This window comes from Malus sylvestris, chromosome 4 (genome assembly GCF_916048215.2).
Source record: "Malus sylvestris chromosome 4, drMalSylv7.2, whole genome shotgun sequence".
Lineage (NCBI taxonomy): Eukaryota > Viridiplantae > Streptophyta > Magnoliopsida > Rosales > Rosaceae > Malus > Malus sylvestris.
The window spans coordinates 7,574,036-7,642,496 of NC_062263.1; the positions used below are offsets into that span (position 1 = coordinate 7,574,036).

Genomic DNA, 68,461 nt, shown 5'->3' on the forward strand with positions numbered 1-68,461 from the left:
TCCAGCATGTCAAGCAACAGGATGATGAAGATCAACCTGGACAAACGGAATCATGGACGAGCAGCGAGAAGTTTGGGAGAGGTCGCTGGGTATGGTGTGAGGAAGAAGGACGGTGTCGGTCTTCTGAGCAACGAGGTGGGATTCTCGGGTCATCAGCGTAGGCGAGTGGCTCCAGTCCGATAAGATCTGGTCGGGTCGTGTCGTGCAAGGACCGGTGCGAGATCCGGCTGGAGGATCCGAACTCCAGCGAGCTGTTCGCCGCCTACTTCGTGCTCAAGATCGAGGATGGCACCGGGAAGCACACCTTCATCAGACTAGGATTCGCGGAGCGGAACAAGACTTTCGATTTCAACGTGGCGCTTTCGGACCACGAGAAGTACGTGAAGAAGGAGCACGAGAAGGAGAGCAATGGCGGCGAAACCAGCGACGACTGCCATATCGATATTCATCCCGCTGTCAATCATAGATTGAAAGAAGGTGAGACGATAAGGATAAATGTGAAGCCGAAGCCGCAGCCGACGAGTGGGGCCGGGATGTTGTCCTCATCTGGTATTGGGTTGAAGCGGGGACCGGAGGCGGTTCATTTCCTGCAGGAATGTTATGGAAGAAACGGTGGAGAGTGGGGAAATGGGCGGGACGAGCTGTTGCTTCATAATAATATCATCAACATCCGCCTCATTTACTGTTTTCTGGAAAACAATCAGGAAGAGTTGGGTCAGGACCCGAGGATTCGCGGAGGCACGGCAGTCCAGTGTGACCACGCTGACCGTCGGCCGCGTGTCGATTAAGTCTCGTCTGAGCACGACGTACTGAACCAGGACGTCTATAGTGTTGGACTTTGGGATATCCGAAGTGGCTTCTGAACAAATTTTGAACCAACAACTTTCTCCGATGAAGGTAGCAGTTGTATGATTAGCAACAAGCTTTGGTAACATGGTTTTACCGGTTCCAGGCGGACCATAGAGTAATATACACCACGTGGGGGGATCTATTCCAATCTGGGCCAGGATCGACAATGGCGAAAGCTACAAAATGTTGCAGACGGTCGGTGCGGTGTCGATCGAGAGAAAAACGGGCCTGGGCTGGTGCGTTTTGTTGCACCTGGGCCTAGACATATACACATATATATATTTCCTTTTTTTTTTTTTTTTTTTTTTTGTAAATACATAAAACATGTATCTCTCTTTTTTTTTTTTTTTTTTTTTTTTTTGTACAAAGAAATTGTAATAGCATCAAAACTTTTAATAAAATTTCTTATTCTTTATTTTGATGTGACTGAACTCGAATATTGAATGCTCGAGTTGCCTACGTACCCTTCCAAAGAAGAGATCAAGTCGTAACGTAGTTCAAAATGCATACATATTTTTTTTTGGGTATTTTCTTTTTGTGCCGTTTGCAGTTTTAACTCATGCAGGCAAGGAGTGTTGGTGCCGTGTTGCAGTTTTAGCTCGTGCAGGCAAGGAGCGTTGGTGTTGCCTTTTATGCTCGTGCAGACCAGGAGCGTTGGTGTTGCCTTTTATGCTCGTGCAGACCAGGAGCGTTTGGTTCGTGCAGTTTAGGCTCGTGCGAACAAGGAGCATTGTTGGTTCGTCAAGCGATCCGAGAGAGTTGTTCCTCGCAATCTTCATAGCAAGGAGCCTTGACCGCGTGATTGAAGAAGTCTTCGGGTAAAAAGTCGCGCATCGTGATGGCAACAGACGATCTTTGTGTCGTAATTTCATCATCTTCAACACGTTCACGTTGCTTTGAAGGTTGACAAGAGCTGCTTTGCCCCCTTTCCGATTGGCGGACTTGTGGAGGAGACGTATGCTTCTTGTGCAATTTCTTAGGAGTGACTTGAGTCCATCCTTCAATTTTGCTTGTCTTGGACGATGCCCCCAGCGGTTGAGGTGAAAACTTTGAGTCGGAAGAGCCAGAAGTGAAGGTGGTATAGTTTGACTTCGCCACTTCGTCAAGATCTAGCTCGATGATTCCTTTCTGAGCCAGCTTCATGATGAGATCTTTCAGCACGAAACATTTTTCTGTCGGATGACTGATGAAGCGGTGGAATTTACAGTACCTTGGACTGTCGGTGCGATTCATCTCTTCTGGCCGTTTGCACTCAGGCAAACCAATCATCTTCTTGTCCAACAGGTCATCTAGCATGGCAACCACATCAGAGTCGGGGAATGGATAAGTCTTCTCCTCAAGCTCCTTCAAAGTGCGTCTACGCGTCTCTTGATCACGAAAAGCTTCGGTTTGAATCGCCTTGCCTCGTGTGGATATTTTGACGGGAGATGTGTTGACCGTCATCGCTTCCTTGGTGGGTTTCCATGCAGCCTTTTCCACCTTTGTCCCAAGAGCTTTGTCGTTCTTGTAGTCGACGATCGGTTCTTTCTTCCCATGATGGGCGATGCTCAACTCCATGTCATGGGCGCGAGTGGCCAATTCCTCGAAGGTCCGCGGTTTAATGCCTTGAAGGATGTATTACAAACCCCATTGCATGCCTTGGATGCACATCTCGATTGAAGAGGTTTCCGAGAGCCTGTCTTTACAGTCGAGGCTTAGAGTGCGCCATCTGTTGATGTAGTCAATGACTGGCTCGTCCTTCCACTGTTTTATGCTCGTTAGCTCTAGCATACTCACAGTGCGGCGGGTGCTATAGAAGCGGTTGAGGAATTCCCTTTCCAATTGCTCCCAGCTGTTGATGGACTCAGGCTCTAGGTCCGTGTACCACTCAAAGGCATTTCCTTTCAGCGAGCGCACAAACTGCTTGGCGAGGTAGTCTCCCTCCGTCCCCGCGTTGTTGCAAGTTTCGACGAAATGTGCAACGTGCTGCTTTGGGTTTCCTTTTCCATCAAACTGCATGAACTTTGGTGGTTGATAACCCCTTGGCATCCTTAGGGCATCAATCTTCTTGGAATAGGGCTTCGAGTAGAACAAGGAGGTATGTGAGCTCCCTTCGTACTGTGCCTTGATGGTGTTGGTGATCATCTCCTGCAGCTGCTGGATAGAAAGAGATCCCATGAGTGCCGCTGCTTGGTCTGGCTCCGGCTTCCCATCGATTTTCTTCACCGGGGGTTCTTCGTCTCCGCCAGCTCCTCCCTTTAGTGGATCATCCTCTGGGTCGGGTTTATCGCCGTCCTGCGCCTCCAGTCGGTTGACTAGTGCTGCAATTTGCAAGTCTTTTTCTTCCACAGTTCGGGTTAGCCTTGCGATCGCTTCATTCATTTGAGCCAGCTGCTCATCGATTGAAGTTGCTCCAATGGTCATGACTTGCATGGCTGAACTGTCGCTTGAATCGGCATCGGAGAGCATGGATTCAGAGTATTTCCTTGGGCTTTCCCCCCTTGGTGCCCTTAGTGAGGCTAAGGTGATCAAAGGCTCGTGCCTTGGGTGCTTTTGTTCCCTTGGCAGAGTTGATGCAGAGGTGAAAGAGGCGGCAGAAGTAGCTCTTGCCATGCTTTGAGTCGTGATGCCCAAAGTGACACCAGTTGCGACGAGGACGCTTTTGTTCTTTGCGCCGGTTGCGGAACAGTTTGAGCCTTCCTTGATGCCATTAATTTTGGAAGTGCGCTTGAATTTCTTGAACGGAGAAAGAGATGAGAGGCAGAGATTGTCCCACTGGGCGTGCCAATTTGTGAACACGGAAAATTCCTGAAACGAAAGAGACAAGAAACGACGTGCACAAACAAATATTTGTATTTGATGATTTTGGGTTACAATCTCTCTCTATTTTGATCCTCTGATTCGATCTCCGTAAGGTATTGATTTGTGGATGTTTCCTTGATCCAAGGGCCGTCGAGGCTTGATCTTGGATGAACTGTTGGAAGTTTCTTCAAGGGGCCGTGGGCTTGATCTTTGAAGGTGGATTTGAGCGGATCTTCAAAGGTGCTTTTGGGCTTGATCTTTGAAGAACAGTGACGAACGGATCTCCAAGGGCTTTTGGGCTTGATCTTGAAGAACAGTGATGAACGGATCTTCAAGGGCTTTTGGGCTTGATCTTGAAGAACGGTTGGATGTGTGGATTTGTCGACGTTGTTGATCCAAAGGGCCGTTGGGGCTTGATCTTGGATGAACGGATGATGAACGATGGTGCTTTCTTCAAGGGCCGTCGGGGCTTGATCTTGAATTGGTGGATGGTTGATCCAAGGGGCCGTTGGGGCTTGATCTTGGAAGAACGATGAACGAAGAACGAAGAAGGCTTTCTTGATTCTTCGGGAACCTGGATGCTTGAGAGCTTCGGAGTTTCAAAGCTTCAGAGCTTCAAGGTGTAATATGAATTGGTTCCTTTTAAATGAATGAATTAGCCTTCTATTTATAGAATTTTCCAAGGCTTAATTTTGAATATAATATCCCAGATGAAATAAGTCGTTTCTGCCAGATGTTGACATGTGTCCTATTTGATGACTTTTCCAACTCATTTCAATTTTCGTTTAGTCACACGCTACGTGTAAAATTTATGTAATACATGAGCGTTGACACTTTGATTTATCGGTCAACATTTATTTACCGAAATTTCGATGTCTACAATAAGTTTTAAGTATATTTTTAATATATCTATACGTGAAAAAAATATGTATTGAAGACTTTTATTGAGACATTTTTAATAGAAAGATTTTTTTTTAAATACTGATAATAAGGAAATGAGGAATTAGTTAATTATTTTTTTTTATTTTATTAAAAAAATGTCATTTAATGCGTAGAAGGGGATTGACGAAATTAAATTCATATATTATAGGCAATTAGTTGCTAAGCTAACTTATGCCTCTATATAAATGCATTTAAATTAAGAAAAATTAATGAAATGATAATTAAATAAATAGAAAATTATTGAGGTGGCAATTGATCAAAGCACCTTAATCAAATCTTTAAAAGGGGTGCATGTTTAATCTAACAACTATAGAAAAAATGTAGGGCATTCTAATTTTCCCAAAAAAATTCTTTCAAAAATAATAATGAATTTTATAGCACAAAACCAAAGAAATATTAGTCCAAGAAACCAAAGAAATTTAATAGCAACTCCAGTGATAAAATTAAGAGACGGTGTTGGAAATGTCACAAGTTCGGCCATTATGCTAATGATTGTATTGTCAAGAAAACAATAAAACAATTAAAAATTTCAGAAGAAGAACCCCTATTTGGATAATACACATTCAGTTAACCGACTGATTCTAATTGTTTTGTTCCGAAGCAAAGATATCCACAGGACGGTTCGTCCTATTTAGATATTCACGACCAAGAAGTACTGGATTCTCTTTCAGATAGGCCCTAAAAGGAGAAGGACGGCTGAAATGCCAACAAGCGTCTCACAAGATAAATTAATCAAAGTTCTAGAATTAAGAAACACAGATTCCAATAAAAATTCCTCTGAACGAATTGAATCGAGAAAGGAGATTTGTGTGATCGTGTTGGAAGAAAGCTTCTGAAGAGCTCCCTGTCTCACTCTCTAGTGCTTTGATTGTTAAGAAAAGAGCTTGAACTTTTTGTACTGTTTGACTATTTTTTTCGCGAGTATTTTTAGTGGCGTTTGATTATCATTCTGTTTAGGGCGTTTGTTTGTTCTTGTACATATTTCTTATTTTGGAAGAAGAAAATATATACCTTGTTGTACATACAAGTTTGTAAACTTATGAGTGCAAGAGATATGAGGGTCCTTTCATGGCATATCAAGAGTTTATCAGTAAAATATGTAATTTTAGAGTGTGGTTTTATCTCTCAAGCTATAGTTTGCCTGGACTTTTCATAGAACAACTTACTAGTCGTCGATGTCTGATTTGTCATTTGTTTCGAACAATGAAATTTGAACCAAATAAAAACAAAGTGACTCAATTGAAGTGAAATTTGTAGGTATATATTGCAGATTATTGAGAGCTTACAAGTATCAGACATACATTACTTCTAGTTGGCTTGCTGCCACTCTACTCAAATAAACTAAACTCTCTAAAATAAAATCTGCAGCTTTTGAAAGCTAATGAATCAAATGCAGTTAAATGCACACATTATTCGTGTCAAATCTAGGCGAAAATAAGAGAATTTGATGCAGGCAGGATATTGCTTTGTCTCAAAGGGATGGCTCGTGGAATCTTGTAGTTGCCAACGAAGAAAGGATGCCGTAGTGCCTCAGCAGCAGTAGGCCTCGCGGAAGGGTCCCAAGAACAAAGGGAAGAAATCAGCTGGATGGCAGATCTGCTTGCAGAAGGAATCATCGCAGATAGACCAACCCCGCCAATTTTTGGAAACTGATAGTTCAAGTTTTGGGCAAGAAGCTGTCCCTCTGGCCATGACTCCCAAGTGGGACTGCCTATAACACTGCAAATCTTGAACATCTGATCATCAGCACTTTCACCGGGAAATAGAGGCCGGAATGAAAACATCTCCGCTATGATGGCACCCATTGCCCACATATCGACCTTAGGACCATACAAGCCTGACCGAAGCAACACCTCAGGAGCACGATACGGACGAGTAGTGACGTAGTCTGTATAGGGAGGAGGTGAATCAATCTCCTTAGCCGAACCCAAATCTGCAATCTTGACCACACGCCCACCATCCTTAACCAACACATTAGCGGGCTTCAAATCACGGTGGAAATAGCCGTTTCTGTGCATATAAGCCAGGCCCTGAAACATCTGAAAGCAGATGCTTCTAACTTCTTCCTCGGTGAATTTGGTTCGCCTTTTCATCATAAGATCAAGCAGACTGCTCTGCATATACTCGAAGACAAGGAATGCAGAATCGTTTTCGAAGATGACATCCTTCAACTGGACAATGTTGGGGTGCCTGAGCTTGGAAAGGGACTGAACTTCCGGTAGGCTTAGGCACTGCTCAAAGGAACTGAATGTCTCCCTCAGATACTTGACTGCAACGACTTCACCCGTCGGTTGGTGCTGCGCCTCAAATACCGTTCCGAAAGAACCACCGCCTAGTTGCTTAGTAATCCAAAACTTGTCCATGATCGGGTCGTAACTCGTAAGGAACCGAACCAACCCTCCAACAGTTAATGTCGGGCTAAACTAAACCCCTCAACGCCAAGGAACTAATTGCGATCTCTGAGGGAAACCCTAGAACGTATGAACAATTGAACACTGAGAACAGAAGACTTGAAAGTTGAGAGCTTTTGAAATAACGAGAGAGAGAGAAGCAAGTTGGTAATTGTGGTTTGAGATTCGGGAAATTATGGAAAGTGTGGAAATTAGGGTTCCAATTTGTAGCTTCTTTCATTCCATTATCTCCCGATTGAACAAGGAAACGCGGCAAGCAAGCTCACGTGGCTTAATTGTATTGGAAATTCGATTCGTGTAACGCAAGCAACCTCACTCTCCCAGTTGCTAGTTGCTAGTTGCTACTTAACTCCACTGCGATAAGGAAAGGGCTTTTTCGTAAATTTGATTTTACTTTGGGCACAAGATAGGATTTTCCAACGGTCAGGATTTTCCAAAACTCCTTTTCACATGGATCAATAGCTGTTAACGGTCCAGATATTATAAAACATGGCCGTGTGAAACCATGGTGTAAAAAATGAAAACGGTTTAAATTTCGTGAACCGTAGATGGGCTGGGCCCACAAGGATTATCCTCAACGGAAAAGGAGAGACAGAATATAACAAAACCCAACCCCCCCTCACAGCTGCTCTCTCTCGCTCTCTCTCTCTCTCTCTCTCTGGTGGCGCTCTGAAATGTCCCAAAAGCAAACCCTAGCAGCCTGGCGGTTCGTCATGATCATCGACCTATAAAACTCGCCCTAGGGCTTGTAAATCGTTGCTGCTTTCACAAATTGCACGGGGATTCTCTCTGACGGATTCTGATTTTCTCGATTTTGGCGTGTCGGAAGCTTTCTCGGAGTTCGTGCGACCCAATCAATCGGTGATTTCGAAGCGACGATCTGGTCAATCAGTCGGCAAATTAATTCAACCGATATCGATTCTTCAACCTAGGGCTTTCTGATTCTCTCAGACTCTTCGTTAAGGATCGGTGAGAACGCTTCGTATCGATAAGCGTAGGCAGAGGGCTTTTTCTGATTTCACGGAGATCTGTTAAATTCGAAGGAGATTGGATCGGCGGCGGACGGAGGGTGGAGAAACCTAATTTAATTACGAGCATCGTCATCTGTTCGACGATCGGTTTCTCAAGGATTCGAATCGAACTGAAAGAGCTGAGATTGGTGCTGTTGACGGCGGCGAAGAAGCTTCGGAAGAGCTGTCAATCTGTCTCTCCCCTTGCGGTGGTTTGGTTGTTCCATCTCAATAGAATAATCGAAGGAAAAAAAGAGCTTGAATTTTTTGTACTGTTTGATTATAGCAGCTTTTTTTCTTGGAGTTGAATATAAGGCCGTATAATTTTTTTGGCCTTCGATTATTTGTTTGTTCTTGTTTGTGGTGTTATACATATTTCATATTTTGGAAGGAAAAAGAAAAAAAATTTACCATGGCGGTGTATTATAAATTTAAGAGTGCAAAAGACTATGATTCTATTCCTATGGACGGCCCGTTCATCGCAGTTGGTATTTTGAAAGAAAAAATATATGAATCCAAGCACTTAGGGCGGGGTACCGATTACGACCTCGTCGTCACCAATGCCCAGACCAATGAAGGTTGGTTCTGATTTAGTTATTATTCCCTTCTGAACATGTTCTAATTAATCACAGATATGAGTCCTCACAGGTGATAGGAGAGTTTTTGTGTGTCAGAGTAGAGTGGTAGGATCGTCGTCTATGGTTTTGGGGATTTCTAAAATTTTGTTTTAGGGTTTTTCTTGATTTAATTAACATTGGGGTCTCTAGTTGCCACAGTGTGCCTTGAAATTCAAGATAGTGATTGTGTATGGTGGTTTACTTTTGCCATTGAAAGAGAATTTTGACCACCACATTTTCTATGTTGAATTGACTCGACCTGAGTGGGGACTTGCTGTGTGAGGTTGAAATCTGGGTTCTTTAGGAATGGTTAATCTGACCAGAGCTTTCTAGGAACTATGGGTTACGTTGTGGGGAATCACATTTTGGTAGCTTTTATCCTTTCTTTCATGGATTAATATCGTTGCAATGTTTTATAGTCTTTATGTTCTGTGTTTTGTAATTTCAGAGTATCTTGATGAAGGGATGTTGATTCCAAAAAATACGTCAGTTTTGATACGCCGCGTACCTGGAAGGCCTCCGATGCCCATTGTTACTGATTCAGAGTACTATCTCAGATCCTTTAACTTCTCGTCTTTAGTTATATTGTCGCAAAATCCATGATCAATTTTGAGTTGTCAGTATTACTTTGTTCTTGTGTTTAATTAATCTGTGACATGGGTAGTCCCTGTTATTGTATCTTTGTTGGCATTAGTGCCATGTACTTCGATAGGGTATTGTGTTTCTTATACCCTTAGGGCAGATCTCAAGGGTTTGTTTAGTTAGGCAATTTTTATTTCTTTTGTTGCAGGCGAAAGGTGGAAGATGAGGTGGAGGACACTGAACCAGAAAGGACTAGCTTTCTGGCAGCTGAATCATCTGCCACGAAATATGTAAGTTTAAATATCCGCTAGTCCTCTTTGGTTTTAAGTGGTGTGGTTGTGCTTTGCTTTGTGCCATACCTTTTGTTGATCTTGTGTTTATTATGGCTTTGCAGCCTGGTGATCCAGATTGGGATGATTATGGGGATGATTTGTATGAAATTCCTGAAGTGCTGGCTGTGCAGACAAGCTATCAGGCTCCGGATGCGCAGCCAACTGATAAAGCTGATGAAGATAGCAAGATTAAGGCTTTGATCGACACTTCAGCCTTGGAATGGCAACAGTATGATGCTTTCAGTTTTATTAGTGCACTGCGATATGACAGTGATAGGTTTCTGGTCACTAATGTTGGATGATCTTTGTGTTTTTGCAGCCAAGGTCCTGACAGCTTTGGTCCTGGTAGAGGTTTTGGCAGGGGTGGAAGAATGATGAATGGACGTGGTATTGGTGAGTCTCTTTAGATTACATTATTTTTGTTTTACGCTACATATCAATGCTCATCGAATCCGTGTCTCTTTCTCTATCAATTTTACATACTGACACTGATATCTATTTTCTTTAATTGAGGTCGCGGAGGAGGGGGTTTTGAGAGGAAAACACCTCCACAGGGATATATTTGTCATAGGTGTAAGGTGCCTGGTATGTTCATTTTCCTTCTCCTTTTTGGAAGATAATGGATGTTTTGTGATAAGTGCTTAGATGAGGAATGTTCTAATATTTGACTTTTGTATGTGTGTCCAGGGCATTATATTCAGCACTGCCCTACGAATGGTGATCCAAATTTTGACATTAAAAGAGTTAAGCCACCCACTGGAATTCCTAAGTCCATGCTGATGGCAAACCCAGATGGCTCATATAAATTGCCAAGTGGTGATAAAGCTGTATTGAGGCCGAATGAGTAAGCTGATTTGATTTTGTATATTTTATAGGCTTAGTTTCCAGTTTTTTCATAAAAGAAACTTACTTTTATATTTGATATGGAAACAGGGCTGCTTTTGAGAAAGAGATTGAAGGTTTACCATCTACACGTTCGGTTGGTGATCTACCGCCTGAGCTACACTGCCCATTGTGCAAAGAAGTGATGAAAGATGCTGTGCTAACGAGCAAGTGTTGCTTTAAAAGCTTTTGTGATAAGTGTAAGTTATGATGTAAATTTAATTGTCTAAATTTTGCAACATCTAAGGGAAGAAATTCAACTTTTTTCTCTCTTGTGATATTTTTGGTTTACCCTCATCTGGGTCATATGACGAGCCCTTTCGACATCTTATTACTTAACTGTGTATCCTGAACTCGTGTACCCGTATTGTCTATCATCTCAACTTTCTTTGTGCTTACACTGGATCATGTGTTAATCAGGTATCCGGAACTACATTATGTCCAGGTCAGTGTGTATCTGTGGGGCTACAAATACACTGGCAGACGATCTACTGCCAAATAAGACGCTCAGAGATACAATCAATCGCATCTTGGAATCTGGTGGTAACAGTAGTGCTGATAATGCTGGGAGTACATTCCATGTTCAAGGTTTGTTTTTCAGTGACGTGCCTTCTATTTCTGTTTAGACTTGAACATTGTTGTTATTACATCATGATTTGTAATATTTAGATATGGAGTCTGCTCGCTGTCCACAACCCAAGATTCCTTCCCCCACTGTATCTGCTGCATCAAAAGGAGAAGAAAAACAGTTACCTTTGAATGAAGAACCTCCAAAGATCCAGGAAACTGAAGATGAGGTAAAGCCTGTTCTTCCCCAGCAGCAGATTTTAGACAGAGTGAGAACTACAAAAGTAGTTGATGCATCTGAAGCCACACATGAGTCAATGAGTGTGAAGGAACCGGCATCACAAGGGAGTGCTCCACTGGTTGAGGAAGAAGTGCAGCAAAGGATGGCTTCTGGGGAGGCAGGTAATGTATTGGTCTGGGTATTATTGTTTCTTGATTCTGTTGGCCTACTATTCTATTTTAGAACTTTTTTCATGGAGCGTATCAAGTTCTGTGTTATCTTTTGTTTTATTTGACATGTATTAGTAGGATAGATGTGTTGAGTAAAATTATTTTTTCCTTGAAAATTGAAAAGAAATTTGTAGTGATCTCTTATTTGGGTTTTGATTGTATATTCGCTGCAGGAAAGAAAAGGAAAAAGAAGAAAATTCGAGTGCCTGCGACTGGTATGCCTTTTCTCTTATTTTGTTTTTGTAAACATAGATGTCTCTGTTCAAGTTCTCTGCAGTAAATTATAAATTTGAATTATATACTCTAATCGTTATGCTTTAATATGTATATAACATGAGTACATACTATGCAGACATGCAATGGAGAAACCCTCAAGATCTTGCAGCTGAAAACTATATGATGCCTATGGGCCCTGCTGCTTATAATCCATACTGGAATGGCATGCAACCTAGCATGGGCATGGAAGGATACATGACACCATATGGTGGTCCGATGCCGTATATGGGTTATGGTCCGATGGACATGCCATTTGGGGGTCTTGGTCCACAGGACCCATTTGGTTCTCAAGGCTATATGATGCCCATGGTTCCGCCTCAGAGGTATGCATTCGACTCATGAATTTCTTAGTAAATGGGTGTGATTTTGGTGGGTTTGTGTTATGAATTCTGTTATTCAAATTAGGTATGCAAGTTAATGTTATTTTCCTTTGAAACATTACACAACCCTGTAGGTTTGTAGGTGGAATCATTGCCCTAAGTGTGTCATTATATGGTTTCAAGTTGCAATTTAGTAATTTTTTTTCCTTCCTTCCGATCCTAAGGCCTTATTTCGTTTTAAATTTTGAACTTCATACAGGGATCTTGCGGACTTTGGTATGGGTATGAATGGCATGAATGGCATGAATGGCATGAATGGAATGAATGGGATGAATGGGATGAATGGCATGAATGGGATGAATGGCATGAATGGCATGCATGGGATGAATGGCATGCATGGACCCCCCATCATGAGCAGAGAAGAATTTGAGGCTCGGAAAGCTGATTTGAGAAGGAAGCGTGAAAATGAAAGACGGGGTCAAGGGTAAGATTGAAATCATTATTTCTTGTTGGATTTGTGATGCATACATTATAACTTACACGTATATTAGATAGATGGCCATACTATGTGAGTTGGTCTACCAAAGTGTTTCGCCTCCTTTGTAGTCATTGTAACTTTTGGACACTATACGTGAGGTCTTAATGGTTTGTGATACCAGTGACTTAATTGAGTTGTGAAATTCCTATTTGGCATGTTGGTTGTTGATAATAAGAGTCGATACACTGATGCAAGCTTAGTCACATGTAACACGTGTTCTTTCTCCATGGACTAGAATAATCGTCTTACTTTTGATCCTAGGAGTTTAGTCTGAGAATCAAAAAAGTATAATGCTTATTTATTTTCCTTGTTGCAAGACAGACATTTGATAGATAAATCCTTCAGAATTGGCGTTACGAGTTAGCTGTTTGTGCTTTTGTCTGGAGTTTTTCTTTTACATACATGGGCATTGCGTCATTATAGTCTAATAACGATATACTAGTTGAGACATCTTATGTCCCCTAAAGCCACAAGTATTTGTTTAGACTATTTTAGCCTGGTTGAATATTAAATTATTTCCATTGTTCATTTTTTACAGCAGGGAGTTGTCCAAAGATGGGGAGTACGGAAGGGAAGTGAGCGGCGGCGATGTTCCTCCAATGAAACCAAAATCTGTACGTCTCTATTGTGCCAAATTCCCTATCTTGTTATCCTTGTTTGGATGCTGCAGCAGCTGCTTATGGTTTTTATCAGCATTTTTGCAAGCCGACACCAAGTTGGCAATAGAAAGCCAACTTGGCCAGATAACGCCTAGAGAGATTGTACTGTTGCTGCAGCAGCTAGGATCAAACAGTCAAGGATATTTTATTAGCCCCGTTTTCCTATCACTTTATTATTCTTCTTTGGTTTTTAGTTTTAAATTTTATGTCATTATATCATTTATTTTCTTCGCGTTGGAGAGAAGATATTCTAGTTTGGCCTTTGTCGCGGTGACTTGAACCGATGGATAAATGGCTAAACTAGGCAGGACTTGAGGTCAATTTTGGGGTATGTTACGGTCAGGGTGAATCCCATTACTAGTACCCAACTTATTCTGAGTAGAAAATTGTTTCTGGAAATTGTTTGGTTGAAAATTCTTGGAAAATAAGTAATGGGATCCCGGACTGGCTTGCTGGAGACTCCAAAAACATCTCTTTAGTCTTTCCCCTCCACCGAAACTTGTTATATTAAAAGGCCCCTTCGTTTTTTGGTTGGGTGAAAATATTTCCACTAGTTTTACTCTTTGAAAACTGAAAAAATTAAACAATCCAATCATCCTAATTTTAATCGTGTAATGGAGTTTGATGGACCTGAAATATTAAAAGAAAAATGTTTGCGAGCACACCGGAACCTGATGAATTAGAAAAATAAAAGGAAAAAATAGTAAATGGGCATGGTTTGGTTTGGTCAATAATTTTCTCATGGTAATTTTTGCTTGCATGAAAAGTTTCTTTTGACTTTTTTTGTTGTTGGTGCAGAAGTCAATGGCCCGATCACCAAGCCCAGATTATGGTAATCATCACCGCAGTCACAGACGCGAGAGGCCGTCTCCAGAACGAAGACCCTCACGTGACCCACGTGACCTGGAGCCACAGCCGCCTCCGCCTCCGCCTCCGCGTCCTCCAAAGAGAAACTCCGACCACCACCACGACAGAGAACGCGAGCGCGATCGAGATCGAGAACGCGAGAGGGACCACGACCACGACCACGAGGATGGTCATCCCCGCCATAAACGCCACCGTTCTGAGTCGTCGTTGGGAAAGCCTTCCGGTCTAACGACAACATCGGCGAAATCTGCCTCCTCTATAGCATCAGCTGCGGCAGAAGCGGCGGCGGATCGGAAGCACAAGGCAAGCGTGTTCTCTCGCATAAGCTTTCCTGAGGGAGAAGTGAGCAAGAAGCGGAAGGCCTCTTCTTCCTCCACTGCTTCTGCCGTCGCTCCTTCTCCGGCGGAGGAGGATAACAGGTCGGCGCATCACCATCACAAGGAGTTGTCGTCCTCCTTGGCGAATGGGTTCTACGAGGAGTACAAGTCGTCGTCTACGGCGGCCAAGGCTGCGAGCAGCGTAACTGGAAGCAGAAAGACTATGGTCAGAGCTGCTTCCATGGATTATGAGTCGAGCGACGACGATCGACACTTCAAGAGGAAGCCGTCGAGGTACGAGGAGTCGCCGCCGCAGGCAGCGGAGCAGGAAGAGCCCTACAGGCACTCGAGAGGCGGCAAGGATCGGGAACGCAGGCAGAGATAGATAGGTTTCGGGGATGCCCAAATTGGCTTTCTCAGAACGATGTCGCTCCTCCACCTCACTTTATGTTTTGGGCTGGGCCTTTTGAGCTGGCTGGGTGTAGTACAGTATTTGTAAAAGAAGCCCAGTCGGGAGTTGTTGCGGGGGGCCCAATGAATGTTTTTGGTTTTTTTTTGTTAATGCTTGAAATTTCGTATCGCATGTTTTTTGCTTATCTTAAAACCCTAAAACAAATATGAATAAGAATCTCTCTTTCAAGTTCATGATTCCTATTGAGTATTGATATTTTATTTTCTTTTGCGCTTTCTGCATATTTTAATTTTATTTAGCGAGAATGTTTTAATTATTGCCAAATTTTTAATTGATGTGTTTGTTTAACATTCAAAGATAGAGAAATCTAATAATTAGCTTGATCGAACCGTGTCTAGCCCTACCTAAGCTTCAAGTAACTATAAATGATATCGATTCAAACCATAATGAGATGAAATCTTAGAAATCAAAATCTTACATACACATTCAATGAGCGCACTTCAACCTTTTATTTATTCAATTGTGAGCTTACAAACCTCATTTGTTTATAACCAGTAACACCAAATCACGGAATAACATTTTGAAGAATAATTTTGGTGGTTCCTCAAACGTTATTGTTTTAAAGAAATAAGGATTGAAATGAATACAACAAATAACCAAAGTAAGATCATCGACCTATAAAACACTTGGATCAAACATTCATTTGAGATAAACCCTTCTATTCGCCCCTTTGTTTTAGCTACATAATTTAATAATGAAAAGGAGAGTATGAAAATCATGACCTTTTTTTTAATTACAATAGCAATACGCATGTAACTAAGATAAGGAAGATACGACTTTAACGCGCCATATACACACTGTCACAAAACGTTCTTTATCATGGAGTTGAATTCATGCTTAATCTTAATGATGTGAGCTATTTAGTTGTTTGTGTGATTTTGTTCACTTTAGTTTTGTCTTTTTAAATGCATTAGTTTGTTACCTTTTTGTGCTCGATGTTTTGGATGTCTTGTTGAAGTCTTAGTTGTGTTGTTTAAATTTATGTTATGGAATTGCTATTTTTATTAACAACAAAAAACAATGGGAATTAGGCCCAGTTTGGATACATCATGGAGGAATGCCCTTGATTAGGGCATTTCATTTGCTCGGCCACATTAAACTAAAATCCCGTTAAAAGCCGAGAAACGCGATGTCGTTTAGAAATCTACGACACGTCATAATTCCGAAAGACATTTTAGGGTTTCTAAGAAACAATGGACGGCCCAGATTCGAAATCCCTGATCCTTTCGAGCACTATATAATGTCCAGTTTTCACCACAAACCCTCACTCTGCGCTTCGAAAACCCTAGCCCCGACTGCCCAACCCTGCGCGTCGCAGCTCATTTCTGAACCGGCCATGGGTACTCCTCTCTCTCTCTCTCTCTCTCTCTCTTTCTCTCTCTCTCTAGATTCATGATTGATTAACTGTACAAAGTTATTGTTAACTCGGTTTGGTTTTTGCTTGATGCTTAGCTGACAAGTTCATCTTTCTCTTGTTAACCTGCATTTTTTTCTAGGAAATAGATCACATTTCCGTGGTTTAATTGGTTTTTTCTTATTTGTTTAAGTTTGATTTTGTACATGATTAATGTTGGGTTTCATGACTTCTGTAAAAAAATTCTATGAAATACACTACATTTCAAGGTTTAAAACCGCTTCTCTGATTGGTTTAATTTTGATTACATGATGGTATTGGGTTAAATGATTTCCATAAAATTCAGCTGTATAACATGTTTTGTTTTGGGGACATTTAGGGGCTTACAAGTACGTATCCGAGATATGGAGGAAGAAGCAGTCTGATGTGATGAGGTTCCTCCAGAGGGTCCGCTGCTGGGAGTATCGCCAGCATCCTTCGATTGTCCGAGTTACAAGACCCACACGCCCTGATAAGGCGCGTCGTTTGGGTTACAAGGCCAAGCAGGTACTGATAATTTCATGAGCCATAAATTAATGATTATGATGGTATGTGATAGGATTACTATCTTATCTGGAACAAGGATCCTCTCCGGATCCTCTTTGTGGGGGATCCGGGGATCAATCAATCGTGTTCGTTCATAGTGCAGTCAGAAATTATTTAAAGTTTAAATTTTAAAATTGAATATAAATAGTACGTAACGAACCGCATGATATACGATGAACGGACATGATTGATTGATCTTTTGAATCCCCACAAAGAGGATCCGTAGAGGATCCATGTTCTCTTATCTGATGCATATATTTATGGGTCTTTTAGTTTCGGTTTACACCTTTGCTTAATGATTCATGTCAGTGTTTTGGTGAGCATGCATCCTGTCTCTAGTACATTGCTTTGCTTATGTTGTGCATCAGTTAACCTAATCCAGAGTATCCACTTGTTAAGCAGCACTTTGATGCCCAAGCATTGCCTATAAGTGCTTTGTTTTTAATCATCGAATGCTTCCTGAGACTGGCTATACTAAATCAAATAATCAATCTTATACCAAGCGAGTTCTATGTATAGTTCCTGCTTTTGCCTCAATTTGACAGTGAACTATTTTAGTGGTGTCCTGGATTTTTTTTCTTGTGTCTTTTAATTTATAAAAAATTAATTTGTTATCTGTTAGAATGCTCCCATTGTTTGCTGGTCCCCAGTCGTGATTGAAGTAATTTGGTGATTCAGCTGATGGTTCTAGTAAAATTTGTTTCAGGGTTACGTTGTTTACCGTGTCCGTGTGAGGCGTGGTGGGCGCAAGAGGCCTGTTTCCAAGGGTATTGTATATGGAAAGCCCACAAACCAGGGTGTGACACAACTCAAGTTCCAGCGTAGCAAGAGGTCTGTTGCTGAGGAGCGTGCTGGGCGCAAGTTGGGAGGCCTCAGGGTTCTCAACTCATACTGGCTCAATGAGGTATGTGACTGACTTTCAACTTTTGAGTTAGTTGGATTTGGGCTTGGTGTTAGTTTGATTTTCCGAAGTCTTGCTTACAATTTTGTGTGCAATATTTGGATGCAGGATTCGACCTACAAGTACTTTGAGGTCATCATGGTTGATGTTGCTCACAATGCCATCAGGAACGACCCAAGAATCAACTGGCTCTGCAACCCTGTTCACAAGCACAGAGAGCTTCGTGGTCTTACTTCTGCTGGAAAGAAATACAGGGGTCTGCGTGGAAAGGGTCATCTGTACCACAAGAACCGACCTTCTCGCAGGGCAACATGGAAGAGAAATACCACCCTTTCACTCCGTCGTTACCGTTGATTTCAGTCATGTTACCTTATGTTTTGGCGTTATTTCTGCGTACTTTCAGGAAAGACTATCTGTTATGGATTTGAAATTTTGGCAGTTGAAAACTTCAATCGTGTTTAATTTGAATGATTTACGGTCTTATTTGAAAGTCTTTTGGGACGTATTACCCCTATCTTACTCTTCCTGATTCTCTTGATATGTTTTAGTCATTGTTTTGGTAATGTTTTTACATCCTGTGATATCTATCATGCTTGATTCAGTGAAAGCTTGGTCAAACGAGTTAAAGAAAATTTCTTGTTCGGATTTTCGCCAACTTTACATTACAAGCTTTGATTTCTATTATTTTGTTCTTGAACCCCGAAAGGAGGATGCGAAAACCCAAACATGGTTTGAATATTGGATGAGAGTTATTGTTTAGAATCTATTTCTCTTGTTATTGCAACAGATTCAGATTCATGAGTGCAACTCACATGAGTTGGGTTCACCACTACCATGGCGTCCTGTACAAATAACACAATGATGTCCCAAGTTTTTCATCATAGGTGTTTAGAGGATCAGAAGGACGGTAGTGTTGATGAACCCGTTCCATGTAAATGCTTCGAATTCAAAGGTTGATGCCTTGTATTCTAGATTTATCAACTTATCCAGCAATTAGTGTCAGAACCTTGTTCGTTTCAAACTAAATCTAAATTGCAGGAAGGAGATTTAAGAACCTTTCTTGTTTGGCGGCCATTCGCTAACCATTTTATTTATAAAAACCGAAACTGATAACTGAAAATGAAATGGTTATTAAACCGCTCAGTAACTAAATTCTTAATACAGCAGCCAAGCCAGCATTAAGCTTAATCACCGTACAAAATCACAAAAACAAAACCCAAATTACAAATAATAACCCTAAACCAAAGTCCAACACAGAATCTAAGAAGTCAAAGTCGGAATCATCCCAGCCTCCCTAGCATAAGCAAAGATCCCACCCGCTCTAATAACAGGGCCCGCGTCCCCAATCGGCTTCAACGTGTACTGCTTCCCCGTCGTGTGATTGATCAGTCGGCTCTCGCTCAACTCAATGCTCACCACATCCCCCGTCTTGCACTCCTCGCAAACCCTACCCTCCGATTCCAGCGGGTACACCTCCCCCGTCGCCACCGAGTTCCTGAAAAATATCCGAGCGTACGACTCCGCCACCACCGCCGCCACTCCCGCCGCTCCCAGCGCCACCGGCGCGTGCTCCCGCGACGACCCGCACCCGAAGTTGGCGCCCCCGATTACGATCGAGTACTTGGACTTGGTCTCTCCCGGATCCACGAAGCGCGTGGAGTATGAGGCGGGGAGGCCGCAGAGCGCGTACGACCCGAGCTTCTCGTACTCGGAGGGGTTGGAGGGGACCAGGGTTAGGTACTCGGCGGGGATGATCTGGTCGGTGTCGATGTTGTCACCAACGACGTAGCAGAGGCCGTGGAATGTGGTGGACGGGGTTGTGGAGGCGGCTGCGCGTGTGGAGAAGGTGGCGCGTGAGATTGGGGTTTGGGTTTGGGGGGCGTGGGTTAGGGGTTTGATGGGGGTGGGGGATAGGGTAGGGAATTTGAGAAAGTTAGGGGTAGAGAGCGAGGATCTGTGGGAGGAGGTGGTGGTGGTGGTGAGCCTAGGGTTTGGAGAGAGGGAGAGAGAGGCGGCGCCGGCCATCGTGGGGTTGGAAGTTTGCTCAAAACAGAGGAAGAAGACAAGTAAATGAAGTGGTTTATGCGTGTTCCAACATTTAAGTAGGGATCGGAATATTTAAGTAGTGAAGGGTGGCTGAACGACACTAAAGATGTTGTCGTCTTATGTGGGGAAAAGGCAAATTTGGAGTTGAACTCCTCACTTTTTTTTTTTTTTTTTTTTTTTAAATATATCGATATTTTTAGATTAGAGAGAGGAGGTGTTCGGCTAAGTCATACAATGGGCAATCTAATTTGGCATTGAATTCGCCATTCACGATATTCAAACCTAATACCTCTTACTTTCAAGTGAAGAGGAATACTACCAGATCGTAGCACTAAACAACTGAACTCCTCACTCTTTTTGTATTCGCATTCCTATCTTCATGTCTTCTTGTGTATTTCACAAGGCCAAAGAGAAAAAAGTTGGAATATGATCCTTAACTAGGATTTTTTAATGATGGGAGTAATTAATGGTCTTGATTGACAAATTTGATTAGAGGGCTTCAACTTACAACAACAACAACAACAACAAAGCCTTTTCCCACTAAGTGGGGTCGGCTATATGAATCCTAGAACGCCATTGCGCTCGGTTTTGTGTCATGTCCTCCGTTAGAACCAAGTACTCTAAGTCTTTTCTTAGAGTCTCTTCCAAAGTTTTCCTAGGTCTTCCTCTACCCCTTTGGCCCTGAACCTCTGTCCCGTAGTCACATCTTCGAACCGGAGCGTCAGTAGGCCTTCTTTGCACATGTCCAAATCACCGGAACCGATTTTCTCTCATCTTTCCTTCAATTTCGGCCACTCCTACTTTACCTCGAATATCCTCATTTCCAATCTTATCATTTCTTGTGTGCCCACACATCCCACGAAGCATCCTCGTCTCCGCCACACCCATTTTGTGTACGTGTTGATGCTTCACCGCCCAACATTCTGTGCCATACAACATCGCTGGCCTTATTGCCGTCCTATAAAATTTTCCCTTGAGCTTCAGTGGCCTACGACGGTTACACAACCCGCCGGATGCACTCTTACACTTCATCTATCCAACTTCTATTCTATGGTTGAGATCTCTCTAATTCTCCGTTCTCTTGCATGATATATCCTAGGTAGCAAAAACGGTCGCTTTTTGTGATCTTCGCTAGATTGCTCCGATCATTAGTGTGGATAAGTATATAAATGGATATAGATAGGAAAGCAAACACAAGATGTACGTGGTTCACCCAGATTGGCTACGTCCACGGAATAGAGGAGTTCTCATTAATTGTGAAGGGTTTACACAAGTACATAGGTTCAAGCTTTCCTTTAGTGAGTACAGGTGAATGATTTAGTACAAATGACATTAGGAAATATTGTGGGAGAATGATCTCGTAATCACGAAACTTCTAAGTATCGGAATGTGGTATCGTCTTGACTTGCCTTATCTGTCTCACAGGTAGATGTGGCATCTTCTCTGGAAGTACTCTTCCTCCATCCAGGGGTGGTATCTTTAACTGGTGGAGATGCACAAGGTAATGTATCAATTTCACTTGAAGCTTACTTGTAGTTTCAGGCTTGGTCAAGCGCGATACAAACCATGTAGTAGGAGTCCCTCAAGTTGCCGAGCTAGGGGATTTGCTGAAAGAGGTGACATACAAGGTAAGCAATCAGAGCTCCGGCTGATTGTTCACATTCTCCCTATCTTGCAGGCAGCATGAAGGATAAAGAGAAGAAAAATGAGAAGAGATGATATGGGATACTTTGTTCTGGATTCATTTTCATAAGGATTCGACGTGATCATGGAGTGCCGGCTGTCGACTACCTGACGCCCTCCCCCTCCTCCTTTATCCGGGCTTGGGACCGGCCATGTAAGACATAGGCGGAGTTTAGAGGGCTTCAACTTAACGGATTAAAAATCGTATCATTTAATTATAGAGTGCTAAAAAACTTACTTTTTTTATTCATTGAGAAGCGATTACTATGCACTTATTTTACTATTGATTTCTAGCCCATGAATTGGGAAAATCAAGAAATAAAAATAAATAAAATTGTGCAAAAGGTATTTTCTATTTGTTTTCCAACACCTTTCTACTCTTGTCACGCATATTTAGATTATTCAATCCAAATGGCATAGATGTACCGTGTAATGGGAGAAAACGACTTAGGAAGGATCTGAAAGGCCTGAATTGTTGATCAATTTGTGAGTACATTTGGTAGTCTAACCGTGCTCCAAAATTGCGTATATGTACACAAATCAAAATCTGAGTCATCGAGAACACTTTCTTTGTGGGATATTAGTTGAACCCGCAGCTTACGAGTACAGTGAAAAAAACCTCCAAAGTAACTTACGAGCATATAACAGAAAAGAGGAAGAATATAGCCTCAGCACTTGGCAGGTTCATGGATTTATGAATACAACTTCTTTCGGCACGGTATATTTACAATAATGTGGGTTTCTGCGGACTACAGCATTCCATGAATGTAGCTCTCTTTCAAATTATGTAGTGCTTCCCTGATCGAATCCTCATCCTGGCTCGAGTACTTCAAACATATCAGCCGCTGCACAACGTGGTAAGCCATCTGGACTGGATGGTATTGCAGGCAGTTTACTTCCATCCTCTTCACTTCCTATACATTGATATTTCAAATTTGCTGAGTCAACGGTTCACGATAAGGGGACTTCCGTACAGAAAACTACAAGTTGCTCTTTCAACTAATTCAGATCCAGTGAAAAACAAGGCAAAAATCAAGGCAGGATGGCGTTTAAAACCCATATCAATGCCTGCTACTTGTCAGCCAAATTTAAGTTGGGATTAACTTTAAGTTCTTGGTACTCAGAAAGAGATTACCTTCTCTGTGATCCTGGATGTGATGTTTCTGGCTGTTTCCATCACGGAGCTTGGTAATCCTGCCACTTCTGCTAATAGAAGGCCGTAGTGTGGAACATGTCTCGGCCCATCCTTCAGTTGAAACTAGGGGAAAAGACAAGACTTTCAGCAAAATAAACTCGCATAAAATGAATCGAATGAAAGAATAATGGAAAAACCACCTTGAACTCTAAACGATTATTTTTAATATCAACGTCAAAGTGAAGTATCTTCACATTTGGGTAGATGGTTACTAGTTCAGATAGGTTCTCCATATGAGTGGCAAATATTGTGTACCTGAGAAAGATTGAGAAGATGCTAAGTTATCTACTGCAAGTAAAATTTGGTCAAAAGGCTTTGCTAAAGCAATCATACAATGAATAGTGACAACAGGAACAAAATAACTAGATAGAACTAAAGAATAATATTTTTGTGTCCAACTTCTTTACGGTTTTAGTAATGGCGAAACTCCAACATATAAGTTTTCTTTTCTTCAATCTCTTATATGCTGCTATAAAGATCCCGGTTAAATGCCTGTCACAGAGAGCACAAGCACTTAAAAATTCCAGATTTTTGCAAGACACTAACAAATTTTACATTACGCCTCTGAAGTATTGAAATATATGTTGTAGTATGCCTATTTGTCTAGACTAGTCATATATGTATTCTAGTATATAGATAATTTGAGTTGCTTCTTTTCTGCAGTATCTTACGATTGAGAAGTTCAAAACCACGCGAGCTGATTTTTAAATGATAGCATGATTGGAAGCATTACGCTTCAATTCATGTGATATGGAAACTCTCTATGTCAATGGTTAAAGGGACACATTCTAACGTTTCTATGTTCAAAACTCATAAGCTTTCATGTTACTAACCAACTGGAATCTTAGCAAATGGTAATTGAAAAAGAGGTTACGCTTTCAGTGATAATAAATGTTCGCAGCAGCTCCAAGCAATTGCAAATCCATCAGAGGAAGATGTGGCCCTCCCAAGTTCATCCATGATAACCAAACTCCTGTGTCCGAAAATAGACCGTATTTACTGATATTGTTTACAAATTCAAAAGGCTAAATAATTTTGTAGTGCACTAACTACCTCTGGGAGACATTTTGCATGATAAAAGCTGTTTCTTTCATTTCTGTCATGAACTGTTGCAGGTAACAAGAAGATTCGTTTCTAAATATTCCATATTTAGTAGAGAGAAGCTGCATCATTAAAACATATCACGACTCCATATTTCTGATACTGAAGTTGGAAAATTTACCGTACTAGAGTTCGATTCAAGATTATCTACTGCACCCATCCTTGTAAATATACGATCAACAACCCTTAGAGTTGCAAAGCGAGCAGGTACATAGCAACCCATCTGAGCAAGAATAACTATAAGACACACTTGTTGAAGATAAGTGCTCTTTCCACTCCTGACAGAAATATCCTACAGTTAAACTCGAGCAAATAGTAACCTAATTGATCACATTTTAAAAAAAAATTCATATATGTATATGTACACTCATCCATCTCAATTTCAGTCCAAACCTTTAAAGCTTATCACATGCATATTCTCACTGTTTGCTGGTAAAAACATGGTTTTCTTCTTCACTATTTAACCTGATCTCTAAAATAATAACTGGATGAAGCCGGCAATTTTTTTCCCTTCTCCAATTGTACTCTAATTTGCCTTTGTTATAATTAGAAGAATTAGTTTATGGTCACAAATAGAGACAATACATAATATTGAATGTAATGCTTGAACAGAATTTCTTACATGTTTGGGCCCATGATGAGCACCATGTTTGATGCCTCTGATAAAAAGATATTGTTGGGCTGCAAGGAAAAAAGACAGATGAAAAAATAGCTCTAGTGGACAGAATTTCAAGCATATCGATGAGGAGAAAGTATAACAAAAGGTTTAGATGTCTAATCTGGTACAAGTAATCGAATTATAGAAAATAAAGAGTTACGTACGACAAAGTCATTGTGTATAGTCTCTAGGATAGGGTGTCTTCCAGCATCAATTGCCAGTGGGCCATTATCTATAAGTAAAAGTGACAGCATCAAGGATATCTTGTATTGAACATCCAAAGTCATGAGTTTTAATGCCAGAGGATAGCAACTTGCCTGTGAATTCAGGTCTAGTATAACGATCAGCAGGCTTTGTGGAAATGGCAAGTGCAAATGAATTAACAATCATATCCAAAAGGCATAAGACCTCTGCCAGCAGTGTGAGTGCAGAAACATCCTCTCGTATGGCATCTACTAATTCTGCATTTAATATAGAGACATCAGTAATCTATATTTGCATAAGATATAAGAAGATATAAGCTAGATACCAAAAGGTCAGTACATATGTCTAAACATCATCATTTATCAAATACTCAAGCTTATAGAAGGCATTGAAACCAATAAAACAATAACATAAAAAAGTTCAACAAGATCCATGCATTTCCTATAACTGCACTAAACTAGTATTATCAGCAATGCATATACAAGATGTTCAATGGTCCATATAACTGCAGTAAAGACAATATTGAATGTTACCACTTGGACAATCTAAAAAGAACATGCTACATTTCAAATAAAAAAATAAAAATAAAAAAATAAAAAATAAACATAAAAAATAAAAAAAACGGAAAAAGAAGAATTGTCCTGTCTGAGAAAAACATCATTTACAAGTTGTTTGTGATGAATCAAGTTAGCGTTAATAAGCTTCAATTCATGGTTCAATCCCATAAAATGATGCACTGAAATTGTTTCGGAGTCCAATCACAAGAAAATATTCATGTTCTGAGTAGATAAAGCCCATTGACACAGATGGTTTCAGGACCTGATAATTGATATTCACTTGGCCACTAATATTTAACCTTCTCCTTCCCAAATCAAGAAACTTGAACATGATGAAAAGGAATGTTCTCCCATGTGTTGTTCAACTAATAATAAGCACCGCTTCAAAATAATAAGTTACTTGTTTAATTAAGATTCACTCATTTACTGACACTCCATTCTGAAATGTAAACAAAAGCAAACACTTGAAGCTTATGACAGATATAGACTTAAAGAAGCTTATGATACAAAAGATGTATGTTTAGCATAACCTTCTAGGCAAACTTCTGTACGTAAGTAGCATTCTGCAGCTGCAGACTTATTTCTAACGTTTAGCTGTAAATTTCATGCAATGGAGAAACATAAACATAAATTTTAGTATTCATTTAAGTTACAAAGATATTGACACTTGAAAATACCATAGACACACATTGAAAATACCATAGACACACATGCACAATTTATATTGAAACTTGAATTTATTCATCTGAAAAAAAGAAGGCTCAAGTCAAATATATTGCAAAACTCATAAAGAGGTGCAATGTTTCTTTTACTCTTATTTACATTGATGGCCCTGATTTTTGTTAAAAAGAAACGCTTGAGATAAAACACATAAATGTCATAAAAATTTAAGAAATAAAGGCACCGACAGCATCGTACATGATGATTAAACCCATATCTAAGATTTCTGTATGAGTTGGTCTAGTACAAATGATCCCCTTAATTTACACCTCCTAAAATCAAGGTTGTATTTGAAAATGGTCTCTATGAACCTGCTTAACCTAATGTCCTAGTCAAAGTTAAAAATGGGAGTTCAATCCGCTCCACAAATGAAGTTCTTAGGAAACTCAAGCAAAATATATCATTCCAAAGATCATAGATTGAACTTATTATAGTTGCAAAGGCACCATTATAAGTTGTAAGTTATAACCAATCAAGGAAATGCCAACGTTCACAGACAATTAAGGCAGTACAGAGAGAATGGAAGTTGACAGTTATATTTTGAAAGGACAAGATGGCTTGAATAATACAACAATCATTATTTAGAGTGGGTAAATTAAATTTAATTCAATTAAAAGATTGAGCCATAGTACTCACAGAAGCAAGCTCCAAGGTTGAGCAGTGTATATTATTCCCATGTTTCAATACCTATGTCAGAATATCATATAGAACTCAGAAATAAACTAGTAAAGAGATGTTAGTAATTTAGAGAAAGCTTGTCCTAAAGGCTAAACCTGAATGAACTGGCTAGGAAGTTTCCCTTGAATGTCCTTATGTGGCATGCTAAAGTAGAACCCTTGCCTATTGTTAAACGGGAGTTTCAAATTGGGCAACTTGAAATCTTCACGATACTTGTTAGCAAGATTATGTATAGCTGTTGATTCAAGATTGACAAAACATTGGCCTTATTACTTTATCTCAAATATAAGAAAACAAAAGACAAATTGAACATGAAGGGAAATGGACAGAATTTTAATTGCATATGTAAAAAGAAAACACCTTCACTAGTATCACAAAATGATCTCCGTGCAATATCCAAGAGTCCATCGATTCCAGCTTTGACAGCAAAACACTGCTGTGTGCGGGCTACAAATGAAACCCGTGCATGAAGCACATCCTCATCAATAACCTCTCCAATCCTGAAACAAATGAAGCTTCTTGATTTGCCAAACAATGTATATACATCACACAACAAGCAAGAAACTTCAAACATGTACTTTCATGGCAATATGACAACTACTTTAGTACTCGTAGTTGAATTTCTTCCGCTTTATATGACTATCAATTAAATAAAGTTATTTTATGTAGCAATCCATGCAGAATTTATCATCAACTTCATCAGAAGTTAGACCCTAGCACTTGGGTTTGACCATCCCTATCCAATTTAATGGAAATATGATAACTACTTTAGTGCTTGGGGTTGAATCTCTTAGACTGTATAATCCACTTGATCGGGTAAGTTGGACACTAACACCTGAGGTTGAGTGCATGCCTCTGTAACATGCAGTGTTTCGGGTTGTAGGCAAGAGTCGCAAGACCATAGTCATGGTACCGAAATCATATAAAGAGATTAAAGATATATTTGGAATTGGTTGAACCTAAACAAACCTCCCCCATATAAATGAGCATATTAAAACATGTAATTATGCCGTTTCCAGTGGAATATGCCTCTTATGTACGAGGAAAAGGTTAAATCAGACAATAAGAAAAAGATTGTAAAAGGAGGCAATTTGTTTTAATTAGTAACTGTAGTTAAGGATTTTTTTTGGTGAACCGTGAAGGGATCTTTTTATAAGGGTAGAACTGATGTACTTTCATATTGCAAAAAGAGGGGACAAAGGTGAATGTTTTGGAACATAATGGAAATATTTCGGTTGTGGTCATTTCCCAGAGGATGCCTGGACTAATTTGGCCACTTAATTTGATCCTATTTGGATATTAGAATTTATTGAACAAAACATATGAAGAAAGTTGAGGCTCCACCATAAAACCAATTGGCAATATGGGAAGTAGCCCAACTTACTTATAAGCCCATGCAAGATCCCTCCTCCCATCAATGTGGGACTCATTCTCAACAACATATTCCAGTGCCAAATTCAAATGAGTTAGGGATGTCAGAGAAACAAATTTACAAATGATCCACCAGGACTATAGAAGCTTGGAAGCAAACCTCTTTCTAATGGCAGCATACTTCTCATTTTCACATACAGACTGGTAAACATTTGCAAGAAGAAAACACTTTGCATCTTTAAGAACCTGAGATTTTACGAAACATTGATACTTTGGATCATGTTTTGAGCACTGTAAAATTTGTCTATGTGTTGGAAAGAAAATAATGCTTGACATCGACATCTGTGTAAAGTGATTTTTACCTTTGAGAGTAAAGGCAAGGCATCTAGAGCAGTCTTCAGAAGAATGATACTTGAAACCAACACTTGGCTTTTTCTAGCACAATCAACACCCACAACTTTGTTTGTAATTTTCTTTGGCTTGAAGCAAAAGTGACAAAGCACCCTATCTGCATGAGCACATACACAACTCCACTCGTTCATGATATGAATAGATAGATTTACTGTATTAAGGCAAAACTTTCCTCTGCTTTCTTCTACCCTCTTACCACTCTCTTTTGGAAATTTACGCAGAACCTGAGCTAGTCCAAAGAACAGCTGTTCGTTGCTCATGAGCTCATCCTAAAATCAAATATTAAGGAGACTTAGGATCGTAAAACTATTGCTGCAAAATACAATATCCATCTCAGGAGCTTCAAGATTCAGAACTTTATATGTATTCTAAGAGGATACAAAGTAGACATTATCATTGTATTCTTGCTTTTTCATGTATAACCATGCCCAAAAAATAAACACAAAGTCTGCCCAACCAACTTTGCAATTCAAATAACATGATCTTTTTTCATTCTTCTTAAAAATAGATAGAGAAATAAAGGTTAACAAACTGAAAAGTATCTCAAATGGATAAAATAATACATAGATCCACAAGAGATAGTTGAGAGCAAATAACACTGACCAGGCAATCTAGACGAGCATTTATAGTTTCAATATCTTTTAAAGGCTGCAAAAGATTGGCACGAAGAAGTCTGGACCTGCAGTTATACATTGCTCCACATTAGATTTATATAAACAAGAAATTGGAAAGGAGAGATCTACCACCAGAGAATTGTAGCTATAAAAAAAATATATGAAATCCAGGATAATAATACAGTGAACCAGCCCCTCATACCCTCCAACCGTTTTTGTTGTCTTAAACATGTTTAATAAACTTCTTTTCTTGTTGCTGGTGCCCCAAAGTGTCGAATGAAGTGGCTCAATGATTTCCAAGTTTTGGACACTGTAAACAAATTTCAATTGTAAAAGTCATTACCAAAGAGATTACTAATAAAATATATGTTGACCCATTGTAGATTTATCTGAAATAATTTAGAAAAATGTCCTAATATCACAAAAAATCGTCTGTTTAAAGAATAAAAAGGGAGCTCAGCCCTAGATAAATTCAAAGAAGGGAAGGGAGCGTACCTAGTCGCATCAATATTCATATGAGCAAATGATCCATTAAAAGTGACCTGGAGAAGGGATATGTGCGATGAAGTAAATGTTTAATTCCTCACAAAGACAAAAACAGGGTTGGATGGCAGTGCAGACTGATGGGAGTTCTTAGCCGGAAGAGAAGATAAAAATACAGAAAAATAATGTTATTGATCTACTCTGTGTACAGATAGCTGATGATATTATTGATATACAAATGATAACTTTCTTCTGATATTATTTTACAGGTCATGAAAGAATGTGCATTAACTCGTACCACAAGTGAGTGGTTTGTGACGATGACTCCCTTCTCTGCTTCTATCCTGTTCATCAGGCACTTGATCCATTACCAACAGAAAAGGCAAGGTTAACAGATTCTATAACAATAAAACGTGCACATTGCTAACAAGTTCAACATAAGGCAACTTAAAAGGTACGGAAAAAAAAAACACATTTGACATGACATGATCTTTCTAGTAAATAGAGCTAGAATAGCATCAGGGGAAAAACTGTTAAAATATCTAATGTTCTTTGAATTATTGCTTAAAGAAACTCTTAAACGCCAAAATATGAATATGGTGTAACTGCCTACATCATAATAAAAACAAATGCCTAAACTTTGGAACACCATAACGTTAGAAAGCTCAAGATCTGAAAGTACCACTTAATTGTAGCTGCAGCAGCAGCTAAGCAGAGGTAATACTGCTTGTAATAAGTATCCAATCCTAGTGCTGAAGGTTCCTTGGCTGATAAATTTTTAATCAGTACGGCACCCTGGAACCCAACAATGGCACACTAAGCTGTGAGCTTCAAGAGTAAACACCCATTTTGATGCAAACATTAGAGGATAAGGAATCTCTAACATAACCTTAGTGTCATCGAAGCAACCACGGGCCATTACAACCTGCAGAACAGCACACTTGTTTAGTGGATTAAACAAGTAGTCATAAGTGAGGTAACCTCACAGGCATCCAGTATTCATGTACACCAAAAAACAAGCATGAGAGAGAGAGAGAGAGAGAGAGAGAGCTAGCAATGTTAATGATTAAGGAACACAACCTTCTTGACTGTAGCATAAAATCTGTCCACCAACTCTGAAACTCCAACCATACCATCAGGTGCCAGCTTGTTCGGTGAAACAATAATCACCATAGGATCATAGAATTGCAGCAAGGTTTTTGTATTCTGATATGAACTGCTAGTTTCAATATATTGAGAAAGATGCAGAGAAGCTAATCTTAAATCAAAAGCTGCCACTCCAACCTGTCACAACATTTAGTGTCAGCTACGTATCCTGAATTCGTTGATCTCTATGCACCAAAACAATTTTAATACAGCTCTCACATAACCTTCGGGTAATCAGCTGGAAGGGACCATAATCAAAAGTAAGAAAATTCTTTGATTTTAGTTACAATATCGCAAACCAGTAAAAATCAAGAAAATATGTGAGAACAATAGACCATATTTGGTTTAGCAACAGGATTATTTTTCCCTTTTATTTGCAAAAAAATTAGAGTAACGAACTAATTGTAATACAATTTTCCTATACTCTTTAAAACCTGATTTCACCAGACATCGAAAGACTATTGCATAAGCATATAGCCTAGAAATTGAAAATTTAAGGGCCAATTTTCCCCTAGATATGAAGGATGTATAACGCAATTCATACACAATTCTAGCAACGTGATAATTCGAACTCATCCGAAAAGGTGGAAAATGCTGTAGAATCCGTTTCGTAACCGAGTAATTCAAAGGAAGCAAACAATTAACACAAGTCCAAATGCTACGTTTTTTGAATTTTGAATCTCCATGCTCTTTCATTTTCCTGCGTTTTCTCGGGAAACAAACAAATCGAAGAAAATGAGCGGGAAATATTGAGAGATGGAAAAGCGACCGAGCGACCGAGCTTCACCTCCTTGGCTCTGTTCTCGATGAGACCGACGACGATGCTCGACCTCTCTCCTCCGTCGTCTTCCATTTCCTTCCTACTCTCTCTCTCTCTCTCTCTCTCTCTCTCTCTCTGCTCTCTCCTTTGCTTCAACGAGTTTGTATCGCGCGCCAGCTTCTGTTCCGGCCGAGGGTGCTACTTATATACACGCGACTGTTGCTCGGGTCGCGTGTCGCGTGCGCAGTGAGCGAAGTAAAAAACGACACTCGCTCACAGTTTCTGCGAAGTGTCGTTCACAGGCGTGAGTTGAAATAGTTTTGATCTAAGGAACAGATTTCTGCCAAATTGCAGTGCATTTTTCAAGTTCAGCTTCTCCAACTTATTCCAAAACCACAAATTCACAAAACTCTTTATATATTCTTCATCATACATGTGAAGAATTATCAAGCAACACTCGTATGAGCTAATTCCTTATTACCAAAATCAAACACCACATAACACAAATAAACCTTCCTGCCATATCCGTTTGATCAAGATCAAGCTTCTACGACCTTCCTTAGATCAAACAATCAAATCTTGATCTTTTTGGACACTATTGGAGTTCGCATCAGAGAATTAATTCTTGTAAAGAGTAACTCGAGAAATCGCAACCCTATTCACTTATTTAATACAAATTTATTATTTTGTACACGTTTTCTTGTTTCATTGGTTTTCGGGAAAAAAAGATAAAGTGGCTGAGTTATAAGCATGAGAAAGTGAGTTGCTGGTAAATATAAAGAAAATCAGTAAAGCTGGGTTTATTGTTAATAGGTGAGCAAACATTAGTTTGTACGTTCTCAATATAGGGAAGAAGAAATTATAACAGGATTTTCTTACCAACCCACACCAGCAACATGAAGGGTTCAAGACCTATACAGAATCTTTACAATTGCATTAATTCATGACTTCTTCAATCGTCACAAATCGGCCCTTCTCTATTGAAAGCTGTGCTGCAACTCCGATGGCAACTGAAACTAATCCGTCGTGCAAATCTACTGCTGGAGCTTTAGCTTTGGCCCTAATTGCAGATAAGAAGTGCAGGTGCTCCAAATAGCTAGATCCATGATGCAGTCCATCGTATCTGAAACACAAATTGGTTTCAAATCAAATTAAAAGGGTACGCATTTCTGAAAACTTCCCCGCATAGACTTGAACACCGCTGAATGGGGGTTTCAGAACATGTACAGTTGAAACCGGGAGGAGAAAGATAACTTACTTTATTTGATCATTCTCAGCTTTTAAAGTCTGGACACCATTTCTCCCATCGACTCGAGTACCAAAACGTACAATGCTCTCAGGAACAAAGGCCTCCCCCTGTTAAAAATTCGTGAGATGAATCAAAATGAAAGAAAACACCACATGCAAGCATGAACTAAAGACAGCTGCGTACAAGAAAGTCGAGAAATTGAACTAATGATTCTACCATCAAGAGCCAATGGTGGAGTTGTAATTGGTTCGCAAATTAGTGTCAAGATAGGAATCTGGAAGCGGTGATTGGTGGGACAATCGATCAGGAGAAGCAGTGGAACAGTAACAAAGGACTCTAGCAGCGGTGAACGGTCAGCAGGTTCCGTCGACCAGTAGGATGAGGCAAAAGGTTACTGGTTTCGTGCAAGAGTCAGGGCGACTAATCGGACCTAGCTGCCTGACCGGTCAGCCCACATTTACTGTTTCGTTTAAAAGCCCTATTTAGGCTAGTTTTGTCCTATTTGGGCTGGTTTTCTCGTCCCTGGTTGGATTCCTATGTAACCCTAATTCTTATACTATACCAATACGAACATTGGGAGGACTTTAAGCGTGCGAGTGAAATCAAAACAAGAACTGTGCAAAGAAATTAACATGAAGGATCTTGGGTCCTTGGTATGCATGGAGATAAGGAGGGACAAGAAAGTGGAAAAGTTATGGCTATCACAAGGTATACACTTTTTGCAAAATGCTTGAGTTTAACATGTATTATGCAAAGCCCATGTTTACTTCCCTGGCATCGTTCTTAAGTTAAATGCGGGGATTGTCCTTCTAGCGACAAGGAGAAGGAAATCATGAAAGGCGTTCCATATGCAACTGCAGCAGGGTGTCTCATGTATGCTATGGTGTGTACAAGGCCCAACTTAGCTCAAGTGGTTAGTGTTGTTTCAAGGTACATGGCGAATCCAGAAAAGCTTCATTGGTCTGCAATGAAGAGGATTCAGATATTTGAAAGGCACTAAGAAGTTTGGGATTTTGTTTGAAAGATAACAAGGCAATTCAAGCGCCTCGGGTAATGCAGACTCTGATTATGCGGGAGACTTAGATAAGAGAAGGTCCACCACTGACTATGTCTTTGTTTGTGGTGGAGGTCCGATTAGTTGGAGAGCAGTATTACAATCGGTTACTGTGTTGTCTACTACTGCAGTGGAGTATATGGCATTGGCGGAAGCTTCTAAAGAAACTGTTGGCTTGGTGGGTTAACATGGGACTTCAGGATTAATCAGGGTTCGGTGATGCTGAAGAGTGATAGCCAAAGTATTATATGTTTGGTCAGCAATCAAGTCTTTCATGGGAGGACTAAACACATAGAAGAGAGATATCATCAAATTCGATATTGGTGAAATGTTGGAGTCATTGAAGTAGAGAAGGTCCATACGATGAGAATGCTTCAGATAGCTTAACCAAGCCCGTCACAGCTGAGGAGTTCAAACGTTGTTTGAGCTAGCTCAAATCTTTTTTATGCAAAAGATTGAGGTGGAGCACCTTCCACCCAAGGTGTGTTCAGGCGAAGGATTATTCGCCATGGTAGAGTTCTTGGATGCTTAGTAAGGTTGTTTTCAAGAATATTCAGGTATGTTCTGTCACGACAACGGGACAAGTTGAAATTTCTTGAAGTTTTCCAGAGTTTCTTCAAGAGGTTCGAATATATTCTGGGGCGCAACAGTCATTTCTTAGTTTTGACCCACCAAGGTAGACATTGTTGTGTTTCGGCTCGTCAAAACACAACAGGTGGGATAAAAGACATTGGTGTTATCCCATTCATATCCCACCCACCTCAAATTCAAGTAAAAGAAAATGGTCACTACAAGTAACGAGGCAGCAAAGACCTTAATCTAGTAAAAGATCATATTTTGTAGGTCTGTGTGTCATGATGGGGGAAGAGAGAGAGAGAGAGAGAGAGAGAGAGAGAGAGAGAGAGAGAGAGATTTACCTTTCCTATCTCACCAACAACAGATATTTCTTGCTCATTTTTAGTTCCTTCAGCAAACATACAAAGGTCAAGCATCCCGCGAGAACCATTGTCAAATTCAACGATAACATATGCATTGTCAATTATGTCTGGGACCTAAACAATAAAAGAGACAGTGTGTAAGGAATAATATCGCGAGAAGTGACCCATAGTGTAGAAGAAGGCAAGTGTTTCTGCTTCATAACTTTCATATAGTCCTCTTCTTGGAATATATAAATTTGACAAGCACAGGCATGACAGTGGTCTTTCAGCATGAGACTGGGTTGAAATTCTATACTCTAACTAGTGCTTTATTATTTCCATTGCATACGAAAAGTTTTGTCATTAGTTTTTACTTTTTAGCAATACTGAATGAGTTTTGGATGACTAAAAGCATACTTACTTTGATTTTCCTTGTAAATCTTTTTAAATCTGCAAAGATTCTAACTCTCAAAACAGAAACTAATGGTTGAAATTGTGTTTGGCCTTAAAGTCAGCAACAAATTTCAAATCTCAGTCAAAGTGAAATTACCTTTCCATCGTATATTTCCTCTTTGTGGTTAACGTCAATGGCTCCAGAAGCCATGACACGAACTGGGTTGGCACCAGCAAACAGCCTCATCAGATCAAAGAAGTGGCAGCACTTCTCTACCAAAGTCCCCCCAGAGTTAATGTTGAACCGGTTCCAATTGTTGACCTAATACAGGCATGAGTCAATAAGATCAACTACAACAACATAAATAATGAAGCTTTTTAAGAAAGATATAATGGAACTTCGGTTGCAGAACATACCTTAACCAAGAAAGGAAACCGGTGTTCGCGGATTGCCACCATTTTGACCTGTCCAAGACTTCCACCCTTTACTATTTCTATCAGTTTAGCAACAGGTGGCATGTATCTATACTCCAGTCCAACTTGTACCAGCATATCCTGCCTCTTTCTAGCAGAATTCACGACCTATAGTTCCAGATACCCTATATGATTCAGATCAATTGCTTATTTGGAAAAATAAATAAATAACTTCCCCTTCAAAAAAAAGAAAAAGCCAAAGATGTTGAAGAATACAACATGAACGAATGTGCTGTAGAAGGACCACATAAAGATAAAGCTTTAGTAACATATTCTGTGCACCTGTGTGATAAGGCATTAACGTAACATCTGTGTAAATTTACAAATATGTCTGTCTGAGTGTCATTTGTGCTGAATGTATGAAAACAAACAATACGATGTTCATACTTCAAGGGATGTTTGCATCAGGTTGGACACCAACTCACAGCAAAAAACAAAAAAAAACAAAAAAAACAAAAAGCAATCCATTTCTGTATACATTATCTTGAGATGTCTATCCCACTACAGAACTAGAGATCTGCAAGAATGTGGAACGCTAGGAATCCCTGCAAACGTTCTCAGCTGATTTGTGTTGCAGTATAACTTTACCACATTCATTCCCTGCACTATAACCCCTTAGTTAACCAAGCCAAACTCTAAAGTTCATTGTACCACAATTTAGTCCGGAAACAAAAAGAAACAAAGACAACAACAACAACAACAACAACAACAACAAAGCCTTTTCCCACAGAAACAAAGACAATACAAAAATATTTTATTTCAACCAATTCAATTTATCAAAGAATATCATTAAAATGATCATGTTCAAAGCGTTATTTGAAATCATGTGATATGAATTGCAAGCATAATTAACAAAACTTCTGATTGACCGACCTCCTTGCAGTGAGCAACCGTGGTACACAATGGCTTCTCCACTAATACATGATGGGGTTTACGGTGGTTGATGATATCCATCAAAATTTGATAATGGGTCATATTTGGAGTTGACACAACCACCACATCACAGAGCAAGCTGTCCAATAGCTCCCTGTGTCCTGAAAAAACCTTCAAAACACCAAACCTTTATTCTGAGATACTACTTGATCAAATATATCACAACTTTTTTCACAATCCGATACTCTAAACTATTGCGGGAGGGGGATTCGAACTTGGGTGCAAGGGCCACACTGCCGTGGCGGCCAACTGGTCTAACCCACATTTCCTTGCCCATTGGAACTTAAACATTCTAAAACTGTACGTGATTAGCAGTAAGATGAAAAATTATATGCTGGGAAAACATCATTTAAATAGTTAAACTAAAAAATCTTGCATACCCTTAAGTTAAAACATAATTTATACTAAAAAAACCTTGGTCTTGCTCCAAACCCATTATTCATTAATTCATAACTTCCAAACTCCGAAGAAATAAAGCATCACAGAGCTCAATTGCGGTAAAGTTTGTGGAGGTGAGATAAAGCATATACCTTGATGGGCCAATTAAAAGAGTGTGCCAAGTCAAGGGCAAGCTTCTGGGAAGGAAGATGGGGGTCGGCTATGGCGACCACGGCCACGCCTTCGGAGCGAAGGTGGTACAAATTGATGAGGTGCTCTCTGCCCATCATGCCCACCCCTACAATCCCATACTTGACTGTATTCGAAGCAGCCATCGCTGACATTTTTGGAGCTTTGCAGCCTCTCACTCACCGGGAGATATAACACAACATGCTCTGATGAAATGAAAACAAAAAAAAAACTCCAAGTAAATATTGTAGTCCAATAGCATTGCAATTTATTTTTTTCACCTGTAAATGATGATTTAACTTTCATAAATAGAGAGTTGAATACAAATTGGGTTCATTATGTGACTTAGCCTAACCTCTCGTCCTAAATTTGTTAAATACATCATTAATAGAAAATAAACATATTAATTAATATTTAATTAATGATTTAATTATCAACCATTACTTTGTATGATTTACAGAGAATAGAATTTTCTCCTCTCTTATTATCATTTATCATCCTCTTTCCTCCCCTACTCTCACATTTTCTTTTTGTCTTATTGTCTCTATAAAAAATCAATATAAAATATTGACGTTGCTTAATTGTAACCGTTCAAATAAGAGAGGAGGAAAATGAGAAAGAGATGAGAAGAGTAAAGAATCCTATTTCGATTTACAAATTATAGGTTAAATAGATAATATGCTTAACTGACAAACTTCGAGGTAGACATTGAAACTACAAAATAGGTGGATTCTCAATGCCGCATTATAGCACGTGGAATATTAATACCATGTTGCAAATGATCTATCGCACTAAAAAAATTTCTCGCAAGACTAAAAATTAGTTGGTTGTATCACCATCTTATTCTCTATTTTTAACGTTACTTTCACTCTGTGTAAATATAAATTAGGCTAGTTGGTCAATGTAATGATACCGTCCTCGATTTCTTTAATAGCAAACATCACTTTTTAGTTCCGTAAGAAAAATTTATTTACCAACAATATAAGGCTTTTGCTTATGCACAAAGGACTTCTACTCGTAACCACCTTTCTCAGAATTTTAGAAATGCTTTTACTATAAACATGTCAGTTTAATTGAAAATCCAAGTGTTCTTGGGAGAATAATTGGAAGCCTCCCTAAAGAAGTTGATTTTTTTCCCAAAAGTGCTTCCACCACCCATTAACACCAAGGTTTTTCTTCCAAACGTAAACAGCAAACATAACATTCCATTATTGACATGAGACACCATAATAACTTTGTACTGATAATATAGAAGCTGCTTTCTCCCAAAGGGCCAAATCATCTGTCGAGGGATACACACGTAAATAGAAAATTATTGGGACTTGGGTTCACTGTAGAATGGTTGCTGTGATGACTGCTAGTATGTTGAGATGAATTTGGGGAAGACAAGAGGGGAGCGACCATAATCTTTAGCTAACACCGAGTGAAAGTTTGGGATTAGATAACAACACTAAAGAGGCGTTAAGTCTATGAGAGCAACTCAAATGCGGTTTCGACGCCACGTCAATAATACACTGTTATGTCGAGAAAAGTATGCGCACAATTAGGGTTTGTTTGGAAGTATTTTTAAATTAGTGAAAGTGCTTTTAGAGAAAATGTTCTTAAGTTCCAAAAACACTTGAAGTGTTTTCTACAAAAAACACTAATTATGTGTTTCTTGCATGAAACTCTTGAAAGTGTTTTTCCTAGACTCACTTGCATTTTTATTAAGAATTGATTTCAAAGACATTGTCACCAAAAACATTTTCACCGAAAACACTTACAATCGTGTTAAAAACACTTCTAAACGAGTCTTATAGTTTCTCACTTAGCCCTGTCCTATGGGTGTAACAAACGGAGCCTTGGGTGCAAATAGAATCCATCTCGGTTATAGAATCGCAGGCAAACCCCTAAACCCCTGCCACCGTTACCTTCCCTGGAGCTCCGAGCTTCTGAGGTTTAGGCCTCTATCTGAATCTAATTTTACAGAGATGAAATTTAGGGTTTCACATGGAATCCCCATGTTCTCGCACTCCTCACACCTCAGGTCCCTCCATAACCAGCGTCGCTGCTTCAGTTCCCTTCTCAAGAAACTCTATAAAACCACTCAAAAAGCTCGCACGGTTCCTTTGGCGGAGGCGGCGGTTGGAAAGGTCAGTGTTTCACTTCCAGCATTTCAAGTCTGGCGGAATTAAGTTAACCCTTCCAATCTGGTTTTCCTTTTATGCTAGCAAACAAATAGAATGTAAAGAATTGGGATTTCTTGAATTAGTTGCTCATCGTTGTGCGAGATAATTGGCACTATCGGTTTCGAAGATAAATCAGTTAAAACACCCTGATTGCCAAAATTAGAACTACATAAACAGTAATACAACAACAACAACAACAACAAAGCCTTTTCCCACTAAGTGGGGTCGGCATAAAGGTCGTACCCAGTGCACAAGGCTTCCGCTTTACATAAACAGTAATAGTTGAAAAAATATATCAGACCAATTAAAACTGCATAAACGGGAGCACGTAAAAAAATATCAACACATTGCAATTTGCTACCAAGCCTAATTAAATTGTCAATTCATATTAGCACACGTCTTACAGCAAAAATGAATAAAAACACAACAAAATAGACAACTTCGACATCCATAGTATGCATGCTTTGCACAAGGACCATACTAATTTCTAACTTGTTCAAATAAACACTTCAACCACTTAGACCAAAACCAAGAACATGAAAGCGAATCGAGAACTAGACCAGAATTGCTGAATGCCACTACCACTATGAAAATTTCATCTCAATCAGTCCACCAAAGGATTAAACCGAAACCAAAGAATATTACCACAAGCAAGTGTAGTGCGTAAGCACAGTACCACACTCGCCATCTTTATACTCAACTCAACTAGCAATTCATCCTAAGCTCCTAATCGGGGTCATCTACAAGCAACTGTATATCTCTGTCTCCATGTCTTTTCCTAGTCTCTTTCAAAGTCTAGGAGGTCTTCCTCTACCCATTTCGCCCTGAGCCTTCGTCTCATAGTTACATCCTCTAACTGAAGCATCTGTAGGTCTTCAGTTCACTTGTCCAAACCATCCTAACCAATTTTCCCTCATCTTATCTTCAATTGCGGCCACTCCTATTTTACCTCAAATATCGCCGTTCTTAATTCTACCCTTTCTCGTGTGCCCACTTTACCTCAGTTATCCTCGATCCTCATAAATCACACTACTTAACAAAAAGTCACTTAAAACATTGAGCACTACAAACTGGAATACGATAAGAACCTCCAAAATAATACATACCAGAATACAATTAGAAACTCCAAAAGCATGGCCTGCCTTATACAATCATACACATGGAAAACACATATCCGATTGTAAATTGAATTTCACATACCGGAACAAATTCAGATCTAACTATGCAGCTCAAAACAAAACCATAACCGATAAATTTTCTATACAACCTTATATGAATGGCTAATTATTCAAAGGAATCACGAACATGGGCAACTATATTGTAATTGACAAGCATCAATTCTAGCGGAATAATGAAATCAAGAGGTACAAAAACAGAATCGAATCACATGCATATATCATTGTACAAAATCTAGTTCAAATAACCCATATAACAGATTTGAAGTTTGAATGAATGTACATTTGTAAATGACGGATCCATCAATGCCTCTCAGCTTTTCAACTTCTCAACACGAAAAATCGAATCCGAAATCCTTGTAATTTCAATAGTCTCTCTCTATATCAAAACTTTGCTCCTGAAATACCAACAGATATTCCCAAATCAGATTCAGAAACAATTCTTTAACTTGAACTAAGCAAAAACTTAAGAAACCGGGGCAATTTTACAAATTTGGAAAATTAAGGGGGTTGGGAATGATGAAATCGAAAAATATGAAAAAGGCACACCTACGTCTGTTTGGAGTACGAAGAGGAAGTGGGGACGCGCTTGTTACGGAACATCATGTAACCGACGGGTAAGACTACTCCGATCATCATGATCGCCGCTCCGATTACGTATCTCAGCGGGCTCGGCGGTTCCACCTCTATCAATCTCCTGAACTGCACCGCATACGATTAAACCCCCATTATTCACAATTTTCATAAACAAATAGATACAGATCTGGATCCATAACTATGGAGAGAGACAGAGAGAGAGAGAGTTACAGGCATTGTTGGGGCTCTGAAGGTTGAGAGAGCGAGAAGCCGTCCGGAGGTGACGGAGAAGGCGGCGGAGGATCGTTTAGTTTGACGACGAAGGGAGGAAGAGGGTCGCCGTTGAGCTTGAGCCCTTGGGTCGGGAATCAATGGCTCATCACAAAGTTGTCAACTCGAGTCGTCACTTCGCAATGTTGTCGTCTTTGCTTTGGGTAGCGTTTGGATTAAACCTTTAGCTAAGTGGGCCAATAACAGCCCAAGTTTGTTATTTCCATGGACAGTCCCGTGGCCATCGAGTCCGGTGACACTTGTCAACGTTTTATTTTATTTTATTTTATTTTGATGCATCAACGTTTTATTTTGGCTAAATTGGATTGTTCATCCCTGTGGTCATAGGACACTTGCATGATGACCCCCGTGGTGAAAAAACTAGGAATTAAACCCCTGTGGTCTAGAATGTTAGCAAATTTAGTCCAAAAGTAAGATTTCTGTTAAAGGACTGTTAAAAGTTGGGGTAAAACTGTATTTTCAGTTCCAATTGACATTGAATTAGGGCTTTTTTTTATTTAAAAAATTAAGCATTATTTTTTTTGTTAATTGTTATAAAAAAATTATTTATTTTAAATGTCAATTGGAACTGAAAATACAGTTTTACCCATACTTTTAACAATCATTTAACAGAAATCTTACTTTTGGACTAAATTTGCTAATATTCTTGACCACAGGGGTTTAATTCCTAGTTTTTTCACCACGGGGGTCATCATGCAAGTTTCCTATGACCACGGGGATGAATAATCCAATTTGGCCTTTTATTTTTAGAGGTCATAATAAGTACAGATTTTATTTTATTGATGGCCACTTAATACTACAATTTATTGGCATTCATTTTCTTTTGTAAGTGAAAACCTTATTGATAACAAAATAAGAAAACTCCGAACATTTATGACTTTGGATTTTTTAGTATGTCTTGGAGTGTTCTATTAACTAGGATATTTCAAGAATCTAATGATCAAGATTTAATGATTAAATTACCACAATGATTTCCCTCTTCATCATTTTGATCCACTGATGTTGTAGTTGTGTATTAATTAAAAGTAACCGTATTTGCGATCAGCTAAGCTAAAAATCATGCGAGAGTGCAAAGTCTCAAGATGCATTGATCAAGAAGCACCTCTAAAATGAAGGGTCTTGCCGCTTAACATCTTTCAAACACACAAAAGAGTTTCACAACGTCCCTAGAACCTCCCAACCCCCACACGCATAGAGACAGAGTTTCATTGTAACCAAGAGAAATACTAAGGAGAGTTTCATTGTAACCAGGAGAAATACTAAGGAGACTCTCCATAAATTATGTGCCACATCATAATTTAACGTTAGTTCTCATGCCAACATTATAAAGAGAAAATTGTAGCAATAGTCCCTCAACTTTAACCTATTTGGAGCAATGGACCATCAACTAAAAATCTATGACCATTAGTCCCTTAACTCATCAAAATGTAGCTCTAGTCTTTTTTGTCAACTCCATTAAAACTTCTGTCAAATGAATCACGTGCCACACACGTAAGGTTAGAATCAAGGGGGAAATATGGAAACTAAATGAAAAAAATAGTAGAAATGCTCCCTTAACTTTAATCCAATTGGAGAAATGGTACCTTGATTTTAACCAAATTGGAGCATTGGTCCCTGAACTTTAACCCAATTGGAGCGATGGTCCCTCAACTTTAACCCAATTGTAGCAATGGTTGTTCCAACACGACGGAAGTTCTGACGGAGTTGACGAAAATGATTATAGTTGCACGTTTTGAGGAGTTAAGGGACTATTGGTCATGAATTTCTAGTTAAGGGACCATTACTCCAATTTGGTTAAAGTTGAAGGATCATTACTACAATTTCCTTTATTATAAAATATTGTGTCAAAAATATGATGTGGCTTAGTGTTCATGGATAAAAGCCCTCTTTCTTTGATAATTGAATATGCACCTCAGCCTGAGAAATTCTCTCAACCCATATTCAAGTACTTCCGCAGGGAATCTGACCCGGATTATGAAATTACTAGGTTAATGGAAGTTGTTTGGAAATTATACATCTCGAGTTTGTTGTGAGAGAAAAGAATATGTGTGTACGAAATGCGAACCGTAAAGGAGATTGTTGGCCATGGTAGGACAATAAGTGAATGGTTTCTATGACGATATTGGGTGATTGGTAATCGAATTATTGAATTACGTTGGTTATGGTTATGAACCAATTTTATCTGTGGAAATTGCAATTGCGTTGTGTGGCTGAGAAGAATTTGTTGGTTTTGGCACATTTGAGCTTTAATATATTGGACAATGAGCTATGGTGGAACTCAACTATTTGGCTTATGAATGTCCGACACTTTGATGTCTCAACAGAAAGATTAGAAGAAGAAAATAAAAACTAATTGATGCTTAGAAAGATGTTCGGCATCATCCATACGTTTATTTGTTCATACAAATTAAGAACTGTTTTAGGGGTTAAAGAATGGTATTTGCTATCGACAAAAGTTCACCTTCTTAAATTTTGCTTATTGGAAGTTGTGAATTTTACTTCAAATGCATTAACTTTGACTGTACAAGAATGCAGGTACATATAATTACAAGGATCCCTACTACATAGCTAATTGGTAAAAAAGTAAGTAAGTAATCAGCCTATGATATTCTCCCTTATCAGCCTTGATTGAAGGCTAATGAGGGAGAGTATCATAAAGGAATCATTGACTTTCTCAACACTCTCCCTCAAGTTAGATAGTGAATATTAAGAACGCCCAACTTACCAAATAGAGAATTAAAGCGTTCATTCCCCAAAGCTTTGGTAAAAATGTCAGCAAGCTGCAACATGGATGGAACAAAACATGTGATGACTTTTCCTTCCATAATTTTTTCCTGGACGAAACGACAATCAATCTTAATATGTCTAGTATGTTCGTGGAATACTGGATTTGTAGTAATGTGAAGAGTAGCTTAACTATCACAAAACAAAGTTGCAACCCCATTGTTGTGAACTTGTAAATCATGAAATAGATTTTGTAGCCAAGCCAACTCGTAACATGTTGTTGCCATGGATAAATGTTTTGCTTCAGTAGAGGACAAAGAGACTGTCTTTTGATGCTTGCTTTTCCATGAAACAAGAGAATCTCCAAGGAAAACATAATAATCAGTGGTTGGGCGACCCAATCTGAGTCACAATATGCTTTCAACTTCAAATTATTTTCCGAAGAAAACATTATACCTTGTCTAGGTGTCCTTTTAAGTACCTCAATATGTGCAATGCAACCTCATAGTGTGGCTTTTGAGGTATTAGCATGAATCTACTCAACAAGTAAACCTAGTACGTTATATGGCCAGGTAATATTGAGATAAATTAGACGACCAATCAATCTCCTATATTTAGCAGGATCATTGAGAATTTCGCCCTCATTAAGAAGAAATTTGAGATTTTGTTCCATAGGGAAAGTGCTAGGTCGTGATCCCAAAAGACCCACATCATCGAGAATATCCAACAAGTATTTCCTTTGTGAAATAAAAATTTCTTTCTTTGAACGCCCCACTTTAATGCCTAAAAAAGTATTTTAAATTACCGAGATCTTTGATACGGAGCTTGATATTTAAAAAACATGTTAAGTTATTAATTGCAGTTGAATCATTTTCTGTAATCAAAATGTCATCAATGTACATAAGAAGTGCAGTAAATGACTTGCCTTCGCATTTAGTGAAAATTGAATAATCTACTTTTGATTGAACATAATTAGCAGACCGAATGGCTTGCGAAAACTTGAAAAACCATTGTTGGGAGGCTTGCTTTAAACCATAAAGCAATTTATTGAGGCGACATACCAAATTATCCCCATGTCGATGAAGATTAGGAGGTGAGACCATGTATATTTCCTCCATAAGATCACCATGAAGAATGACATTATGAACATCCAACTGATGTAAGGACCAAGAAAAGTCGGCAACAAAAGCAAGAAGGCAGTGGAATGTGACCAATTTGGTAGGTGAAAAAATGTATCATGGTAATAAATACCCTTTAGCTGAGTGTACCCCTTAGCAACCAAATGAGATTTGTAACACTCAATACTGTCATCAAATTGTACTTGACTTTGTAAACCCATTTGCAACCAATGGATGTCTTAACATGGGGCAAAGTAGTAATATTTCTAGTGTTGTTAGCCTTTAGAGCTTGGATTTCGCCATCCATGGCTTGACGCCATTTAGGATCGTTGCACGCCTCTGCGTAAGTGGTTGGCTCCAAAATGGTAAGAGTACTAGCAAGAAAGGCAAAATAGAGTGGCGATAATCCTTGATTTGATAAAAAATTTGAAAGTGAATACATGGTACTCAAAGTGGCAGATGAGGGCATGATAGAGGGCGACGTAAGAGAATGGCAAACATAGTCGCTGAGCTTCGCAGGTGGAGCTGTGAGGTGACTAGATCGCCGTAAAGGGACAACAGCAGGAGTAAGAGCAGGCTGTGTGATAGGAGTAAGTTGCTCATTAGATGGCTGCATTATAGCAACATGTTGCTCATTAGGTGGCTTTGTAGAAAGCTGAATATCATCAGGAATATGATCATTAGGAGCAAAATGTGTCTCAGCTATTTGTGGGGCATTATTGGTGTCAGGTGGTGTATATGATGGTGATGGAGGTTCAATGCATGCACTAAACGCATGTGTATGGTGACTGTTGTATGAGTATTTAATTCCTTTTGGACATGGTAAGGAAATACATCCTCGTGGAAAACAACATCTCGAATGTAAAAATATTTTTAGATTGAAGATCATATAATTTGTATGCTTTTCATCCAAAAGGGTACCCAATAAAAATGCACTTTTTGGCTCTAACATCAAATTTATATTTGGGATTGGTGTTTATGGCATAAGCCAAACAACCAAAGGTATGGAGATGTGTTTAAGAGGGTGAATGGCCAAATAATTTATCATAAGATGTAAGGCCGGACAAGAGAGGTGTAGGGATGTGTTTAATTAGGTAAACCGCAGTAAGAATGCACTCGTCCAAAAACTTAGACGTAAATTTGACTAAAATTATAAAGCTCAAGCTGTTTGAGGGATATGTCTATGTTTGCGTTCCACAACCCCACCTTGTTGTGGTGTGTAAACACATGATCTTTGAAAACCAACCCCTTGAGTACGAAAAAAGTCATGCAAAGAAACAAACTCACCCCCATTATCCGTGTGGATAGTTTTAATTTTAGGATGGAATTGTGTTTCAGCATATGCAAAAAAAGACTTAATCAAATTTTGAGTATTAGACTTATTCCACATCAAATAAACTCATGTACTACGAGAATAATCATCAACGATTGTAAGAAAATAATGAGCCCCAGAGTGAGATGTTAATTTATGAGGCCCCTAAATATCACAATGTATAAGTTCAAAAGCATGCTTAGTATTAATAGAACTTAATCCAAGACATTCAAGTTTGTTTTACCAACATGCAAACTTCACAAGGTTTATTGGAAGAAAGGGAAATTTCTGGAAAAGTCTTAGCTAATAAATGAAGCTGTAATGTTGAGGAATGACCAAGACGACGATGCCAAATAAATGAGAACACCTTGGACGCTGGAATAGGTGGTAGAGGTAAGCGCTTTTTGGATCTACCATATAATACAACCCATTACGTTGTTGCCCCTAACCAATCATTGTCCTCGTGACCTCGTCTCCAAGTCCTATAAGATACAAAAATTGAGATAAAAAGTTATTGAGCAGTGAAATGATCAAGTGAGACGGCTCACTGAAATCAAATTAACCAAGAATGAAGCAATTCTAAAAACATTATGCAGTCAAATTTTGGATCCAAAATGAAAGCTACCAACTAAATTAATAGGGACTTTGGTTCCATCAGGTAAGCTCACTAGAGGCAAGGATGGCTTTAAAGTTGCTTGAGCCAATGGAAGGCTATAAACGTGTATGTTGCACCACTATCTAGTATCCATTCGTCAAACCTGCAGCAGTGACTGCGTTGGCTTTTCTTTCCAGGCCTAGTTTCTGGCTTATCATCGATAAAAGTTGTTGGAACTGTTCTTGACTGAGGTTGGGCATCACATCAGTACACCCTGTGGAATGAATATTATTGACCAATGGACCCCTTCCACCGTTGGAACCGCTACCTTTAGTTTTCTTTTTGCGATCACCATCTCCGGTTTCTAGAAATTTGCCATGAAAACGATGACCCGGCGAATAATCGTGAAGTTTCTAACATGTGTCAGAGGTGTGATGGTCGTGGTCACAGTATAAACAATGGAGAAGTTTGCGCTCCGTTAATCGTCCCTTGCCATTGTTGCGTGAATATTACATCGCCATGGTTGTGGGTTCAATCAAGGCTTTTTCAGTGGCTATACCTCGTTGTTTCTCCTCCTTATTCAATAGGGAATAGATCTTGCCGATGGATGGAAGGGGCTGCATTGACCTTGAACTGCTTCGTACGACTTATTTGGCCTATGAGAATCTACATCACCTTTTGTAGTTTTTGCTAGTTCACTGTGGGATTTGGCAGCACCACAAAAACAAGCTTCCACCATTTGACATACATCTATCTCATCCCATAAACTCCTTAATTTGGTGAACTAAACATTGATTGGCTGTTGGTTTTGAGTGTACGTGAAATTTCACGTTGAATTTCGAAAAGTCGAGAAATGTTTTGTTGCAAAAATTTCTCTTTGAGTTCATCCCAAACATCCCTAGTGGTCCTCAAATATACAACACTAGATGATATGTCCGATGCGAAGATGTTGACAATCCACATAAGTACCATGTCGTTGCATCGTTGCCAAAGAGCAAGTTCAATGGTCTTCTTCACATTTGGCTTTTCAACAGTACCATCTATGAACCTTAACTTGTTTTTCGCACTGAACGTGTCGTCATGGAGCAACACCAAGTGGTATAGTTATCATCCGTAAGGGGTTTAGAAACAATCATCATTCTAGTGTGATCAGAATGATGGATGAAAAAAAGGCTAAACGAATCTTTGGAATTACCTTTAGCACCTGAACTTGTGTCTCCCTTGGTTGAAAAGGAAACGTCCAACTTCGGGGAGGAAGAAGGAGAAAAACGTAGAGGATCAAGAGCCCAGGAGGGGCTCTGATACCATCTTAAATTTAGCTTATTAGAATTTCTGAAATTTACTTCATATGCATTAACCTTGATTGTAAAAGAATACAAGTATAATTATTTATAATTACAAGGATTCCTACTCCATAGCTAATTGGTACAAAGTAAGCAATCAACCCATGATATTCTCACTTATCAACGTTGATTGAAGGATAACGAGGGAAAATATCATACGGGAATCATTGACTTTCTCAACACACCTACATTATTTTTCCCTTGCTAAGTTTGGGCGGTCAAGAATTAACATGTGAAAACAATGAGTGTAGCAGAGATAAGAATGCTTCATTGGATGTGTGGGGACATGAGAAAGGACAAAATTAAGAATGAGGATATTTGAGGTAAGGAGCATTTTTGCTCACCACTATAAACTATGGTGTATATTCACCATACACTTAATCAATTGACACATGTTCTTTCACTTAACCGTGGTTAATTTTTTTCAAAATTGAAAAGCTAACATTTAATGTGAAAGTTAACTAAAGCTAGATGAAAGGACACATGTCAATAGATTAGGTCTATGATGAGCATACACCATAGTTATGGTAGTGAGCAAAAATGCTCCCATTCAAGGTAAAGTAGGTGTGACCCCAATTGAAGATAAGTGAGAGAAAATGGTTAAGGTGGTTTGAACATGTGAAATGAAGACCTATGGATGCTCTAGTTAGAAAATGCGACCATATGACAGAGGCTCAGAGTACAAAGGGTAGTCATTATGGCCTCGGTTAGTTCAAGTTTTAAAAGTCAGTCGTGATTAATTTGTTAGGTCAAATGCTTCCTCAATTAACTTTCAAGTTTCAACCACTGAAATGGATAAAGAGGTTTCAGGTTTTTCTTTCTTGTTTTTCAGGATTTCTTCATTCGAGTTGCATGGACAAGGAGATCTCGAGGCGAGGCTGCAAATATACCTAATAAAAAATCATGGAGTCAAATGACATATATGTACATAAGGCCATTTTTATTGGCTGTTTTCTTTTCAAAATGATTCATCCATGCCAAAGTGATGCAAATGGGTACCAGCAAAGTGATATTTGTGACCAGCACAAACTGCAAAGATTTGAGGTATTCGTTGCCATCGCTCACCGACGACAAAGCATGTCGAGTTGAAGGAAACATGATTGCAGAGAGGTTCAAGAATACTGATATATTTGCAATGTCTTTTGAGCCCAAAAAGAGTGAGAGGATTACAGGGGCTTGGAATCGTCTCGATACCATTAAGAATAAAGGCATTATATTTGTGTAGAACCTACATATTCATTGTCATTTTCGTATTCATTTTTCCTCTCTCAGGATTTTTATTTAAAGTGCTTTTAGGAGAGGCTTTCAGAGGCACTTCCAAGTACTTTATTGGGAATAAAGTACTTACAACAAAAGCGCTTACGAGTAAATATGTCATCTATGCAATAAGCACTGCCCAAACAAGCCGCCTTACAAACCATGCAACTTTTAACTAACTTTCTCACATGAAAAATCTTGGCAAATACCTAGAAATAGGACATTTCGAATATGCACACGCCATGCACAATAATAGGACAGAAATAGGATTTTCCTACACCTTAAAATGACCAAATTGTCCTCCTATACAAATGGGTTATTAAAAAATTCCAGCCCTCATTTCTCATTTTGTAGAGAGAGAAACAAAGAGGAGAGAGAGAAAATCGCTCTTGCCCAATTCAACTCATCCATCTTCTTCATCCAAGAGCTCTCTCTCTAATCCACCCATCTTCTTCATCCAAGCTCTCTCTCTCTCTCTCTCTTTCTTTCTCTCTCTCTCTCTTTCTCCTCTCTCTCTCTACATTTCGAATATGCACAAAGCTCTCTCTCTAACCCACCCATCTTCTTTGATTTTTACCTTTTCATTTGTAGGTTTTGTGAACTACATTTGCTTAATTTTGCTTTTTGATCGATAGATTTTTGGAGTTGAAGTGATTGGTTTGGTGTTTCTTGGAGGAGACCCAAATCCTTCAATTCTGATTTTTTATTTTTATTTTTATCATTTCTCTGATTTATATGTGGGTTTTCATTTCTTCTATATTCTCCTCCCTCTGCTCCTTCTCTCGATCCAAATTTACAAGCACTAAAATAGGATTTGCTTTGGCTGCAGTTAAATGAAAAAACATATTAAATGTCAGTTGCCTTTTGGAGAAGAGATAATTTTGAGGAAAAAGAGAAATTAGAGTGGAAAGAAGGAAGAGAGAAGGATATGGACGAAATTGTTTCGTGTACTCGTTCGCTCTCTTCGTATTAAGCTCGCTCATACACTGTATGTACACGACATGCTCATGTTATGCTCATAGATTTGAGCTCAACCGAAAAACCCATAGCTCACAACTCTCTCTTTGAAATCAGAAAAATGACCCTAAACTTTATATGAAGAATCGAAGATTCATTAATTTGAATTTGGTATCAAATTTGATTGGGTTCAAATATTTCAAGGATTTGAAAATTGTGGTTTGATGGGCACGAAAGAACCCAACTGATCAAAGGAAATTGTTTCACGAACTCGTTCGCTTTTTTAGTATTTGCAAGGCTTGTCTCTGAATCAAAGGAAAAAGTAGTAAACTACGTTAATGCGAAAAGTATCAAAGATGTAAATACGCACCATATACACTATATGCATAGCACATGCACATAATATGTACAGTACATGCACATGATATGCACAGAACGAGAGAAACATTAATGGCAATGTAATGGTATAGTGGATACAATTAAAACATAATTGTTACATATATAAGGTTACAGTGACAATTTGAAAAGTCTTGTTACGTATATTAATCACCGCTTAACCGTGCACGTGGAAAACATGATACTCGTCGTTATTTCATGGACATGCATGATGCTTAACGTCCTCTAAGCTTTTTCTTAATTTTGTTTTTCATGGAGGTCTACTAGGTTGTGGTCATCATACTCGCTAAATTCCCGGGCACAACATACGTGCATCATAACTAGTGAACATTCCCGCTTCTCATATTAAGATGTAGTCATGCACACCATATGCACACCACATACACATTATGGGAAAATTTTCACAAATTTCTACAATTGGACACTTGAACCAGAAATTGTTCCATCTTAATTTGTAGCACGTCAAAACTTGAAATTTATTCCATAACACATACGCCTCAACATGAAACACAAACTCTAATTTAACTTCTACGTATTAATTCGTCTTACAAACAACCCATTATTCCATAAATCATTGATGAAGGAAATTGGAAATAAACACCCAACTTTATTATGTCTGTTGAAGCTTTAGTTGCTGAAAAAAATGGAACTTTCTGGTCAAAATAGAAAATATGGTACAAAACCCAACTCACTCTTCTCACCTCTCTCTCGCATCTATTTGTTCGAAATCAGAGGTACAAGGTCAACTTACTCTTCCAGCCTCTCTTTAGACTTCCCTCTCTTTGAAATCGAAGATTAGTGATCTAAGCTCAACCCAAAACCCCAGAGCTCCCAGAGCTCTCTAGACATCCCTATGTTCCAAATAAGAGCAATGATGCACTGGGGTAATGATTTTTAGTATTTATATATGAGTATTTTAGTAATTTCGATTTTGTGCATAATCTGCATGGCTTGTGTATGACTCGTCTATCTTATTTCTGTCCCAAGAAGCTTTGCAAGCGAATCACTCTTGCAACAATTTTCTGTATTTTTTTTTTTTTTATCTATCTTTCACCATTTCGTGTAATTCGAACTATTTTTCCAAGAGTAACCAAAAATGGATCACATCAAACTCGAAATCGGAACATTATTCCAATAATTATTACTATAAATCTTAAATTTAGAATACAATCACAAAGTAAGACTAGAGGTAAACACCTCAATTGCGTAAAATAATACAACCTTGTATAATAAGTAAGCAATATGAATAAAACCGCCAAAGAATACAATATATGCAGCTAGCAATTGCATCACCTGAAAGAAAGATACCATCGAAAACGAAATGGTTAATATTGGCATTGGGTAATTTGTGCATGTATGTCGGGACGGGGGTGTGGCAGTCGAACGAAACATGGGCTATGGGCATTCGAATATGTTCAATGGCATTGTTTACTTACATTTAACAGTTCAAGAATCCCATTTGCAAAGCAGTTGATTTGGAAAGTCTGTTTTTCGGCCGATGATCACAAACCAAATTTAAACAATGCACATGTAACAAATTTATGACTCTTTGAGAATATCATACTTTGTCAACCCTAAAAGTGACAAAAACAGTTCGGATTCCTGGTCGAAGATGGAAAACCCACCGTCACCAGCATCATTGTTATTGTTTGCCTTTATTCCATCCATATGTCTGTCTGTCAATTGGGTTCTCATATTCCATTCTCATTCTATTTCTATTTAGAGTTTTTAGATTCCTGGTCCTAAATGGAAAGCGAAAAAGGAGAACGCGTGCTTAAGTGCAAAATGAAAGCGAAACGAGGTAATATCAAAGCATGTGTAAACTGTTATTCTTGTTGTTCAAGATTATGGTTTCTACCTCAATAGACATAGAATCTGAAATCTTGGTTACAATCGCAGCAATTAATCAGCCTGTAACAGCAAAAAGGGACGTCAATGACACGGAAAATATGCACATATTCAAATGAGAGGGGGGGGGGGGGGGTTGGGGCGGGGGCGGGGAAACAACACGATATTCTTATTAAATGTAGTTAAAGTTTTCATCCACAACAAGATTAAGCATTTAATAAAAGCATGGCTATGGCCATTTACCTTCTCATTTTTCGGTTCAAAAATAGCTTTAACGGACTCATAAACCTCTTCAACAGGCCTTCCAGCATCAATCTGAGAGTGAAAACAACAATGATTCCAACAAACATGCAAGATTATATTGTTAAAAAAAGTAAAACCAACTGAAGAATTACCTTCCGAACTTTCCCCTTGGAGTTGTAGTACTCTATCACAGGGAGACTAGAATCTTGGAAAACCTTAAACCGCTTCCTTATTGTTTCTATGTTATCATCCTCTCTTCCCTTCATTGGCCCAACAAAAGAAACACAAAACATCACCATAATTAGGTCGGAAACAAAAAAGAGATGAAATCATTATACCAAGACAATATACATATTCCCCTACAAGAAAAAAATCACATTTTTTACCTGGTTCCTACCCAAAAGCCGCCTCTCCATCTCTTCATCAGAACAGTCAAAAAACAAGACAAATGAAGGCTCGATTTTAGTCTGCAAAATCATTAACACGGGTTGCCATTGGCTTCAACAAGTAAATAAACCACTATGAAAACTAATCAATCACCAAAAACTGTACTTAAGTCATGAGGAAAGGTTATCCAGAGGGCTCACCACAGCCTCAAATGCAGCACGATTTTCCTCATTACGGGGAAACCCATCAATGAGAAACTTGTCGTTACCATTTTCCAGCATTGCTCGTTCAAGAAGTTTAATTGTTACTTCAGAAGGAACAATCTTTCCTTCCTTAATCATGTTCGAAATCATGGTCCTGTCAACCATTAAAAAAAAGTGTTGTTAAATGAGAAATGTAAAATAATTTTGATGGGCATACAAAGTCGAGAGTAAAGACTAACTTTGCAATCATTTTTCATTGAAAGCGACTTAAAACAAGACACAACAGAAGCAAGCATTCTCAACCGTATCATCAACCTTGCCCCTCAAGTAACGCTACACGACATCTTATGAAAGAGAAACTGTTGGGTGACTGAATCATGGTAACTGGAGATGACTTTTATCATACTCAAGAAGCAGAATGCTACCCTCATCATGTATCCCACTACTATAAAAAGCCAAAAGTAGATTACATAACTATTGAAACTTTGGAAAGATAAATACCATGCAAGCAGATCAAAACTAAAAAGTAAACAATAAGATCACCCGGTGATGACACAGAACAGCACACAGGAAATCAACGCTTATGTACAGCACACAGGAAATCAACGCTTATGTGTGTGATTTTAAGACTTCAATCTGAATTACACTTGGAGTATCTTCTCAATCCCAAGACAAATACTTTTACAGAAAGAGTTGGTTTTCAGTCAATGCTTCAACCTAAAAGGATTGTAGTTTTGAAAATGAACATTGTACAGATTAAAAGAAAGATATGCCATACCCATTTTCAGAGCCAGATTTGATTTCGGCTCTAAGAAGATCGCCAGCACTGAGATGGGTAAACCCAAAGTGCTGAACAATGTTTGCACATTGAGTACCCTTTCCGCTGCCTGGGCCACCTATAAAATTAAAAGAAACAACTGATAAGAGCATCCATAGGTACCTCACAAGAAAGGAGACTGGCAGCTTTAGTGTAGCTACTGGAATTAAGGAAAAAGCAAAAAACTAAACAGAAAATGTACAAATAAAATACAGCAATGACAACAAACGAGAGGAATGTAAACAAACCTAAGGATCATATCAATAATTAGTCTTCCCATGTCATGAGTAAACTGAAATGAAAACTTAGATAGCCTATCTATCATACTTAAACATCATCTCTTTGACATACAGGACTCTTAAATCATGCACATGTTTTCATTAAACTCTTAAGCAAAAAGAAAAGACGGATATTAAAATCATGAGCCAAGATTAGTGGTTCTTATCCCAGGTTGCTAACATCTCAGAAAAACAAGGATGATTAGAATACAACTAGTCCTAGTTCCATAATTTTCTTACCCAAGACAAAAACAACTGTAGGGTTCAGATCAGCTAAGCTTCCATTAGCCTCCTGCAGTAGGATGAATTTCTCAATTTAAGCTTAAAGTAGTATGAAATGAAACAACAAATATTATAGGTGCATATATTGAAATCAGAAAAATAGAATAATGTCCTCTGGGAGTCTGGAGAAGACGAAAATAAAAGCATTTCATTTCTCAGTAAATTTAGCAATATCAACTTAAGTGACAAAGTTTCCAGAAGAAACCATGCATAATTTTAGAAACCTCAATAAAAATAAAAATAAAAATAACCCAAGATATACCTTCTTTCCGGCATCAACAACTTCACCCATGAGCACCAACTATTTGTCTCTGAATATCCTATCTGCGCAAACCAGAACACTGCAATTACAAAATTTTAGGTAGAGCAAAAAAACCCATGTTTATGCTTGAATGTGCAAAAATAGTTGATATGCTAATAAACTGTCTTGTACACATGGCACATATATGCATGCATTTATACGTATAAATATATTAATTTTCCACCACAGCGGTCTGAATGGCCAGTGCCTTGTGCATCACAATTGAACCATAAAACTCCCATTATAGTCCAAACTACCCTTCATAAAGTGACTTTTAACAAGTCTTTTAAACTGTGTGATATATAAAGGCAGGGGCCACATATATCAGAATCCAATTTTAGTCCCATTGTTGTAAAGTTTACTTCTTCAAAGTGAAATACGAAAATTCAACAAAAGCATAGATTTGATTAAAGTGATCAGAAAACTTCAAAAAAAAATGTAGAAAATATCTCAGAGATAGGACTTTTCCCATCAATAATTAGAAAATCATTCAATTATTCAAGGATCCAACATAGACAAACAGTTAGATTAATTCGGATGCAAAAAAGCAGGCACGCAAGGAGAAAAAAAAATTATGTTTCAATTTAATGCTCAAGCTCCACCAATTCTCATTGCAAGTAAAATGAGCATATAAAAAAATTCAAAATTTTACTCTCAATCTTTCCCTCCCTTTTTCCTCCGAGATCAATTTGCCACCAATCAGAACTACGTCGAGATCTAACAAAAATTTACGCAATCAGAGACTAGAAAGGCCGAAATTCAACAAAACAAAAAACGAAATTCATCAAATCATGCAACGTGAATAGATGTCAAAGCATCATGGAGACTCAGATCGAGCACTAAACCGAGTAATGCGAGCTGAAAGCCACATAAACACAGTCAACGATGTCAAATGAATAAACAGAAAAGAAAAATCTCGAGACTTTCCACTCCCTTCCACGAAACCAAACCAAATAGACACGGATCAAAACCGCATCGATCAGATCCACGCAAAAAATTCACAGCCCGATCAAATGCGAGCTCAAAAATCACCAAAAACACAAAATCCAATCGATATTAAACAATCCGACGACGTTTACCAGTCAAATCAAGCATTAACAAACACGATGCGGAGCAAAAGAATTTGATTGCAGAAACGCAGATCAAAACCTAATTCCATTGCATCAAATGCTAATCGAAAGCGCGAATTGAGAGGAAGCCATACCTGTGTGCGAATTTTGGTACGAAGATCTGAGCTGCGCTGCGCTGCGTTCTGGGAGCTGTGGTGGCTCTGGTTTTTCTTAAATAGAAGAAGAGAGAGGGAGGGGGGGGGCTTTGTTTTGAATGGGAGAAAGGCAAATGACCCTTTGCGCGTTTTCGTCGGTAAGGGTAAAATGGGAATTTCAGAGAGTGGGAAAAAATTTGCGTACGCTCAACGGCTAAAGCCTGCGATTTAAGCTGTGTAGTCAAATTTTAAAGAATTTTAAAAGTGATACATTTAGTGATGTGATATCCATGTATTTCTTTTTACTTCTCATATATTTTTAGAATTTTTAGTCATCGGATTAGATAAATTGAAGAAGATCAACACACAGAAATTAACAAATGATATGTGAGAAGTAAAAAAATATGTGTGGATAGCACACCCCTAGATTTAATAGGATTAAAGAGGATTAAAGACTCATACAAAATTCATATGAATTTTTAAAGAATTTGAATGGATTGTGACGGATTGTGATGGAAGGATTTGAAATCCATAGATTAGGTTGAATTCTTTTTAATCTTGATTATATATATTTTTGGCTTTTCTCATAAAATCCATAACTTATTAAATTTCTCTAAAATCTTAATTTTTTTAATACCTTATATTTGGATGAATTTTAAAACCTTTTAAAATCTCTTAATTGACTACGTTATAATTTTAAAATCCTCTCAGAGTTGAGTAAATTGTACAAATGGTCCCTCAACTTTAATCAAATTGGAGCAATGGTCCCTCAACTAAAAATCCATTACCATTGGTCCCTCAACTTATCAAAATGTGTAGCTATAGTCATTTTCATCAATTTTGTCAAAATTTTGTCAAAATAAGCTATGTTGGAATGACCATTTATATAATTAGGGTCCCTTAACTCATCAAAGTGTATAATTATGGTTCTTTTCATCAACTATGTCAAAAAATTTGTCAAAACGAGTTATATTGGAAGGACCATTGCTACAATTGGATTAAAGTTAAAGGATCATTTCTCCACTTGAATTAAAGTTCAGGGACCAATGGTAATGGATTTTTAGTTGAGGGACCATAGCTGCACGTTTTGATAAGTTGAGGGACCAAAGGTAATGGATTTTTAGTTGAGGGACCATTGCTCCAATTTGATTAAAGTTAAGGGACCATTTGTACAATTTACTCCTCAGAGTTTGACTACACCCCCTTAAACATTCTAACAGCCGAACTGAACGCCGAAACCTACACGGCGATAATGGAGGACTCGAAACCAGCCGGCAAGCTATCGACGTTTTTGGACTCCGGCGTGTACCGGTTCGAAGACTCGACCGCCGTTTTCATCGACCCGGTTCGCGTCCTCAACCGCTCCTACACCCGGTTCAGGGTGTCCCCTTCCGCCTACTACTCCCGCTCATTCAAATCCAAAATTCAAGAGCCTAGGGTTTGTTCGAATTCCAGAAAGCGGAAGCGGAAGGAGAAGAAGCCTCAGAATCTCAATGACAGAGAACGCGCCGCCGATCAACGCCACCAGGTAATCGCACTCTCACTGGCTCAATGCCTCTTTGGTTGATTAGAAAATGTTGTAAGGCTTATTGGTTACTGAGAAAATGTTGGAAAGAGTTTTGTGATTTGTGATTGAAATTCAGATGGAGACTCAGTGTTTGTATGGTTTGTTTGTTGCAGGAAGCAAGACCTTTTTTGCTGAAGGCGCATAAATCTCTACTTAGATCAACTGAGCTTTTAGAGGTTGTGAGCAATTTGAGGGATGATTTCGATAATTCAGCTTCGTCTCCCGGCACTACGCGGTCGCTGGTTGAACTCGGGCGGGTCTGGCAGGCGCCGCTGTATGAGATAACTTTAAATTCGCAATCACATGACAATGCAAGCGAAGATGGAGGTCGGTTTTGTTATTCGAAATTTTTTTCCTTTGATTCCTTTTTTTTTTTTGGATAAAAGTTGAAATGTCGCCTTTTTTTGTTTTATCAAGATTATTATTAGCTGCTTGTCAGCTGGTGCTTGATTGCTTGATAATTGAAATAAATTTTAATGTAATCGTAAATATTATTTAAAGTTTTGCTCGCCAAACCATTCCACTACATAAGAAAAAATTTGAGTTAGATATTGGAAATGCTCGGCTCATATGGATGCTCATCATCTGTCCTTTCTTCTGTTAGCTATCTCAACTCTTCAATTCGAGTTCTAATTGCTATAAAAAAAAGTTATCCAATTGAGTTGTGAGTTTGTTCCAGTGGACTATATAAACATGATGATACTATCGTGTTGCGTGTGGTTTGCATATTTCTGGAATGTGAAATGTCTTTGTATTTTTTCAACAGAGAATTGTATCTACTAATCCCAGTGAACTGTACTCTGTTTTCTCAGGTTCCCCTGTCATGGAATACTGTAAACAACGAGCAGTTCCTGTGTTTAACAACTTAGTCGTTAATGAGACCAGTGAAGATGTGGAGGCTGAACTTTTGGGCAGTCGATATATCTTACCTCCAGAGAGTTCCTTCTACATGGTACACTGACATTAGTGACTTTTTTCTTTTAAACGCACAGATGAACTCCGTAAGGTAGTTTACAATGTTTCTTACATGTTTTGTTTTCTATCATGTGGAAGTCTGATCTGGGGCAGATTCACAATCTAATTCCTGGTAATTCATTCATTTCAAACCCGTATTATCTGCAAAACCTGTTTCTGAATGTGTAAAACAACTTAAGTTCTGTAGGAGTGAATTGCACAAACTAGATGCTTCATACTTAAAGTCTCTTGCTAGGTTTTTTTTTTTTTTTTTTTTTTTTGTATTGTTTTGTACTGTCAATTGGAAGAAATGTGATGTACACTTACTAGCATGATGATGTCTAGAGTTTGCCAATTTCATGAATTTTTGCAAGGCAAAGTATTCGTTTAGGTAGAATCATTTTGCAAGTTCACTCTATAGTTGTTATTGTAGCTTAAATTTTGTACTTTTTGTGCAACAGAGTCTGATTGTGGCTTCAATCTTATTGTTGTTGATCCACCATGGGAAAATGGAAGTGCGCGTCAAAAGCTGAGGTAGGCATTCTACCTTATTATGCTTTCTTGCCTAAAGAACCTGCAAGCCTTTTCTAATAACCTACCCAGGCATCTCCTGTATTTTGAACTTTTTAATGGAATTGAAAGCATACTCACCCTGTAAGAGTGTGCCGCTTACTGTTGTTAAAGAGTAACAAGTGACTTTAAAGGGATGTTAATCCAAGTGACTATTGTAAAATATGTCCTATTGTCTTAATTAACAGATCAACCGATCAACCATGGAAAAAATTCTTAATTTATGTTATTAATTTTGGTAGTTAAGTTTGTTGAAACATTTTGGAGTTGTAGATGAGTGACTGATGCAGATTTGACATGTAGCATGATCTAGCGTTAATATGGGCTACAAGCTGCTAGGAACTTGTCATTGTTTTCACTATGTGGTTGTCATGTTATTATAGGTACTCAACTTTGCCCAACCGATATTTCTTATCCCTTCCCATCAAGCAATTGTGTCACACAAATGGAGCACTTGTTGCTTTATGGGTGACCAACAGGGAGAAGTTGCGTGGCTTTGTCGAGAAGGAACTTTTTCCTGCATGGGGAGTCGAATATGCTGCTACTTTTTTCTGGTTGAAGGTTCTCAGTTTGGGCGTGTGTTTTTGTTTTCATAGTGAATAAACTTGGCTATAGTTTAGTGAATTCACTTTGACAAGGTCCGGTTCTATTGACTGTTGAAGGTCAAAGCAGATGGTTCTTTGATTGGCGATTTGGACCTCTTTCATCACAGGCCATATGAGTGCCTTCTATTAGGCCTTTGTCCAGGGGAGGTTAGTTTTCACCATATGCAACAGCCTGTTCTTTTGCTTATGCCTTATCGTTTAGGTTGTAGCATTAGTAATCTTCTTCTGCGTGTGACGTTGATACTTTATAGGATACGGACGACAATTCAAGACCCAAACCTATACCAGATAATCAAATCATGTTAACCATACCAGGAGACTACTCAAGGAAGCCCCCGGTAGCAAGTAAGTTTAGTCTTGTAACCGATGCTATACTATAACCCTTTTATTAGTAGCATTTATGTACTCGCTACTTTCCCATTCATTGGAAACCATTAGATTTTGTTCTTGTTGACGCTGATCATTTTATCTTTAATTTTTTTGTGTGGAAGAACCGATCACATGTTTGATACTCAGGCGTCCAGTTGTCAATTAGGCAATACAGTATTTACTGATATACGTTCTCTTGTACCTTTTATTAGGATTTTTACAGGAGTATTCTCCTACACTCCAACGTAATCGGTGTGTTGAACTATTCGCCAGAGAAATGACTGCCGGATGTGTTTCTTGGGGGAATGAACCCCTTCATTTTCAGGAGTCAGGAAATTTTACGAGGGGGTAGCTGCTTGTAATTTGCATCCCATACGCTAAACGACGTTGTGTTGTTTATCTTTGTACCGATTCTTTTATTATCTTTTGCTTTATTGGGAAATTATATTCTTGTAGAAGTAAATGTTGGCGGGATCAGATTTGGATGAAGGGTGTGCTATCAACATGCCCTTTTTTACTTCTCACGTCTTTATTAATTTATGTTCTTTGATTTTTTTCAATTTATTTGATCGGACGGTTAAAAATTAGAAGGGTATATGAGAAATAAAAAGGGGTGTGGATACCACACCACTTAGATGAAATGTACTCTTCTCAAACTAACGTGAAAGGAGAAGAGCAAGAGTTTTCCCCAAATGAGAACTTTTTGAAACAATCATTTGAAACTTCCACAAGCTTTTGCAGCGTTACATCAAATTAACAATTATGCAGATTCTTCACTTCCTTAACAACTAACTATTTTTTTTACTCACTAAATTTAAGATCCAATCCTTTTTCAAAATTCGAGATCTAAATAATTTTTCCATTGTGCTCGGTTCTATCAATCCCTACGAATATTTTAAAAGGTGAAGGTGAAATTCGGGAGAGATTGGAAGGAAACATAGCCTAAAAAGGGTTGATAATCTCTACTAATTAATAAAATCCTCTTTGTCAACCAAAAGAGGATGAAAAGACAAATTAGTCTTCTATTACACAAAAAATATGATGGGCAATAATGTAATTTCACAAGTCCAAATTTTACTTTTTTTTATTGAAGCCTCACCTACAGGTGATGTTAATATTAAAAATAATAAAAATAAATAAATCAAAACCAAAACAAAAACCTCCCACTCCCCCCACATTCTCTCTCCCCCTCTCTCCTTCTCATTTTATCTAAAAAAAATGTGTTCATACATACGAAGTGTGTAGACAAATGCTAGTTTGAATTAATTAAACCTTGGAAGAGATCCCAATGGGAAACGACTAGCTAATAAAAGAAGAAGTTGAAGAGATTTTCCCCTCCATAATTCCATCGTTCCTCTTCCAAACTCCAGTCCTCTTGTTTGCCTCAAAATTATCAATTCTAGCGTGTAGGGTTTTGTCATGTTAGGTGAGTTGTTTACATCATACATGCTAGACCTATAAAGAGGTCGGGTTTATTGGGTTTGGGTTGGGTTCAATCCGACCCATTAAGTTAACGGGTCATCCGAACCCGACTTGTTAAGCTAACGAGTTACCTGAATCCAACTCGTTAAGTTAACGGGTCACCCGTTAACACATGTTAACAATTATTATTATTATTATTATTATTCATAGAGTTTATTTTGTTGTTATTAAGACTTTACTGAAATTACTAAAATATCCTCAACTAACGGGTGCTAACGGGTTGACCCAAAGTGACTCGTTATTTAACGGGTTGTTGACATGTTCACCCGTTAACGACACGACCCGTTAATCATCCACCCAAATACTAATATTAACGGGCCTGGTCGGATCCAAAATGTCAGATCTAATACATACCATAAAAGGGTATTAAGTGGGTCGGCCCATGTGCGCTTAGGCCATAACTTGTTTGGGCATGGCCCAGCACATTGGACTTGATTTTTGGGTGTCACACGCCCATTTTTAACAAATTATACCATGCTATACCTTATTTAAATGTGTAACGCTCATGTCATGCTCCTACTTAGGGGCGGGTACGGGCCAGGCCGAGCTTAAATTTAGCAGAACTGGACCTACCTGTTGTAAATAGTAATGGGGCGGGTCAAGCCGGGTAATGGGATTTCAGAATTTGGAATCGAACCTAACCCGACTCGTTTGAAACGGGCCGGGTCCACGAGTCAAATATCTTTTTTCTTTGTCGGCCACAAATGATGACACAAATTAATTATAGGATAAATTACATAAAACTATCTTAACTATGAGTCGCACCACACTTTCATACCTCATGTTTTAAATATTTCAATGTCATACCTCAACTTATGAATTCGTCGCAATGTCATACCACCATTAATTATTTTGTTAAATTGGCTGTTAAGTGATGATTTGGCAAATTGAAGGCCCATATATTCGCTGACGTGGTAGTTCACTTATGCCATTAAGAAATTTTATATTGTTGATGCACAAAATCAGTGGGAACTTTGGTACAACAGAAAGTGTTAAGTTTGTGACCTTCGCTAGATTGCTCTGGTCACTAGTGTGGATAAGTATGTAATTGGATAGAGACAGGGAAGCAAACACAAGATGTACGTGGTTCACCCAGATTGACTACGTCCAGGGAGTAGAGGAGTTCTCATTAATTGTGAAGGGTTTACACAAGTACATAGGTTCAAGCTCTCATTTGGTGAGTATTAGTGAATGATTTAGTACAAATGACATTAGGAAATATTGTGAGAGAATGATCTCTATTTATAGAAGAGAGTTTCTAGTTTCATTCTGACATTGACACGTGTCGTGTTGTGATTGGCTTCTGATGTTGACACGTGTCACGCTATGATTGGCTTCTGATGTCGACACGTGTCGCGTTGTGATTGGCCTCCTGGTCGGAGGGAAACTCTTCTGGGTCCTCGACGGTATAACGTTGACCAGTGTTCAGCAGTTTCGGGATTGGTCAAGTATGGTACAAACAGTGCTCCCCTAAGTTCCCGAGTGAGGGAAGCTCCTCGGTTAGGGACTTGCAAGATCCAAGCCATTGAGTAATCACGAAACTTCTAAGTACCGAAGTGTGGTATCATTTTCACTTGCCTTATCTGTCTCATACGTAGATGTGGCATCTTCTCTGGAAGTACTTTTCCTCCATCCAGGGGTCCTATCTTTAACCGATAAAGATACACAAGGTAATGTATCAATTTCACTTGAAGCTTACTTGTAGTTTCGAGCTTGGTCAAGTGTGATACAAAACCCTATAGTAGGAGTCCCCAAAGTCGTCGAGCTAGGAGATTTGCCGAAAGAGGTAACAGACAAGGTAAGCAATCAGACTTTCAAGCAAGCAACCTGGACCGGAGGTTCGACTTCGGCTTCCGGTTGATTGTTCTTCTTCTCATTGTGTCGTAAACAGCAACAAGGATAAGGATAAGCAAATGGAGAAGAGATGATATGAGATATTTTTGCTTTTGAAGAAGTAACTTTCCACATGCTTATTCTTGAACTCGGCTGGAGGGTTTTCTGGTTTCCTCCAGAGTATAAGGCTGACTTAAGAATTTGAGGGTCAAAACAAGTCCATCAAATCAAGAGTGCATTTGACCTTGATGATATGAGATACTTTTGCTGTTGACGAAGTAGTAGATGAATCGGCACGTGTTCTGTTACGCTTGTCTCCACATGCTTCCTTGTATCCTTCTCACTTGCCCTATTTGTTCCTCAGGCAGATGTGGTATATTTTCTGGAAGCATAGGATGTTGAAGATAAGTACTCGAGAGCAATGTCAGGTAAGTAGTCAGGCAAGGGGTTCTAGGCAGTCAGTTCCTAACTGAAAGCTTGATTCCAAGTGCTGACTGATTGTTATCTTTCTCCTTGTCTTGCAGGTAAGAACAAGGGCAAAGGAAAAGATAGGGAAAAAGCATGATATGAGATACTCTTGCTTTTGACCCTTATGATATGAGATACTCTTGCTCTGGTGTGGTTAGTTTGCATAGGTATTATTAGGGGGGAAGAAAGCTGAGTATTTTGAAAGGCTTCGTTGGGAGTGCCCTCTCAGATATGAGCAAGGGTTGAGCATTTTTGCAGTTCTGCCTGTCCGTGGAGGATGGAGGTTGACATATATAGGAGTCTCCTTAACAACAAGTAGTAATGCTATTTCTTTACCCTTCTTAGTCGTAGCAATGTAATGGGAGGTACAAGCTTCACGTGTTTTAACTTTGTCAGAGCACTTTGAAAAAGTGGTATGCGGTATCTAGAAAACTGATGTTGCGTGTGAAGATTGCAGACAAGCTTTATCCAAGGAAATCTGATTCTCGAAGTTCGGAAAGCGATGCCTTTTCGATTTTTGAACAAGCAATCCTGTCGGGGATCTGGCTCTCGAGATTCAGAGAACGGTGCCTCTTCGATTTTTGAGAAAGCAATCATGTTTTGGAGTCTGGCTCTTGAGATTCGAAGAGCGGTGCCTCTTCGATTTTTTATAAAATAATCCTGTTGGGAGTCTGGCTCTCGAGATTCGGAGGGTGATGCCTCTTCGATTTTTGAGCAAGTAATAATGTTATTCATTTACCCTTCTTAGTCATAGCAATGTAGTGGGAGCTGCAAGCTTCACATGTTTTAACTTTGTAAGAGTGCTTTGAAAAAGTGGTCTGTGGTATCTGGAAAGCTGATGTTGCGTGTGAAGATTGCAGACAAGCTTTATCCAAGGAAATCTGGCTCTCGAAGTTCGAAGAGTTGTGCCTCTTCGGTTTTCGAACAAGCAATCCAGTCAGGGATCTAACTCTCGAGATTCAAAGAACGGTGCCTCTTCAATTTTTGAGCAAGCAATCTTGTTGTGAGTGTTTTCTCGAATGTGAGTAAAGGTTGGGCATTTTTGCCAGTCTGCCTTGCCACGGAGCACGGAGGTTGACACACATTGGGACTTTCTAGTTATCAAGCAGTGGTGTTGGTCATTTACCCTTGTGGGTAATAGTAGGGTAGCTGGACCTTCAAAAGTTATGTGTTTAAACTTTGTCAGAGATCTTTGGCAAAGTTATATGTGGTACCCGAAGAGCTAATGTTGCGTGTGAAAAGTGGTGCCTCTTCGGAATCCGGAGAGTGGTGCCTCTTCGATTCTTGAACCAACGACCCTGTTGCCCTTTCTTTTATACGGACACCAATTGTGTGCAAGAAGTACATTCAGAGAGTTATTGCTTGTAGGAATTTTCCCCTTACTTCAGAGATTTATTGCACCTCATTTCTCCTTCATCATTTCTGAGAATGTTTGGCCCATCCGACCGTCGTTTTGACTTGAACTTTGGTGAAGAGGCATCTATGCCTTCTCAAGACAACATATGACGCCCATCCTTCTTATCCCCTACTAGTCCTCTTACCGTTGGGGACTCTGTGATGAAGAATGATATGACAGCTGTGGTGGTGGCTAGGAACCTTTTCACTCCCAAAGATAACAGACTACTTTCCAAACGGTCTGATGAGTTGGCTGTTAAGGATTCTATGGCTCTCAATGTTCAGTGTGCAGGTTCTATGTCTAATATGGCCCAACGCCTATTTGCTCGAACCCGCCAAGTTGAATCATTGACGCCTGAAGTGATAAGTCTCAAACAGGAGATCAGAGGGCTCAAGCATGAGAATAAACAGTTGCATAGGCTCGCACATGACTATGCTACAAACATGAAGAGGAAGCTTGACTAGTTGCAAGAATTTGATGGTCAGATTTTGCTTGATCATCAGAGGTTTGTGGGTTTGTTCCAAAGGCATTTATTGCCTTCGTCTTCTGGGGCTGTACCGCGTAATGAAGTTTCAAATGATCAACCTTCGGTGTCTCTTTCTGCCCAATACTGAGGCTCCAAATGATCACCCTCCGGTGCTTACTCTTTCTGGGGCTCTGCCGACTATTGAGACTTCTCATGAGCAACCTTTGTGAAGGCTCCCTCTTGTTTGTTTATTTTGATTCATGTATATGTACATATTTGTAACTTATCGGAGTTAATACACCAAGGCCTTCTTCACTAAGTTCTTTGAATTTTTTTCTTTTGTTGAAGCTTGTATGTTGAAGCTTTGAGAGTGAAGCATGTATGTTGAGGTAATGCTCCCTTAATTTCCCGAGTGAGGAAAACTTCTTAGTTAGAGACTTGAAAAATCCAAGTCACTGAGTGGTCGTGAGACTTCTGAGTATCAATGTGCAATAACATATGGTAGGAGCCCCCCAAGTCTCCGGGCGAGGGAGTTAATGAATGAGGCATTTCCTTTCTAAGTGGTAGCCCAAAACTCCTCCTTCATATATATTTGTTATGAAAGTTGTTAGGCCCAAAGAAGAGGAGGCCTATGCAATTTTTTTTTCGAATTTTTGAATTTTTGAATTTCCGGAAAAAAAAAAAAAAAAATATATATATATATATATATATATATATATATATTAAAGCTTTGTAGGTGAAGCTTTAAGGTTGAAGCTTTGTTGGGCACCATGAATTGATTTTGCTTCACACTATCTTGATCAAGATAGTGTGAAGCTTTTGTAAGTGAAGTTTTTGTGTTGAAGCTTTGCAGGTGAAGCTTTTGTGGGTCAAGCATTTGTGGGTCAAACTTTTGTAGGTCAAGCTTTTGTGGGTCAAGCTTTTATGGGTGAAGCTTTTATAGGTCAAGCTTTTGTGGGTGAAGCTTTTATGTTGAAGCTTTTATAGGTGAAGCTTTGGAGTTGAAGCTTTATAGGTGAAGCTTTTGAGTTGAAGCTTTTGAGAATTTGTAGTTGTCCTCCATTGATGAAGCTTTTGTGGGTGAAGCTTTTGTGTTGAAGCTTTTGTAGGTGAAGCTTTGGAGTTGAAATTTTATAGGTGAAGCTTTGGAGTCGAAGCTTTTGTTGGGTACCATGAATTGATTTTGCTTCACACTATTTTAATCAAGATAGTGTGAAGCTTTTGAGAATTTGTAGTTGTCCTCCATTGATGAAGCTTTTGTTGGTGAAGCTTTTGTGTTGAAGCTTTATAGGTGAAGCTTTAAGGTTGAAGCTTTGTTGGGCACCATGAATTGATTTTGCTTCACTCTATCTTGATCAAGATAGTGTGAAGCTTTTAAGAGTTATGGTTGAACTCTTTTGATGAAGCTCTTGTTGGCACCATAAATTGGTTTTGCTTCACACTGTCTTAATCAAGAGTGTGTGAAGCTTTTGAGAATTGTGGTTGCCCTCCATTGATGAAGCTCTTGTTGGCACCATAAATTAGTTTTGCTTCACACTGTCTTGATCAAGAGTGTGAAGCTTTTGAGAATTGTGGTTGCCCTCCATTGATGAAGCTTTTGTTGGCACCATAATTGGTTTTGCTTCACGTTGTCTTGATCAAGAATGTGTTAAGCTTTTGAGAGTTGTGGTTGAACTCCTTTGATGAAACTCTTGTTGGCACCATAAATTGGTTTTGCTTGACACTGTCTTGATCAAGAGTGTGTGAAGCTTTTGAGAATTGTGGTTGCCCTCCATTGATGAAGCTTTTGTTGGCACCATAAATTGGTTTTGCTTCACACTGTCTTGATCAAGAGTGTGAAGCTTTTGAGAATTGTGGTTGCCCTCCATTGATAAAGCTCTTGTTGGCACCATAAATTGGTTTTGCTTCACACTGTCTTAATCAAGAGTGTGTGAAGCTTTTGAGAATTATGGTTGCCCTCCATTGATGAAGCTCTTGTTGGCACCATAAATTGGTTTTGCTTCACACTGTTTTAATCAAGAGTGTGTGAAACTTTTGAGAATTGTGGTTGAACTCATTTGATGAAGCTCTTGTTGGCACCATAAGTTGATGAAGCTAATGTGTTCACCTCCTCCTTTTTTTTTTTTTTTTGAGGGGGAGAAGGGTGCTGCAAGTTTGAAATTTGAAAACTCCCTAGCTTGTGTGGAAGTTTGAAGACTTTCCATGTGGGGTTTTCTCATGGTTTGAATTTTGAATTTTGAATTTCTTTGGCCATGTTGAACCCTATAAGAATGAGAAGTTTCCACTCTTTTCATTGTCTTCATTTGCTCATTTTATAGTGATTTTTGGAGATAAAGTGCTCTTATAGTTG

At 39.0% G+C, this 68,461-nt stretch overlaps 9 protein-coding genes across 17 annotated transcripts; 3 read left to right on the top strand and 6 right to left on the bottom strand.

The window, feature by feature from the left end:
* Positions 1–5,926: 5,926 nt before the first annotated feature.
* On the bottom strand, positions 5,927–7,138 carry LOC126619705 (cyclin-dependent kinase F-4-like). The gene has a single exon (XM_050288124.1). It carries the CDS (start codon positions 6,933–6,935, stop codon positions 5,997–5,999), a length of 939 nt encoding a protein of 312 aa, XP_050144081.1. The 5' UTR covers positions 6,936–7,138; the 3' UTR covers positions 5,927–5,996.
* Positions 7,139–7,591: 453 nt separating this feature from the next.
* LOC126618924 (E3 ubiquitin ligase PARAQUAT TOLERANCE 3) lies at positions 7,592–15,045 on the top strand. 4 transcript variants are annotated; one of them, XM_050287148.1, is made up of 15 exons: positions 7,592–8,571; positions 9,059–9,155; positions 9,401–9,482; positions 9,587–9,753; positions 9,844–9,917; positions 10,038–10,109; positions 10,212–10,368; positions 10,458–10,606; positions 10,827–10,994; positions 11,076–11,375; positions 11,597–11,638; positions 11,776–12,022; positions 12,279–12,503; positions 13,096–13,171; positions 14,015–15,045. In XM_050287148.1, the coding sequence occupies exons 1-15, from the start codon at positions 8,406–8,408 to the stop codon at positions 14,783–14,785; spliced, it is 2,793 nt and encodes a 930-aa protein (XP_050143105.1). In that variant the 5' UTR covers positions 7,592–8,405; the 3' UTR covers positions 14,786–15,045. The 4 variants fall into 4 exon arrangements, with proteins under 4 accessions (XP_050143105.1, XP_050143107.1, XP_050143106.1 ...); XM_050287150.1 differs by having other exon boundaries at positions 14,018–15,045; XM_050287149.1 differs by having other exon boundaries at positions 13,099–13,171.
* Positions 15,046–15,995: 950 nt separating this feature from the next.
* LOC126618071 (60S ribosomal protein L15-1) lies at positions 15,996–18,231 on the top strand. Its single transcript, XM_050286169.1, has 4 exons — positions 15,996–16,212; positions 16,606–16,772; positions 17,518–17,715; positions 17,821–18,231. The coding sequence occupies exons 1-4, from the start codon at positions 16,002–16,004 to the stop codon at positions 18,064–18,066; spliced, it is 822 nt and encodes a 273-aa protein (XP_050142126.1). The 5' UTR covers positions 15,996–16,001; the 3' UTR covers positions 18,067–18,231.
* A 527-nt stretch (positions 18,232–18,758) lies between these two features.
* Positions 18,759–19,815, bottom strand: LOC126618072 (3-isopropylmalate dehydratase small subunit 1-like). The gene has a single exon (XM_050286170.1). The coding sequence runs from the start codon at positions 19,735–19,737 to the stop codon at positions 18,973–18,975; it is 765 nt and encodes a 254-aa protein (XP_050142127.1). The 5' UTR covers positions 19,738–19,815; the 3' UTR covers positions 18,759–18,972.
* A 2,098-nt stretch (positions 19,816–21,913) lies between these two features.
* Positions 21,914–31,830, bottom strand: LOC126618069 (DNA mismatch repair protein MSH4). 4 transcript variants are annotated; one of them, XM_050286165.1, is made up of 24 exons: positions 31,367–31,827; positions 30,514–30,717; positions 30,323–30,358; positions 30,116–30,228; positions 29,732–29,777; positions 29,446–29,492; positions 29,153–29,260; positions 28,940–29,015; positions 28,533–28,605; positions 28,288–28,433; positions 28,086–28,171; positions 26,915–27,054; positions 26,650–26,789; positions 26,513–26,563; positions 25,687–25,750; positions 24,713–24,856; positions 24,560–24,627; positions 24,360–24,418; positions 23,859–24,015; positions 23,690–23,742; positions 23,511–23,609; positions 22,777–22,891; positions 22,577–22,699; positions 21,914–22,355 (listed from the first exon to the last, which is right to left on the bottom strand). In XM_050286165.1, the coding sequence occupies exons 1-24, from the start codon at positions 31,430–31,432 to the stop codon at positions 22,191–22,193; spliced, it is 2,379 nt and encodes a 792-aa protein (XP_050142122.1). In that variant the 5' UTR covers positions 31,433–31,827; the 3' UTR covers positions 21,914–22,190. The 4 variants fall into 4 exon arrangements, 3 of the variants coding, with proteins under 3 accessions (XP_050142122.1, XP_050142124.1, XP_050142123.1); XR_007621643.1 differs by lacking the exon at positions 21,914–22,355 and having other exon boundaries at positions 22,681–22,699; positions 23,470–23,609; positions 31,367–31,830; XM_050286167.1 differs by lacking the exons at positions 30,514–30,717; positions 31,367–31,827 and having other exon boundaries at positions 29,732–29,791.
* Positions 31,831–32,115: 285 nt separating this feature from the next.
* LOC126618070 (uncharacterized) lies at positions 32,116–37,154 on the bottom strand. Its single transcript, XM_050286168.1, has 7 exons — positions 36,890–37,154; positions 36,300–36,470; positions 35,370–35,534; positions 35,110–35,274; positions 34,560–34,694; positions 32,598–32,695; positions 32,116–32,462 (listed from the first exon to the last, which is right to left on the bottom strand). The coding sequence occupies exons 1-7, from the start codon at positions 37,079–37,081 to the stop codon at positions 32,276–32,278; spliced, it is 1,113 nt and encodes a 370-aa protein (XP_050142125.1). The 5' UTR covers positions 37,082–37,154; the 3' UTR covers positions 32,116–32,275.
* Positions 37,155–40,459: 3,305 nt separating this feature from the next.
* LOC126618073 (uncharacterized) lies at positions 40,460–41,283 on the bottom strand. Of its 2 annotated transcripts, none has more exons than XM_050286171.1 (3): positions 41,077–41,283; positions 40,823–40,971; positions 40,460–40,667 (listed from the first exon to the last, which is right to left on the bottom strand). In XM_050286171.1, the coding sequence occupies exons 1-3, from the start codon at positions 41,080–41,082 to the stop codon at positions 40,649–40,651; spliced, it is 174 nt and encodes a 57-aa protein (XP_050142128.1). In that variant the 5' UTR covers positions 41,083–41,283; the 3' UTR covers positions 40,460–40,648. The 2 variants fall into 2 exon arrangements, with proteins under 2 accessions (XP_050142128.1, XP_050142129.1); XM_050286172.1 differs by having other exon boundaries at positions 40,819–40,971.
* A 10,664-nt stretch (positions 41,284–51,947) lies between these two features.
* LOC126619769 (UMP-CMP kinase 3-like) lies at positions 51,948–56,554 on the bottom strand. 2 transcript variants are annotated; one of them, XM_050288181.1, is made up of 10 exons: positions 56,402–56,554; positions 55,159–55,237; positions 54,855–54,906; positions 54,298–54,415; positions 53,517–53,673; positions 53,316–53,396; positions 53,082–53,189; positions 52,930–53,001; positions 52,697–52,749; positions 51,948–52,131 (listed from the first exon to the last, which is right to left on the bottom strand). In XM_050288181.1, exons 2-9 carry the CDS (start codon positions 55,186–55,188, stop codon positions 52,741–52,743), a joined length of 627 nt encoding a protein of 208 aa, XP_050144138.1. In that variant the 5' UTR covers positions 55,189–55,237; positions 56,402–56,554; the 3' UTR covers positions 51,948–52,131; positions 52,697–52,740. The 2 variants fall into 2 exon arrangements, with proteins under 2 accessions (XP_050144138.1, XP_050144139.1); XM_050288182.1 differs by having other exon boundaries at positions 55,159–55,220; positions 56,402–56,548.
* A 1,035-nt stretch (positions 56,555–57,589) lies between these two features.
* On the top strand, positions 57,590–61,026 carry LOC126617631 (methyltransferase-like protein 2). Its single transcript, XM_050285652.1, has 9 exons — positions 57,590–57,929; positions 58,082–58,295; positions 58,781–58,920; positions 59,022–59,055; positions 59,384–59,456; positions 59,876–60,053; positions 60,155–60,244; positions 60,349–60,442; positions 60,679–61,026. Exons 1-9 carry the CDS (start codon positions 57,654–57,656, stop codon positions 60,816–60,818), a joined length of 1,239 nt encoding a protein of 412 aa, XP_050141609.1. The 5' UTR covers positions 57,590–57,653; the 3' UTR covers positions 60,819–61,026.
* The last annotated feature ends 7,435 nt before the right edge of the window (positions 61,027–68,461 follow it).

Excerpts from the sequence above, each read along its gene's own strand:
- LOC126619705 (XM_050288124.1), bottom strand. The coding sequence starts at position 6,935 with ATGGACAAGTTTTGGATTACTAAGCAACTAGGCGGTGGTTCTTTCGGA.
- LOC126618924 (XM_050287148.1), top strand. The coding sequence starts at position 8,406 with ATGGCGGTGTATTATAAATTTAAGAGTGCAAAAGACTATGATTCTATT. Across the intron at positions 9,918-10,037 it reads GATGAATGGACGTGGTATTG|GTCGCGGAGGAGGGGGTTTT; the intron begins GTGAGTCTCTTT and ends TCTTTAATTGAG. Across the intron at positions 11,376-11,596 it reads GATGGCTTCTGGGGAGGCAG|GAAAGAAAAGGAAAAAGAAG; the intron begins GTAATGTATTGG and ends TATTCGCTGCAG.
- LOC126618071 (XM_050286169.1), top strand. The coding sequence starts at position 16,002 with ATGTCGTTTAGAAATCTACGACACGTCATAATTCCGAAAGACATTTTA. Across the intron at positions 16,773-17,517 it reads TGGGTTACAAGGCCAAGCAG|GGTTACGTTGTTTACCGTGT; the intron begins GTACTGATAATT and ends AATTTGTTTCAG. Across the intron at positions 17,716-17,820 it reads ACTCATACTGGCTCAATGAG|GATTCGACCTACAAGTACTT; the intron begins GTATGTGACTGA and ends ATTTGGATGCAG.
- LOC126618072 (XM_050286170.1), bottom strand. The coding sequence starts at position 19,737 with ATGGCCGGCGCCGCCTCTCTCTCCCTCTCTCCAAACCCTAGGCTCACC.
- LOC126618069 (XM_050286165.1), bottom strand. The coding sequence starts at position 31,432 with ATGGAAGACGACGGAGGAGAGAGGTCGAGCATCGTCGTCGGTCTCATC. Across the intron at positions 30,229-30,322 it reads GTTGCTTCGATGACACTAAG|GGTGCCGTACTGATTAAAAA; the intron begins GTTATGTTAGAG and ends GTTGGGTTCCAG. Across the intron at positions 24,016-24,359 it reads CTCATCATGGGCCCAAACAT|GAGTGGAAAGAGCACTTATC; the intron begins GTAAGAAATTCT and ends TATTTCTGTCAG.
- LOC126618070 (XM_050286168.1), bottom strand. The coding sequence starts at position 37,081 with ATGTCAGCGATGGCTGCTTCGAATACAGTCAAGTATGGGATTGTAGGG. Across the intron at positions 35,275-35,369 it reads GGTTTCCTTTCTTGGTTAAG|GTCAACAATTGGAACCGGTT; the intron begins GTATGTTCTGCA and ends TGCCTGTATTAG. Across the intron at positions 32,696-34,559 it reads TTGTTGGTGAGATAGGAAAG|GGGGAGGCCTTTGTTCCTGA; the intron begins GTAAATCTCTCT and ends AATTTTTAACAG.
- LOC126619769 (XM_050288181.1), bottom strand. The coding sequence starts at position 55,188 with ATGGGTGAAGTTGTTGATGCCGGAAAGAAG. Across the intron at positions 53,190-53,315 it reads GGCTTTTGGGTAGGAACCAG|GGAAGAGAGGATGATAACAT; the intron begins GTAAAAAATGTG and ends GGGCCAATGAAG. Across the intron at positions 53,002-53,081 it reads CCAAGGGGAAAGTTCGGAAG|ATTGATGCTGGAAGGCCTGT; the intron begins GTAATTCTTCAG and ends TTTCACTCTCAG.
- LOC126617631 (XM_050285652.1), top strand. The coding sequence starts at position 57,654 with ATGGAGGACTCGAAACCAGCCGGCAAGCTATCGACGTTTTTGGACTCC. Across the intron at positions 58,296-58,780 it reads CAATGCAAGCGAAGATGGAG|GTTCCCCTGTCATGGAATAC; the intron begins GTCGGTTTTGTT and ends CTGTTTTCTCAG. Across the intron at positions 60,443-60,678 it reads AAGGAAGCCCCCGGTAGCAA|GATTTTTACAGGAGTATTCT; the intron begins GTAAGTTTAGTC and ends ACCTTTTATTAG.